Here is a 72,089-nt window from a genome sequence, read left to right as displayed (position 1 = left end):
CGCCTTTCGCCCATAGTCAGCTGGGATAGGCTCCAGCTTGCCTGCGACCCTGTAGAAGGATAAAGCGGTTAGAGATAATGAGATGAGACGGTGGTGTAGTGGTTAGCGCTGTCGCCTCACAGCAAGAAGGTCCGGGTTCGAGCCCCGTGGCCGGCGAGGGCCTTTCTGTGTGGAGTTTGCATGTTCTCCCCGTGTCCGCGTGGGTTTCCTCTGGGTGCTCCGGTTTCCCCCACAGTCCAAAGACATGCAGGTTAGGTTAACTGGTGACTCTAAATTGACCGTAGGTGTGAATGTGAGTGTGAATGGTTGTCTGTGTCTATGTGTCAGCCCTGTGATGACCTGGCGACTTGTCCAGGGTGTACCCTGCCTTTCGCCCGTAGTCAGCTGGGATAGGCTCCAGCTTGCCTGCAACCTTGTAGAACAGGATAAAGCAGCTAGAGATAATGAGATGAGATGAGAACTTCCTTTTGCCAGTAAAACAGCACTGAGTCTTCTATAACATTTTATAAGATTGGAGATACAGAGCCAGCTGACCCTAACCCCAAATGTACGTGTATCACACAGCCAAAGAAAAAAGTAATTTTTTTTCTCACACTTCAGTAATCCAGTCCTCCTTCAGCTGTTCCTTATAGTCCTAGACAGTGTCCATCTCAGGTTTCATTTTAACACACTGGGCTTTACTAACTCTACTCCCTGGTGTTTATTACCTCCGTGTGCCTACTGTGCAAATCTGGTCTTTGTTCTTACAGAAAGCTAAAGTTACACGACCTTCACATGTGAATAATCAAATGATTCACAAGCAACTTCTTCAGGCACTTAAAGTTTCACACATTTTCCACATGTACTGCATGTGTATTTTATTTATTTTCCATTTGTGCATTTTACACAATTTATTTTCACATGATTATCACAATATTTATTTACATGCAATTTTTTAAAGCAATGATTTTCACGTATTTAATTTTTTCCACAAAAATTATTTTCATGTGATTTTTTTTTTACACGACTTTTTCACACCTTTTTTTTCCTCTCCACTTGATTCATTTATATTTGCGAGTTCCCCCATCCATCCATGCATCCATTATCTGTAGCCGCTTATCCTGTCCTACAGGGTCGCAGGCAAGCTGGAGCCTATCCCAGCTGCCTATGGGCGAGAGGCGGGGTACACCCTGGACAAGTCGCCAGGTCATTGCAGGGCTAACACATAGACAGAGACAACCATTCATGCTCACATTCACACCTACAGTCAATTTAGAGCCACCAGTTAGCCTTACTTGCATACCTTTGGAATGTGGGGGAAACCGGGGCACCCGGAGAAAACCCGCATGGACATGGGGACAGCATGCAAACTCCACACAGAAAGGCTCTCGCCGGCTGCTGGGCTCGAACCCAGGACCTTCTTGCTGTGAGGTGACAATGCTAACCACTACACCACCGTGCTGCCCCCATACATGATTAATTTATTTTCACATCTGACTTCTCTGATGATTCATTATAATATCAACAGGTTTCCCACCACTTTCAGGGCATGACATGATGAAATGCACTTACACACATTTTTTAAAAAAGAAATTACTCACCTATTCACCACATATGTACCGTACATATACACCTACATATATCACATTTGACTATATGATTTTACCATCACAGTAAAATATAATGTACTATTTTGCCCATCTTTCACTTGTCTAATTTTCTTTTGTTTATAAAATCCATCCATTATCTGTAAATACTGTGCAGGGTTGCAGGGAAGCTGAAGCCTATCCCAGCTGACTATGTGCGAGAGGCGGGGTACACCCTGGACAAATCGCCAGATCATCACAGGGCTGACACATAGCCCATGTTTACATTAGACCGTATCAGCGGATCATCAGATTAACGTTTTTAAAACGATTAGTGTGCACACAGCAACACCAATACATGATTTGCGTGCACACAGCAATACCAATACACGGATACGCTCGGCTCCGCAGGCATCCTGCGCTCCAAATCACTCTGCCCTGAACAGCGAGTGCCCTCTAGAGGGTGCGCACTCTGGCCCTGCGCAGCTCACAGAGCACGCGAGTGAAGTGAACAAACTGTGATTCGGGACTGAGCCGCTGTGTGTGTGTGATCCCAGCGCACACCACTTACCACTTGCAAGTGGAAGGATGGCAAGCCTAAAGACAATCATAACTACACAATGGGCAGTATTTGCATCAGTATTTGCAGTATTTTCATACTTTTATACTCTTTAATGAAAGGTGATACAAGGCGGAAGTCCGCGCCGTTTTTCAGCAGTCGCGTCACATGACCAACGCCAGCGAATCAGGAAGGTGGATGTCACACTGACGTTGTCCAATGAGACGCCAGCTAGAGCTCAGCACAGTGTATCCGCGTATTCTGAATGTTTACACAGCACCGGAGCTGACACGATCTGGATTGAATACGTGGACGGTGGCGGATTCCCGTTTCCCGGCGTTTCCAGGCAGTTTAATGTAAACGGACAGTGCATCCGCGAAGAAAACGAGACAGATACGGTCTAATGTAAACGTAGCCATAGAGACAAACAACCATTCACACTCACGTTCACACCTACGGGCAATTTAGAGCCACCAATTAACCTAACCTGCATGTCTTTGGACTGTGGGGGAAGCCGGTGCACCCAGAGGAAACCCACACAGACATGGGGAGAACATGCAAACTCCACACAGAAAGGCCCTTGTTGGTCACTGGGCTTAAACCCAGAACCTTCTTGCTGTGAGGCGGCAGTGCTAACCACTACACCACCGTGCCACCTGTTTATAAAATAAAGAAACATAATTTATTTACAACCTAGTACAAGTATTTAGGTGAGTACTCGAAATCAGTCATAAAACACTAGCACTGTGACTCCAGTGGACATGGTATACACAGTACTTTACACCTAAAAACAATATACAGTGGTGCTTGAAAGTTTGTGAACCTTTAGAATTTTCTAGATTTCTGCATAAATATGACCTAAAACATCATCAGATTTTCACACAAGTCCTAAAAGGAGATAAAGAGAACCCAGTTAAACAAATGAGACAAAAATATTATACTTGGTCATTTATTTATTGAGGAAAATGATCCAATATTACATATCTGTGAGTGGCAAAAGTATGTGAACCTCTAGGATTAGCAGTTAATTTGAAGATGAAATTAGAGTCAGGTGTTTTCAATCAATGGGATGACAATCAGGTGTGAGTGGGCACCCTGTTTTATTTAAAGAACAGGGATCTATCAAAGTCTGATCTTCACAACACATGTTTGTGGAAGTGTATCATGGCATGAACAAAGGAGATTTCTGAGGACCTCAGAAAAAGTGTTGTTGATGCTCATCAGGTTGATAAAGGTTATAAAACCATCTCTAAAGAGTTTGGACTCCACCAATCCACAGTCAGACAGATTGTGTACAAATGGAGGAAATTCAAGACCATTGTTACCCTCCCCAGGAGTGGTCGACCAACAAAGATCACTCCAAGAGCAAGGCGTGTAATAGTCGGCAAGGTCACAAAGGACCCCAGGGTAACTTCTAAGCAACTGAAGGCCTCTCTCACATTGGCTAATGTTAATGTTCATGAGTCCACCATCAGGAGAACACTGAACAACAATGGTGTGCATGGCAGGGTTGCAAGGAGAAAGCCACTGCTCTCCAAAAAGAACATTGCTGCTCGTCTGCAGTTTGCTAAAGATCACGTGGACAAGCCAGAAGGCTATTGGAAAAATGCTTTATGGATAGATGAGACCAAAATAGAACTTTTTGGTTTAAATGAGAAGCGTTATGTTTGGAGAAAGGAAAACACTGCATTCCAGCATAAGAACCTTATCCCATCTGTGAAACATGGTGGTGGTAGTATCATGGTTTGGGCCTGTTTTGCTGCATCTGGGCCAGGACGGCTTGCCATCATTGATGGAACAATGAATTCTGAATTATACCAGAAAATTCTAAAGGAAAATGTCAGGACATCTGTCCATGAACTGAATCTCAAGAGAAGGTGGGTCATGCAGCAAGACAACGACCCTAAGCACACAAGTCGTTCTACCAAAGAATGGTTAAAGAAGAATAAAGTTAATGTTTTGGAATGGCCAAGTCAAAGTCCTGACCTTAATCCAATCAAAATGTTGTGGAAGGACCTGAAGCGAGCAGTTCATGTGAGGAAACCCACCAACATCCCAGAGTTGAAGCTGTTCTGTACAGAGGAATGGGCTAAAATTCCCCTAAGCCAGTGTGCAGGACTGATCAACAGTTACCGGAAACATTTAGTTGCAGTTATTGCTGCACAAGGGGGTCACACCAGATACTGAAAGCAAAGGTTCACATACTTTTGCCACTCACAGATATGTAATATTGGATCATTTTCCTCAATAAATAAATGACCAAGTATAATATTTTTGTCTCATTTGTTTAACTGGGTTCTCTTTATCTACTTTTAGGACCTGTGTGAAAATCTGATGATGTTTTAGGTCATATTTATGCAGAAACATAAATTCTAAAGGGTTCACAAACTTTCAAGCACCACTGTATATACAGTCTATATATACTCACCCCATTTCCAGAAAAGCTGGGATATTTTCCAAAATTCAATAAAAAACAAAAAACTGTGATTTGTTAATTCACATGAACCTTTATTTAAGTGACAAAAGTACAAAGAAAAGATTTTCAATAGTTTTACTAACTTAATTGTATTTTGTAAATAAAGATGAAGTTAGAATTTGATACCTGTAACACACTCAAAAAAAAAAGTTGGGACAGAGGCATTATTACCATTGCGTTGCATTACCTTTCCTTTTAATAACACTTTTTAATCATATGGGATCTGAGGATACTAATTGTTGCAGTTTTGCAATTGGAATTTTTGTCCATTGTTGCTTGATACAAGACTCCAGCTGCTCAACAGTCCGTGGTCTCTGTTGTCTGATTCTCTTCATGATGCATCATACATTCTCAATATGAGACAGATCTGGACTGGCAGCAAGTCAGTCAAGTACATACACTCTGTGTCTATGAAGCCACGCTGTTGTAGCCTGTGCAGAATGAGCCTTGGCATTATCCTGCTCAAATAAGCATAGACTTCTCTGGAAGAGATGTTGCCTTCATGGCAACATATGTTTCTCTAAAATCCCAATATACACCTCCTCGTCAATGGTACCTTCACACATATGCAACTCGCCCATGCCGTGGGCACTGATGCCCCCCATACCATCACAGATGCTGGCTTTTGCACCTTTCTCTGATAAACTGGATAGTCATGTTCACCTTTGGCACTGAGAACTCGATGTCTGTCTGGTTTTCCTGAAAACAAGCTGAAATTTGGACCCATCTGATCATAGCACACATTTCCACTGTCTTTTGGTCCATCTGAGATGAGTTCAGGCCCAGAGAAATTGGCTGTGTTTCTGCATAGAATTGATGAAAGGCTTCCTCCTTGTGTAATACAGTTTCAGGTTGCATTTTGGGATGCAGCGGCGGACTGTGTTAAGTGACAACAGTTTTCCAAAGTACTCCTGAGCCCATGAGGCTATATTTGTCACATTTACATGATGGTTTCTCAGGCAGTGCTGCCTTAGGGCTTGAAGGTCATGCACATTCAACAGTGCTTTCCGACCTCACCCTTTACACACTGAAATGTCTCCAAATTCCCTGAATCTTTTCACAATATTATGTACTGTAGATTTTGAAAGACCTAAAATCTTGCATTGAGAAATGTTTGTTTTTGAATTGACTAATAATTCTCTCACAAATTTTGGCACAAAGGAGTGAGCCAGGACCCATCCTTACTTGCAAAGACTGAGCCTTTGGTGCATGATTCTTTTATACCCTATCATGTTACCAATTAACCTGCTTATTGTGGAATCTTCCAAAATGGTGTTACTTGAATATTCTATAAACTTTTCAGTCTTATTTTGCCTCTGTCCCAACTTTTTTTTGAGTGTGTTGCAGGAATCAAATTCTAACTTTGTTCATAACAATGGGACAAGCCAGGCTACGACAACAATTGGACGAACCGGGATACGACACCTCATCCCGGCGGAGCTGAGGAGGAAACCCAGGGGCTGCAAAGCTGGGGCTAAGCTAAAGGCTAGGCTAGTGGACAACCGGCGGCGCTACAGACCATCCATTCCCTCCGTTATCATGGGGAATGTGAACTCTCCGCCAAATAAGGTCGACAAGCTATCTCCACTGAACAACCAGCAGATTTACCAGGAGAGCAGCTTATTTATTTTTACGGAGACCTGGCTAACAAACCTTGTACCGGATGCTAACATGGACCTGTGGGGATTCACTGCTGTGAGAGCCGACAGAGACACTAAAGCATGCGGGAAAGGCAAAGGTGGGGGACTCATCATTTATGTAAACAGCCACTGGTGCAACCCGGGACATATCTCCGTAAAGACAGTTTTATGTTGCCCGGACTTGGAGCTGCTAGCTGTTAGCCTGCGGCCATATTATCTGCCGAGGGAATTCAGTCACGTGATCACCATCTGTGTTTACATCCCCCCGAGGGCAGCCGCAGCCGCTGCATGTGAGAGGATTCACTCTGTCACAGCAAGGCTGCAGACACAGCACCCTGAGGCATTTATCATCATTTCTGGGGACTTTAATCATGCTACATTTGACTCTACTTTGGCTGCTTTTTACCAGGTTGTGGATTGTCCAACTAGGAACAACAGGACAATTGACTTGCTGTATGCTAATGTGAGGGATGCATACAGAGTCACACCCCTCCCCCCACTAGGGAAGTCTGACCACAACCTGGTTCGTCTACAGCCGAAGAATATCCCCCTGGTTCAAAGGCAGCCTGCAACAACTAGCTCCATCAGGAGGTGGTCCCCTGAAATGGAAGATGCCCTCAGAGACTGCTATGACACCACAGACTGGGATGTGCTGCTTACCCCACAATGTGAGGACATAGAGGGGCTGACACACTGTCTGACAGATTACCTCAACTTCTGTGCAGACGTGGTTTCCCCCGCTAAGACTGTACGGTGTTACCCTAATAAGCCATGGGTAACACAGGAAGTCAAAGCTGTCCTCAACAGGAAGAAGGCCGCCTTCAGGAACAGGGACAGGGAGGCAATGAAAGCAGCACAGCAGGAGGTGAAACACTGTGTGAGGGAAGCTAAGGACAGCTACAGGAGAAAGGTGGAGCAGAAGCCGAAGGAGAACAGCATGAGGGAGGTCTGGGAAGGTGTGAAAACCATCACAGGCCACAACACAAAGAGCGGAGTCGTTGAGGGGACAGTGGAGAGGGCAAACGAGTAAACCTAAAAGATGTTCACATGTCAAATGCTGATTTTTTTTTTTTTTTAGAATTATAGAGAAGCTTGATGATGGCAATCAAAAGCATGTGGTTGAGGTGAAACTTACTATGGGATACTTAACCAAATATTAGGTGTGCTGTATGTATACTTTTGATCCTATATGTATAATTTTGACCAGAAAACCCAAAATAAATTAAAACTTGTGCACCAAATTGTTTTTTTTAATAAAGATGTATATTGTGCAATCATTCTACCCCAGAAAAGGAACCATTCTATGTCAGTTTTATGACTACATGCGAAAGTGATGGCTTGTTCTTGGTTGTGAATGAGAGCATGTGGAACTGGTAAGAAAGGCAAAATAAGACATTAATATTATACTCTCTCAACATGCAAGATACAAATGACAACCTGCAGAACTTCCACACAGTGTTTTGAATAGAGCTGCTAATGTTTTACAGAGACAAATAACACAGCACTATTGTACTGGCAGCCACCGTTACACTCCAAACAGAACTAGAGAATTTCATTGGTGGAAAAAAAGAAAAACCATCAGGAAACATTTGTGTTGTTATAAATTTAGCTGCAGGTAACATTAGGTTACCTGTCAATGCCAATTCTTTCAAATGCTGCTGTTCTTTTTCCTGTTTTACAAACACTGTCAGTTCCCTGTCTTCTCAGGTGACTTCAACACCAGGATAATTACAGTATAGTTTCCATAACATATCTCACTTTCAGTGTTCTGCCTCCATATGCTCCAATTCAAATAAATACAGAATGACTTTGTATGTAAACATCATTGTCTACCTCAATGTCAGGTATAGGAGTTGCTGTTCCTGGAGACCAACAAACTTTCACAGGATACAGGTAACTGGAATGAATAAACTATGGCTAGAATATCAGTATCAAAAATACATGCACATTTCCTAATGACATGCTATCATTGAACCTCCATCCCTCAAGCCATCCATTGCAGTCATCCTTTACACTGCCAAGCAATCACTTTTCTAACCTCATGAACATTTACAAGTGATCCTGAGTTTAGTGAGAATAATTCCTCTTATTTTCTATGGTGATAAAATGTGAAAAGTCTTAATCCAGCTATACAGGTGACACAATTAACCTGGATGTAAAAAGCTTCTTACTTTGTTCAGCTAGATCCAACTCTGTTACTAATGCACATTTAATACCTTGCGCTGTTACTGAAATTACATTAAAGACTAATGATCTGTCAGAAATTATCGCCCGGTGTATCTTAGCATACATTCTAATGTAAGCTAATTTACAGACGTGATAGTTCCCAAGCTTTTTAAAATATTTGCGCCAACTCAGTGTGACCCCATTTCTGTTTAATAATGTTTATGTAATGTGACGTGGCACTTTGACTGAATTAAGGTCTCTGTGCATTTGGGGAAACCGGCTAAGTCCTGCTGTAGAATGATCAACACTAATGTTCTTATCTGATACATTTGATACATAGAATGCAAGTATGAAGGTCTAGCATGTTATGATTATAAGGAATAGGTGAAACTTTACATATAGCCAACATCACAGCCTGCTGTGTATAAATTCAGTTCCTATTTCTGTTATTTGTTGCATGTTCACATTTATAGCATGTAGCTGGGAACAAAAAACAATTGTACACAGTTTGCCTGGTGTGTAGCGAATAGATATGGGAAAGAAAATGTCAAAGCCGTTTTGCAAAGAGAAGAACCAATGACAAGATTTCCTATTTCACATTTCCTGCTCCACCCACCGACACACTCTCACGTACATTAGTCACTAGTACATCACCTCTAATAGCACACTTAAATGTCTCAATCAGTGTATTTTTCATCAACTATATACTGTTTTTTCCATCTTGTCGACAAGAAGGCACTCACTGCCTATCCAACATCAGCTCGTTTGTTACAGTTTATTTTTAGTGAGCGACTGCTTAATTCTGTGCAATTTAAATGCTCATGCCATCTCATGCAATCTTAAAAAGCATTGATGCCTTGGCAGTGCTGACCTTCTAATTACTCATTTCTTAAAATTATTCATTTAAAGAATGTGAAAAGATTGAAAAATTGGCTTAAAAAAGAAGACTGATCATGAATTCATTGCTAATGTTTTTTTTTTCTCCCTGAGTAACTCTCTGTCCTCTTCCATGCCACCTCTTAATACAAGGAGAAACTAATGAAAACCATGCACTGTTGTGCCCTGCTCCGAGGACTCTATCACATCTATTTAAGGCCAATATTAATTGTTCCCATATGGGATAGGAATGAGTTCATAGTGACTAGCTCAGGATTTATTAACACAAAAATATGGGAATGAAACTAAAATCATCTTTTCCTCTAGGCTTCGATTCCTTCTGATGCAGGAGAATCATTAATTGTAGCAGGATGAAACATCAGAGGGGAAAAAAGAATGAATTCTCACAACATGTACGCAATATTGGTGTAAACGTTTAACATTACGTCATATAAGCATGTTGCTAAATTTCTGTTATATTCTGTTATATTCTCAGTACCTTCACACACCTTCATACACACACACACACACACACACACACACCAGTCAAGCCAGACATAACCATGCTGACATGCTGACATGGAAACACACCACAAGGCTCCTCTCTTGTCTCGTCTGTCTGTCACAGAGACCTATTCACCTCCCTCCCTCCTTCACTTTTCCTGCACCTTTCACTCATCCCTCGCTCATAGACTGAGCCTTCTTTCACCCGCACTTTTCCACTTTCTGCAGACAAATAAACATCTTTGCCAGCATCCTATTTCCTCGGTGACGTCAGTTCTTGATACTATGCCCCAAATGCATGTAAACACAAGCATGCAGCTGAATGTGGCTTCTTTCTGGCATGGCTCTAATAAAGACACATCTTTAACTATACAATCAGTTGTACTTAAATCAATGACATAATGCTTTTGTGTGTGTGTGTGTGTGTGTGTGTAAGAGAGAGAGAGACAGACAGTGAGTCTGCATTTGTTAACATGATCAGGAAGGGCATTGCCTGAAGGGCATTTTCTTTTCTTATTTCTCTATGAAAATCTTAAAAAAAGTACGGTTTCAACCCTAAAATTCTTAAATGCTCAAATTTTCCCTATCTGTGAAGATTCTCAATCATCCAGGTCATAGTAAACTGTGGGTGGTAGAAATGGGCAACTGGACTTGCTTGAAGATTCTTGAAAACGTTTCACCTCTCGTCCTAAAGGCTTCCTCAGTTCTGTCTGACTAATAGGGAGTATCAGATATTTATCCTCTCCTGGATCAGAATCAGAATTCTGATGACCAGCTCATCTAAGGTGTCATTGAGGCATCATGTTGGTGTGGGTCACTGGAGGCTGGGTGTGAACGGCGAGTCATTAGGGTGATCAAAGGATTGCCCGTTAGGGTGATCAATGGCAAGTTGACTCTCTCTGTCCTCCTGTGAGACATCGAAAACAGCTGGGTCCTGGCGTACACCCAGCCGTCTGGGAAGAGTGTCCAAGACCGCATTGTAGATGGTTGATAAATGATGTCTTAGACCCCCACCTCTGTTCAGTGATGGCCGTTCCAGGTTGACAAAAATGGCTTCTTTAACTCCTCGCTCATACCAACGATCCTCTCTGGCTAAAATGCGTACGTTACAATCCTGAAATGAGTGTCCTTTGTTGTTAAGATGAATGTAGACAGCCGAGTCCTGGCCTGAGGAGCTGGCTCTCCTGTGTTGAGCCAAGCGCCTGTATAGTGGTTGTTTTGTTTCCCCAATATATGAGTCTGTGCAATCCTCACTGCACTGAATTGCATACACTACGTTGTCCTGTTTGTGTCTGGGTATTCTGTCCTTAGGGTGGACCAGTTTCTGCTTCAGGATGTTACTGGGTCTGAAATGTACCGGAATGTTGTGTTTGTAGAAGATCCTCCTGAGTTTCTCAGATAGACCATAAATGTAGGGAATGACAATGTTCTTGAGTTTGTTCCTGTTATCATCCTTGTCAGTTATGTTCCTTTTTATGCTCTTTAGGAAAGCCCAATTGGGATAACCGCAATTCTGGAGTGCTTTCTTGATATGATTCTGCTCCTTCTCTTTTCCCTCTAACGTTGTAGGAATGTTCTGAGCCCTGTGTTGCAAGGTCCTAATGACCCCCAATTTATGTTCCAGTGGGTGGTGAGAGTCGAAAAGTAGGTACTGGTCTGTGTGTGTGGGTTTCCGGTAGACCTCGATACTAAGGCTTCTGTCTTGTCTAATGTGTACATCACAATCCAAGAAGGCTAGATTATTCCCACTGACATCCTCCCGAGTGAAGTTGATGTTGCTATCCACTGCATTGATGTGTTTCGAGAAAGCTTCCACCTCATGGATTTTGATTTTAACCCAGGTATCATCCACGTATCTAAACCAATGGCTGGGAGCAACTCCTGCAAAAGTGGTCAAAGCTATATGTTCCACTTCCTCCATGTATAAATTGGCCACAATAGGGGACACCGGTGATCCCATGGCGCATCCATGCTTCTGTCTGTAGAAACTTTCATTAAACTGGAAATAAGTGGTAGTCAGGCAGAGGTCAAGCAGGGTGCAAATCTGATTTGTGGTGAGTTTTGTTCTATCCAGTAAGGAGCTATCCTGAAGGAGTCGTTTTCTTACAGATTCGACTGCTTCTGTGGTGGGAATGCAAGTGAACAGAGAAGTGACATCGTAGGAAACCATGGTTTCATCTGAATCTAGTTTGAGGTCTGCAACTTTAGTAGCAAAATCTTGGGAATTTTTGACATGATATGGTGTATTCCCAACCAGAGGAGCCAAGATGGTGGCTAGGTGTTTGGCAATGTTATATGTGACCGAGTTTATACTGCTGATAATAGGTCTGAGAGGAGCTCCTTCTTTGTGAAGCTTGGGGAGTCCGTATATGAGAGGCACGGCTTCCCCAGGGTACAATCTGTAGTAAAGAGATCGGTTGATGGCTTGGTACTTTTCTAGTTGTTGCAAACAGCTAGCAACTTTCCTTTTGTAACCACTTGTGGGGTCCCTCCTCAATGTTTCATAAGTGGTTGTATCACTGAGGAGACTGGTAATCCTGGAGTGGTAGTCTGCTGTGTTTAGCACCACTGTGCATCTCCCTTTGTCAGCAGGAAGGATGGTGATGTTCCGGTCTCTTTGAAGCACTGTAAGAGCCCTCCTTTCTTGGCTGGTGAGGCTGACCAGGCTACACAACCGGACATAGAAGAGAAATGCGTGAAGAACTTATCCGACAGGGTACTCGCCCAACCAGAGAAAGATGTCTTATCCAAGGGTCTTAACTTTGCAGTTTTACCTGAGCAGATACCGGTAGTAGAACTGATCACAGCCACAGAGACAGCCATCAGGAACAACAACCTGACCAACACAGAGTCAGAACAACTTAGACTGAAGATATCAGCTGCTCTATCCAGTGCGAAAGCACCCCCCTCCAACCTCACCAGCCAAGAAAGGAGGGCTCTTACAGTGCTTCAAAGAGACCGGAACATCACTATCCTTCCTACTGACAAAGGGAGATGCACAGTGGTGCTAAACACAGCGGACTACCACTCCAGGATGACCAGTCTCCTCAGTGATACAACCACTTATGAAACATTGAGGAGGGACCCCACAAGTGGTTACAAAAGGAAAGTTGTTAGCTGTTTGCAACAACTAGAAAAGGACCAAGCCATCAACCGATCTCTTTACTACAGATTGTACCCTGGGGAAGCTGTGCCTCTCATATATGGACTCCCCAAGCTTCACAAAGAAGGAGCTCCTCTCAGACCTATTATCAGCAGTATAAACTCGGTCACATATAACATTGCCAAACACCTAGCCACCATCTTGGCTCCTCTGGTTGGGAATACACCATATCATGTCAAAAATTCCCAAGATTTTGCTACTAAAGTTGCAGACCTCAAACTAGATTCAGATGAAACCATGGTTTCCTACGATGTCACTTCTCAGTTCACCTGCATTCCCACCACAGAAGCAGTCGAATCTGTAAGAAAATGACTCCTTCAGGATAGCTCCTTACTGGATAGAACAAAACTCACCATGAATCAGATTTGCACCCTGCTTGACCTCTGCCTGACTACCACTTATTTCCAGTTTAATGAAAGTTTCTACAGACAGAAGCATGGATGCGCCATGGGATCACCGGTGTCCCCTATTGTGGCCAATTTATACATGGAGGAAGTGGAACATATAGCTTTGACCACTTTTGCAGGAGTTGCTCCCAGCCATTGGTTTAGATACGTGGATGATACCTGGGTTAAAATCAAAATCCATGAGGTGGAAGCTTTCTCGAAACACATCAATGCAGTGGATAGCAACATCAACTTCACTCGGGAGGATGTCAGTGGGAATAATCTAGCCTTCTTGGATTGTGATGTACACATTAGACAAGACAGAAGCCTTAGTATCGAGGTCTACCGGAAACCCACACACACAGACCAGTACCTACTTTTCGACTCTCACCACCCACTGGAACATAAATTGGGGGTCATTAGGACCTTGCAACACAGGGCTCAGAACATTCCTACAACGTTAGAGGGAAAAGAGAAGGAGCAGAATCATATCAAGAAAGCACTTCAGAATTGCGGTTATCCCAACTGGGCTTTCCTAAAGAGCATAAAAAGGAACATAACTGACAAGGATGATAACAGGAACAAACGCAAGAACATTGTCATTCCCTACATTTCTGGTCTATCTGAGAAACTCAGGAGGATCTTCTACAAACACAACATTCCGGTACATTTCAGACCCAGTAACACCCTTAAACAGAAACTGGTGAACCCTAAGGACAGAATACCCAGACACAAACAGGACAACGTAGTGTATGCAATTCAGTGCAGTGAGGATTGCACGGATTCGTATATTGGGGTAACAAAACAACCGCTATATAAGCGCTTGGCTCAACACAGGAGAGCCAGCTCCTCAGGCCAGGACTCAGCTGTCTACATTCATCTTAACAACAAAGGACACTCATTTCAGGATTGTAACGTACGCATTTTAACCAGAGAGGATCGTTGGTATGAGCGAGGAGTTAAAGAAGCCATTTTTGTCAACCTGGAACGGCCATCACTGAACAGAGGTGGGGGTCTAAGACATCATTTATCAACCATCTACAATGCGGTCTTGGACACTCTTCCCAGATGGCTGGGTGTACACCAGGACCCAGCTGTTTTCGGTGACTCACAGGAGGACAGAGAGAGTCAGCTTGCCATTGATCACCCTAACGGGCAATCCTTTGATCACCCTAATGACTCGCCGTTCACACCCGGCCTCCAGTGACCCACACCAACATGATGCCTCAATGACACCTTAGATGAGCTGGTCATCAGAATTCTGATTCTGATTCTGATCCAGGAGAGGATAAATATCTGATACTCCCTATTAGTCAGACAGAACTGAGGAAGCCTTTCGGATGAGAGGTGAAACGTTTTCAAGAATCTTCAAGCAAGTCCAGTTGCCCATTTCTACCACCCTCATATTTTCCCTAGGAACAATAGTTTGGCAAATGTTCTAGTATTTGTAAAAATATATATCATACATAGGTTATATGTTATTTTAAAATGTCATTATTGGTATTATTTGTATAACTTTTTTGGATAAAATTAATTGATAAAGTATAACCTAGATTTCAGAATTTTTTTTGAGTTTCACAAATATATTATTCACATTACCGTACTTGTTTACATACAAGTAGTATATGTCACAATGTGTAAGTGCATGTCCAGCTAACTAGGTAGCTATTTTAGGTATTTTATTAAAAACAAACCAAAAACACCCAAACAAACAAGCAAACAAAAAAATCTAACATGTTTTGCAGACATTAAATGCAACGATTACATGATAAAGTTATCAGCATATGGTATAAAACAAATAAAATGCTGCTACTAGAAAATAATGAACTTCCAATTGGTAACAGTACCTCTGCTTCATGTCAAGCTACATCACACCACCCTGTCATTGATTATTTTCCTATAACAGCACACTGTAAGTATTCCTTACTTATGCAAACAAATTGTCCTAGACTTAAGAGACTCATAACACTTATTTTCTCTTGAGAGGATTAATGGCCTATACGCTTAGATTCCTCTGGTTTGTGTGTTATTCATATAAAGCCTGGCATCATACACCTTCTAGAATATCATAGCCTCTGGCATAGCATAATGCGTGATGCATAATTTCAGCAAGAGTTCTCAAAAGTGCATTCATGCATATTATAATATGAAAGTCCAAAGTTAACGCTCTTAATTGCCATGTGCACATCAGTGTATAATGAAATTCTTACTTCTGATTCCTCAGCATCAGGGTGCAGGCACTTACGGTTGCAAGCACAGGGGAGAGCAGGTGTGTCACAAACTGTCAACAAATCCAAATCAGTAAGCTGAAGACATAGCCAGGGATGGGCATGGGTCGGTTGATCAACAAACGGGATGTCAAAGAGCAGGTGATGAAACGAAGTTGGGAAATAAACGTAAACAGACTCAAAACATGAGTAGTTAGGCAGGAAGTCAGAAGGCTTGCTTGGTATGATCAGGTACGGAGACACAGAACGATACTTTGCAAAGGGTGTTTGTGACTGCTGAGCTTATATAAGGCAGTGATTACTGGCAAAAAAGAGACAGGTGCACTTGTTAATATTCCAGAGATGAGGGGTGCTGTGGTGCTTGGGAGTTGTAGTCTGGAGCAGCCCTGTTTGGAGGCAGCTCCGAACTCTGGTTTTCAGCACTGTTACTGACAGAACACCCCCGCCAGGTGCTCACTCCTTTCTCGGATGACCTCTCTTTCTTGGCACTGGCTTGTCTGAATTCTCTTTCTGGAATTCCTGGGTGAGGAGTGGATCCAAGATGTCTCTGGAGCTAACCCAGCTGTGCTCCTCTGGGCTGTACCCCTCCCAGTCAACCAGCCTTTGTCTGCACCGAGAATTGAGGATTTTATTAACCTGGTATATAGGGTCTCCTTCTAGTTCCAGGGAGGGAGGTTCTTGGGTGGGTGTGTTTGTGGCTAGAGGGCCTTGGATGGTAGGCTTTAAGCATGACACATGGAATGTGGGAGCCATTCTGCAGTGAGGTGGGAGTTCCAACTTATATGAAGCCTCATTGACTTTGCAAATCACCTTATAAGGACCAATATATAGGGCTTGGAGCTTCCAGCAGGTATTTAGCTCTTGTAAGTCCTTAGTGGACACCCACACCAGGAGCATATTCCAGGGTCTCCCCTCTATGCTTTTCTGCATATTGCTTATACTTATTGTTGACTAGTTCTGGTCTTTGGTGAACTTCCTCCCATACTTGCTCACTCCTCTTAAACCAAGAGTCCACTGCCAGGATTTATGTGGGGGTTCATCCCAGGGGAAGAGTGGTGGTTGATAGCCAAGGATACACTGAAAAGGAATTAATTAAGTAGCAGATTGTTTCAAAGAGTTCTGGGTATATCGTGCCCAGTCTTTCTGATTCCTCATACAAAAAAATCCTGAGGAAATAGACTACCTCCTAGTTGGTGCATTCCACCTGGCCATTGGATTGTGGGTGGTATCCAGAAGTTAAGCTCACCAATACCCCTAGCCTGTCCATGAACTTTGTCCATAATCTAGAGATGAACTGGGGACCCCGGTCACTGACAATATTTTCAGGGATACCATAATATCTGAAGACGTGATTAAATATGAGTTCTGTGGTTTTGAATGCTGTGGGTAGACTAGGTAGAGGGAAGAGTTTGAGGGCTTTGGAGAATCAATTTATGACCACTAGGATAACTGTATTGCCTTGGGATCAGGGTAGGTCGGTGATAAAGTCTAAGGCTATATGTGACCAGGGTCATTGAGGCACTGGGAGTGGACAGAGCTTTCCAGCAGGTGGAGCTTGTGGTACCTTTGCTTGGGCACAGGCAGAGCAGGATGAGACAAAGTGGTTAATTTCAGAGGTCGTATTCTCCCACCAATACTTATTTTTGAAAAGTTGATAGGTTCTATGCATGGCTAGAAAGGAGTGGGCCCAAGTGATGAGTTTACCTTGGAATCAGGGCAGCACATACATGAGTCCAGGGGGACAGTTCTTAGGCAGATTGGGAGCTTGAGATTGCGCTATTTCCTTATCGATGTCCCAGGACATGGCTTACACAAAGTATAAAGGTGCTAAGATGGGTGTGGGCTCTGGAATGTGGTTGGAAGTGGCATGGATTCTGGAGAGGGCATCTGCTTTAGTGTTTCTAGAACCAGGACAGTAGGAGATCGTGAATTGGAATCAGGTGAAGAACAAAGCCCATCAAGCTTGACATGGGTCCAGGCATTTAGCTGTCTTCAAGTATTCTGGATTTTTATGGTCTGTGAGGATAGTGAATGGATGTGTGGTGCCCTCTAACCAGTGTCTCCATTCATCTAGTGCCAGTTTAATAGCTAGGAGTTCTTGATTGCCAATGTCATAGTTCTGCTCTGCTGGGGTGAGTTTATTGGAGTAGAAAGCAATGGGGTGTAATTTTGGTTTATCCGCTAAGCACTAAGAAAGGACCTCTCCCACTCCATTCTCTGAGGCATCAACCTCTATGACAAAAGGTTTAGTAGGTCCTGGATGCTGAAGGATGGGGGCGGTTGTGAAGGCGGTCTTGAGCTAGTTGAAAACTTCCTTGGCTACTGGGTTCCACTGGAGGCATCGCGACCCCTTCTTGAGCAGGGTCATGAGAGGAATGGCGATCATGCTGAACCCATGGATGAAACGGCGATAAAAAATTTGCAAACCCTAGGAACCGTTGTAGTTCTTTCATGGTAGTGGGAGTTGGCCAAGATGTGACTGCCGAGACCTTGCTCTGGTCCATGCTTACACCTGCACTGATGATGTACCCAAGGAAGGATATCTGGTGGACATGAAACTCGCATTTCTCTGCTTTAACATGCAAGTGGCTCTTCAATAGTCAGGCGAGTACTGACCTTACATGTTCATGATGCAAATTTCCATCGGGGGAATAGATCAGGATGTCATCTATGTAAGCTATTACAAACCTTCCCAGTATGTCTCTGGGCACCTCATTTATGAGGACACTGGAAGACACTTGGCATGCAAGAAAACCCATAAGGCATCACCAAATATTCAAAGTGCTCAGATGTAGTACTTATTGCAGTCTTCCACTCATCGCCTTCTCGAATCCTGACTAGGTTGTAGATGCTTCAGAGATCCAGCTTTGAGAAGTTCTTAGCTGATCTGATCTGTTCCAAAGCCAATGGCACCCGGGGAAGCAGATAGGGATATTTGACTGTGATTTGGTTCAAGCCTTGACAGTCTATGCAGGGACAAAGAGCTCCTCCTTTCTTCTCCACAAAAAAAAAGCTGGCTGAAGCTGGAGATGTCAATGGCCTAATGTACCCCTGTTGCAAAGCCTCTTGTACATATTCTTCCATGGCAGCTTGTTCAGTAATGGACAAGGGGTATATGCAGTTGCGAGGAGGAGTAGTACCTGGGAGGTGGTCAATGGCACAGTCATAGGTTTAGTGAGGAGGCAATCCACTAGCCTTACCCTTACTAAAAACTTCCTTGAGGTCCAGGTAACATGAAGAAACATTGTCTAAGAAGTCAGGCAGTGAACTCTCTACCAAGGTGGATGATATCAAGATTTGTGAGAGTTTCAGGCAGTTCTGGAAGCAAGATGGGGACCATTGAAGAATTTCTCTATGTTGCCATGATATGAGAGGGTCATGAAGCTGGAGCCAGAGGAACCCCAAGACGGGCTCATGATGGACTGTGTGAGTGACCAACAAGGAAATGTGTTCAGCATGAAGTGCTCCCACCTGGATTTCGAGGGTGATGTGCATGTGGTCATGAGCCCATCACCAATGGGACCCCCATTAATGGTCTTAAGGTTTACTGGTCATTGGAGTTCTTCCATGGGTACCGTAAGTTGTATTTCTGTATGATCGTGCTATTGATAAGGTTCCCCTCTGCCCCTGAGTCTACGAAGGCAGAGGGAACACGGGTTGAGTCTGGCAGCTTTAACAGTCCAGGCATCTTTAGAGAATGTGATATATGAACTATTTCATCACTCACCAGGCTGGGTTGACTGGTTTCTTGATGGATATGACTTTTATTCTTAGGGTTTAGTGGGTGAACTTGGCACTTGGCTATCAGATGGCCGGACTCACCACAGTAGAAACATAATCCCTCATGGCACTTCCTATCTCTCTTTGAACATTGTAGGCAAGCATGAGAGACCTCCATGGGAGTCAGGGATGCTGGAGTAGTGGGGGGGGGGCTGGAGGAGACTGTAACTTGAGTCAGTTTCTCAGAAGGTGGTCTAGGCAAATAGTCAGATCAATGAGGGAGTCCAGAGTGAGATGTTCATCATGGCATGCCAGTTCAGTGAGCACTTCAGGGCGTAGACCTTGATGAAAAGTGGCCTCGTTCCAGCCACTACTGGCAGCTAGCATGCAAAATTCTAATGCATACTCAACCACTCTCCTATCTCCCTGTCGGATGGTTAGCAGGCACTCGCTGACCTCGATACCTTCAGGTTGGTGATCAAAAACTCACTTGAACAGTTCAATAAATCTATTGTATGAGGTGGTGTATTCACCCCCATGCTTCCAAACAGCAGTAGCCCACTGTAAAGCCTTGCCTGTGAGAAGATTGAGGAATTGGGTGAGCTTCTGTTCCTCTGTGGCTCCCATGAGAGTGGTGAAATATAGAGAGCATTGTTGAAGAAATTCATCACAGTCAGAAACTTCCCCTTAATACTTTTCGGGACGTGGAACCATTTGGGCTACACTAGCAAAGGACGAGGGGCATGTCAAGATGGCTGGCGAAACAACAGCAGTGAGTTGCGACATTCTGGTGTTAAAGGAGATATGCAGAACCTTTATTTTTAAATACATTTCTGAGTGAATAGTATCTCCATCCTTGACTCTTGTATGCTGCATAATTGGGAATAAAAAATATATTTTTGAGTTAAAATTGACTGCAAATTTGGCATTCGAGCTGCCGCACTGAGCCAGCCAGCCCTGGGTGGGTGACGTCATAGCGGGAACTGGTGCTATAGACCAAAGCTAGACTCAGCAGGCGAGAGTGGTTGCAATGGCCTCTTCATTCAGATTTATTGGAGATTCTTTGGATTCCTCAGATAGTAGTACATCTGAATGTGACAGTCCTGAAATTGGAGTGTGTGTACATGCTACTGCTATACATGTAGAACTGCATCAATTCGACCCATCAGAAAGTGAATCCGATAGTAACATGTCGGCCATGGAGGACCCCACCTTACGAAATAAAGCCAGAGAACAAAGCCATCTAGAGAATTGCATGGAATTGAACTGACAGTCTCATGTGACTCTCACTAAAACAGGATAGGCTTTATAACTTATGAAACATACATGCACATGCATTCATTTTCACTGATAAAATGTAAAAGGCTAATTAAATAATCAGATGAACTGAGACAATCACATTCTGAAGCAAATTAAATAATCTTATACCAGTAATTTAAATACACAATACAAGTTACATGTATTAATCTAGGGCGGCACGGCGGTGTAGTGGTTAGCGCTGTCGCCTCACAGCAAGAAGGTCCTGGGTTCGAGCCCCGTGGCCGACGAGGGCCTTTCTGTGCGGAGTTTGCATGTTCTCCCCGTGTCCGCATGGGTTTCCTCCAGGTGCTCCGGTTTCCCCCACAGTCCAAAGACATGCAGGTCAGGTTAACTGGTGACTCTAAGTTGACCGTAGGTGTGAATGTGAGTGTGAATGGTTGTCTGTGTCTATGTGTCAGCCCTGTGATGACCTGGCGACTTGTCCAGGGTGTACCCCGCCTTTCGCCCGTAGTCAGCTGGGATAGGCTCCAGCTTGCCTGCGACCCTGTAGAAGGATAACGCGGCTAGAGATAATGAGATGAGATGTATTAATCTAAATGCAGGTAAACAACGAGTGTTGTTGTTTTTATTGTGATGTAACCAAATGAGAGTCACATCTTACCCGTCTGTGTTCTTGCTTCTTGAAGGCCAATCTTGTGGCTGATTGTTCTCAAACAATCTGACTTTCAGTTCTTTGTTCATTCGCTTCTTCCATGTAAGGACAAGATATTGCTGCTGAGGCAAGCATATCCAGTGGAAAAAAAACAAACAAACCAGCAGAGAAATCTGACGACTGGTCCACTCATTCTCCATTTTCTCCATACTGAGTACTCCGCCATTACTGCTAGGTTCACACTCCGGGATGAACTGGTGCAACTGAACTTACTTTCCTTTTCTTGTAGTTTTCTTTTCCTTTAATTGTTGGTATTGCACTCTCTTTCAATACGGGCTTATAGCCAACACTCTTCAACAGATCAGAGGTTTCATACGAGTCCTCAGTAAAATGTGCAGAGCAGAGGAGAGACCACTTTGTAGGCACCCAATCTGTGAATTTCTCACAAAACGTGTCCAAGTCTTTGCAGTTTGAACATTCTTGGGCCATGAATGCAACATAAATCCATCTTCTGTCATGTTGCTGCACCTGCCAGCAACACATCTACGTGGCATGGTGATAAATTAGCTCAAAATGGAGGATCAAAGTTGCAGTTAGCTCTGTGTTTTAGTATAGCGGAAATGGCGATGAGATCGATAGCCTTCCTGCTGTGACGTCACAGATGTCAAGGTCATTCACTCAGACCGCTACCTATATGAATCACTTTCATTGTAAAATTTACTATATTAGATTTATTGTTAATGCTTAAAACTATTCCTGTGCCATTCTTGAGGTATCAAGGCATTTATAAACAAAAAGTGAGGCCATGGTTCTGCGTATCTTCTTTAAGATCACTTATCATTTGCTGATGCTCTCCTAACAGTCACCCCTGAGCGTTGAGCACAGTTTCTTTTGCTTCCTCTGCTGCATCCATCGCTGGTGAAGTATCCTGTCAAGGTGCAGGCACTTATGGATGCAAGCTCAGGGGAGAGTGGGTGTGTCACAAACTGTCAACAAATCCAAATCAGTAAGCTGAAGACATAGTCAGGGACAGGCATGGGTTAGTCGATCAACAAACGGGATATCAAAGAGCAGGCAAGGAAACTGAGTCGGGAAATGAATGTAAACAGAGACGAAACATGAGTAGTCTGGCAGGAAGTCAGAAGGCTTGGTATGATCAGGTACAGAGACTACTGAGCTTATATAGGGAAGTGATTACTGGCAAATAGGAGACAGGTGCATTTGTTAGTATTCTGGAGATGAGGGGCACTGTGGTGCTTGGGAGTTGTAGTCCAGAGTGGCCCTGTTTAGAGGCTACTCCAAACTCTGGTTTTCAATGCTGTTGCTGACACTCAGGACTCCACATAACAATGCATATGTATTCACAGAGCAAAGACAAAATATTCAACTGCAAAAGACAACATGGATTTAAAAAAAAATAATTGTAAAACTAATGGACATAGTATGTTGAATGTAGATAATAGCTTGTGCAATGTTTGGAAGTGGCATACGTATGTCCAATAGTGCAGTACATTAACAATAGACATTTCTCTTTGAAAGGTTTTAAGTGTTCCTAATGAGGTGTAAATCTTGTGGTCCAAGTGCTGATAGTTCTGTACCTTCTTCTTGATGGAGAACCATGGATGTACTGGATGACTGGGTTCTTTGAGGTCCCAGGTTGCCTTATCAAGAAATGTCTGGCAGTGTGGGAAGGATCTTCTGTACTGGTCCTGATCATTTGAGACTCTGTAGTACTTTGCTGTCTTGAAGGTTTCTATGGTCTCCCTAATGTAAATACAGGAAGAGTCTTCTTTTACAGGAAACAAATGATGGACCATTCATATTTTTACAACATCCAGCATATTATGACTTCTATTATAGTGCAAAACCACAATGTATATGTATTTGGTTTTGTTTTAATGGACCCAGATTGTGGTCTCTATCACTCTTGCACTATAATGTCTGCTATGCTTTCATGTATTTTCCACACAGCAGAAAGTTTTTCATTCTCTCCCAGTATCCAACATCCTGCTTGGTGAATTAGCTACTTAAAATTGTGAATGCATGTGTATTATGTGCTGAAATAGACTGGGATACCACCCAGGGTGTTTTCCCCTTCACTCTGGATCCATGATGACCATGACCAGGATAAAGCAATTACTGAAAATGAGTCTCACAAACTTAACATAAGTCTTATGTATACAGTAGGTGTCTGATAACGTGAGCCTCAACCAACTTCTTTACATCCATCTATTTGTTCAGAACCAATATATAACTGGTTAATTTTTCAAATCACTCATGATTTGCCTTTTACCAATCCACTGGGATTTGAGTTTCTAAAATTACTGATGTTTGAGATGGACACTCGAAATGGAGCCAAGCTTGCAAGCCTGCACTATATCTTTCCTGGAAACAGTCTTAGCAAATGACTTTATAATGAATTGTCATGAGTTCATTGCAAGTGTGCTTTAGGTCAGTCAGCATCCCAACTACCAAATACAGCACTGCAAAAGGATTACTAGAGGAACCTTCTCTTTCCTTTTCCCCCAAGGAACTCAGCTGTCAGTTTTAATTTTGGCCACTGGTGAGAACATCTGGAAAATGTGCCTTTGTGTGATGGATTAGCTCAAGCCAGCTTGAGATCTTTCTATAAAGAGGGTTAAGGACATATGATATGGGCCTCTAGTGCTCCTGTGATGGGTTACTTTCAAAAATCCACTGGCAAGTGAATGCAGACTGCTGGGTAATGTCACTTTATACATGTAAACACTGCAGTATTATGTCTTAGAGATATTTGTCAGAGTGTTGAGAAAGGACAATGAGCGCTATATGTAGTCCTCCCCAGGAGATATGCTGTGGATGAGATTACTCATGTCACCTCCTATGGCTCATCATATATTTTGCTTGTCTGGCACAAGATGCCATTTTGCTCTTGATCCAGGCCAGAGACAAGGATATGATAGCAGCTTGGAGCCAAATATATATATCCTCTCCTCTCACCCTCTTTTTCTCCTTTAGACCTCCAACGCATCCTTCTTGATGTCACAGTACAAAATATACCATCATGATGATTCTGATGGTTCAGAATGCATTTAATTGGAGTGAGTCATGCAAATAAGCAATAACACATTGCATAATGTACCATAATGGTTGATTAATTGACAGATCAGGTATGTGAATGACACCTGAGGTGGGGTAAGGGAACAAGACAGTGTACGTTTTAACACTCAGCAGGTTTAAACAAATGTAAGAAAATATTTGACCCTACACACAACATGTTTGTCTGGATGTTTCATGCTGAAAAGTTATGTCATAGAAGTCACAGAACACCTGTCTTAACTATCTCCTCCCAGAGAACCAGTGAGGGGAGGAGAGAGAGAGAGAGAGAGAGAGAGAGAGAGAGAGAGAAAAGCAGCTTGAGCTCAAAATCAGTGCAGTAGTACCCATTTCGACTGGGATATAAGGTCCACTCAGGATTGCCACAGTCCTTTGAAGGATATCTTGCTTAATATCATCTGTCACGACAACTTGATTTGCATAGGCTTAAAACTCAACAGAATGCGATAAGTTTGCCAGTTGACATTAGGCTGATGAAATAACATACCTCTGTTCACCAATCCTGTGGAAATCATGTGTACTGAATAAGACTGGACAGGTAGAGAGAGGGAGTAATAGTGCCAGACCTGGTAACCATCAACAAACTGGGACAGGACAACTCCAAACAGTAAGTTTAATTTTGTCTTCTATAGAAGCAGTGATAACATGGAGAACTAGTTCTTGATAGTCAGGTGAGTAAATTAATGTATATTAGGTTACTGTGTGTTTATATAGGCTATTATTCTAGGAGTTCTAGAGCCTGAGTTACCTTAAATACGTGAGGAAATGATTAAAGATTCATCTTTAAGTAAAAATATGTGTAAAAGCAAAGGGTTTTGAAAGACCAGTATGAACTTAAATTAAATTAGAAAAATAAAAAATAAAAAGCCGAGTGTGTTGGTGTATTGAAGTAAAGATTAAAAGTACTAAAAATAATGTAGTCGACACATGTACACAAAGCACATAATGTCAATTAAAAATAATAAAAACAACCCAGAACATGACAAACCTATGCTAACATTTACGTACGCAAGTTTGTACAAATGCTTCCCCTTGCATTGTATGCAAAGGCCAAATTAGAGATGTTTACTTTCAAAATATCTTCACGAGACATCTCATAATGACAAGAACTTGCTCAGAAGGACATGCTTTGTATACAAGCCTTGTAATCATATACATTCCATCATTATGAATGGCAGGTTGATGATCATATCACAGAGAAGCTGGGTGGCAGTGTAGTGCTGATTCTTTCTACCTGTCAGTGAAGTATGTGATGATTTTTTTTTTTATTTTGCAGATAATTTTTGTTTGTTTGAGATTGTGTAGAAGAAAGAAGTAGCATGTTTCTCATATATATTTAAAAAAATCTCATCAGATCCAACTGGAAGCTATTTTTTGAAAAATTATTTAGCTTTTAATTTGTAATGAAAATGACCTGGTTTAATCTGGCATTGAGTCACTTTTCTTTCTGGCACATTCTCTGTCATTGTATTGCATTGTTCACTCTTTTCATGACCTGATCCTTTAACATGCTATGACTTGCAAAACCACATTACAATATAAAAGTGGATTCATTATCTTTAAATGCCACACTAGATAACATGCTGGCTAAATATAGGCTTAAAAATAAAAGATGTTTACTCATGTCATATGGTTGTTCCAATATTGGTCACTTGATCAGTGATTCAATGATCTGGTATGAGTAGTAATTGAGAGGTGTACAAGATTTTCTTAAAGAAAGTATAAATGAGTAACATTAACATACTATAATGCTTGTGTCTGAAAAGTAAGCAAAAATAAATAAATAAATAAATAAATAAATAAATGGATGGATGGATGGATGGATGGATGGATATTTGTCTAACTCTGTCTTAATCATGTGTACACAGTTAATGGCTTGTGAGAATGCTGTGCACTGTGTGAGTACTAAATCATCAGTCATGCAGCACTCCGACATGTCACTTCTAGCAGATGGTTTGTTAGTATCTTCAGGCTGCCATCTATCAGGTCAGGCTGCAGGATAATGGTTAAAATGTGAAGCAAAAATATTAGAAAACACAATATAGAAATTACAGTGGTGTGTGTGTGTGTGTGTAGGTGTAGATGGGGATAAAGCACTTGAATGAAATCATAGCTTTCTTTAAAATTCTATAAACTATTATTCTTCTAGGGGCAGCACGGTGGTGCAGTGGTTAGCGCTGCCGCCTCACAGCAAGAAGGTCCGGGTTCGAGCCCCGTGGCTGGCAAGGGCCTTTCTGTGTGGAGTTTGCATGTTCTCCCCGTGTCCGCGTGGGTTTCCTCTGGGTGCTCTGGTTTCCCCCACAGTCCAAAGACATGCAGGTTAGGTTAACTGGCGACTCTAAATTGACCGTAGGTGTGAATGTGAGTGTGAATGGTTGTCTGTGTCTATGTGTCAGCCCTGTGATGACCTGGCGACTTGTCCAGGGTGTACCCCGCCTTTCGCCCGTAGTCAGCTGGGATAGGCTCCAGCTTGCCTGCGACCCTGTAGAACAGGATAAAGCGGCTAGAGATAATGAGATGAGATGAGATTATTCTTCTATTTTCCTGGTTAATTATCAACATTACAAGCTGTTAAAACACACAAATGTGAGTTAATGATTAATGATTTATTGCACCAGAGTCATTGTATTGTTAGACAATTCGCTCATTTGTGTAATTTGGCTTATTTGCAATCTACATTCAAATATTCAAATCAACATCATTATCATGATTCAAATATAATTACTTGCTACGAAGAGGGAAAGTGATACTTATATTGCTTTTCTAGAACTGACACACTCAAATCAAACACCAGTGCTTCCAACTGGACTCATTGGAGCTCATGGAGTTCCTGGCGAGAACCAAGGCCAGTCCATAATTCCCACACCACCGTTTGCCACCTTATCAGTCAAGTAAAGTAAAGTCAAAGTCCCTCCTGTGTCAGGTTTTCCCAAGCAGCCTCTTGTCCCAGTCCCCTTAAGGTGCACTGGGCGGCGCCGATCTCCGCTTCTATAACCCTCAGCCTCTCGCCAATATAGCAGTGGTTACAGTGGAGGGCTGGTCCTCTGGTAACCGCGAGAGTTTGACTCCTCACTCGCATCTGTGTTGAAGCATGCCTTGCCAGACAGTAGTAGGTACCATTTTTATGATGATCTTTGGTATGACCTGACTGTGAGTAGAACTCACGATCTCCCAATTGAGAGGCGGACATGTGAACCACTAGGCCTCACGGTCAAAGTAAAAGCATATAGCAAAACCAAGATGCAGTGTTTGCATATACTGTACAGAATGCTGTAATTTGCACTGAACCATCAGCAATCTCATATCTGATAAACGTCAGCTCATGTCTCACAATCTGAAATGTGAGGATCTACAAATAGCCTTACAGACCCCTACTTGGTGGACTTTTTACTTTTTATTTTTTATTATATTTTTATTTATTTATTTTTTCTTTCCTTGTCTATAATTGTAAAGCGTCCTTGGGTTTTTTGAAAGGCGCTATATAAATTTAACTTATTATTATTATTATTATTATTATTATTATAAGGAGAGACAGAAGGGATGAGATGAAAGATGAAGGATGAGAAAGGGAAAAGAGGAAAGGGAGTACTGGAAACAGATAGAGATTCTCTTTGCAAGCATAAAAATGTCTTTCAGGAGAACTGTGAGAAGGTGCAACTGCAAATCCGGACAGCTTTCTGCTCCACAGCTAATGAAACACTTCTCATATGTTATGCTCAGGCAGTGTTTTTGGCTCTGAACAGAACATTGTTTACCATTTTCTAAAGCTAGTTGATTAGACAAATGATGTAACAAAGGGATATAAGAAGCAGCTGCGTCCAAAAATTTGTGAACCCTTTGAAATTGCCTGGATTTCTGCATTTCTGATTGCAGGCTTCTTGTATTCAAGTCCAGGACTCAGACTTGAGTCTGACTCATGCCCTAATTTTAAGGACTCGTGTCTTGACTTGGACTTGAACACTGATGACTCGGACTTGGACTTGTGCATTAACTGCATTAGGACTCGTAAACTGGAGACAAGGACTCAGATTTTTTCTTTATTTTTTGTAATATGCCATAATAATTTGGCATAAGATATTTATATCAACATTAAGAGTGTCACACCTGCGCGCCTTGGCTCGTGCATTAGATAGACTCTTGGACATGTTCCGGATAGTGTACGTGCCAAGTCGACTCTCTCTTGTGCACCGTAAACGACTCACACCTGCGCTGATTGCGCGCTGATTAAGGCGCAATCAGCATGCTGGTATAAAAACGTACTTACTTTGCAAAGTATTGAGTTGCGTTGCTGATACATTACTGAGCCTTATTTCCTCATTTGATTTCCTGTTTCTCGTCTTTGATTCTGCCTAGTCTACAATAGTCTGTTTGTACCTTGCTCAACCTATTGCCTGTTTCACTGTTTTACGATTTTGCCTGCTGTTCTGGATTGTTTACCTGTCTTCACTTGTATTAATAAACACACCTTCTGCACTTGCATCTGTCTCCCAACCATCTCTGAAAGAATACTTCGCACTCCCTGACAAAGAGAATGCACATTCACCTGTTCATATGTCATGCCAAGGAACAAGCTAAAACAGCCACCGTCAAATGGTGCAGTTGAAGTGTTGGACTCGATTTGAACTTGACTTGGCGCAATAGTGGACTCGACTTGGACTTGACTCAAAATTTTCTTTAATGACTTGGACTTGACTTGGACTTGAACACTGGGGACTCAAGACTGGACTTGGACTCAAGGTTTAGTGACTCGACTACAACATTGTCTGGTTGAAATCACATTATTACATAGAGTCTTAAAGGAATAATCTGGAGTGATATGCTTTCTAGGTCTATTTTCGCATTATTGGGAGTGCATACATTGAGTTGCTACCACAATCATGTCAATCGGATGTGTTTTGAGACAGTTCGTTTTTTGCAATTTCAACCAGAAAGCGCTAACACGGCAGTGCAAGGGGCATGTCTTTTTGCCAATACAAAACACTAGTTTTAAAACCATTGCAAAGCTCAAAACAACATGACAGTTCTGTGGAAGTGAGTAGAGGGTTCCTACAAACAAAACGAAGTGTCCCTAGCTCTGCAAGTGCACGGACAGAGTGTGTAGAAGAGTAAATACAAAGCCAGTACCTTACCTGAAGTTGTTCTTCTCCAGACGCCATCTTCAGGGGAAAGTCTGTAAAAGTCGAGTGCCAAGTGCAGAGCCCATCCCGCTGGAAATGCACAATTTCGTAGCATTTTACAGAATCACAGTCTATTTTTTTAGGTCAAAATTGAAAGGAAATTATGTGCAAAAACATTACAGTCCAAGCCGGTTGGAATTTTGAATGGGAGACCATGTGATGTCTCCGAGAAGCCCAGGGAAGTTCTCCATCCCCGTGAAGCACTATGCATCCTCTCTTGGAACATCTGGCTCATCACAGTGTAGAAGGTCCCACTCTTGGCAACAGAGGCACTCCTCTTCGATGGCCATGGGTTCACAGCGCCCACAGGCACACCACCAGTTCCCAGCATTGCAACCATCTCCGCCTGCTGAAGATCTCTCGCTCTCCTTCATTCTTCTTCTTCTTGCAACTCCTCCTCTGTATATTCTGGTTCGAATAAATATGGGCAGCTGTCGAATTCAAACTCAAACTCAGCAAAATCCAATTTGTAGAGATCCTCTGCCATCTTGCTAGTCACCTTCTCTACCGCACAACCTTTATTGTATGCCGCACATTCACGTGTAGAGAACTTCTTCCGGCAACAACATGTCTCGTGAGACATCACATGACCTCCCATTCAAAATTCCAACCGGCTTGGACTGTAATGTTTTTGCACGCAATTTCCCGCTAATCTACAGTGGGTATGTTAGTGGGAAAGTTGTCTCAGGGAAAGATTGGAGGCTGATATCCCAGTATGCACTGAAATGGTGTGAACTGTGTGGCTGAATGTCTTAATGAATTTGTGCACATGCTGCCCAGGGTAAGAATTGTGCCCAATCCCTCTGGTTCTCCATACAGAATATGCTCAAGAAACACCTGATTTCTTGATTGGCCTGCTTTCCTTGGCTGTTGGACTGGGATGGTGGCCAGAGATCAGGCTGACTGATACCCCTAGTTTATCCATGAACTTGGACCACAGTTTAGATGTGAATTGGGGGCCCTGGTCACTCACTATGTCCTTTAGGATGTCAAAGTAGCAGAAGACCTGTGAGAAAATCAGTTCTGCTGTTTCGAAGGCTGAGGGCAGGCCGGGCAGAGGGGTGAGTCTGAGACACTTGGAGAATCAATCTATTATGATCATGATGGCAGTGTTGTTCTGTTATTTGGGCAGGTCACTGATAAAGTCGATTGCTAGGTGGGACCAAGGGCATTGGGGTGTGGGGAGTGTGGGGCTTGGGCACAAGCAGAGCAAGCAGCAATAAAATGGTTGATGTCACTGTACATGTTTTGCCACCAATATTTATCCTTGAGAAGCTGGTAGGTATGCTAGCTGCTGGGGCGCCCCGTAGCTGATGAGGAGTAAGCCCAGGTGACGAGCCGACCCTGGAGTCACAGGGGTACATACTTTCAGTCAGAAGGGCAGTCTTCTGGAATGCAATCAGGTGGAGGCTGTGCTATCTCCCTGTTGATGTCCCATGTAAGGGCATTGATGAAGCGTTCAGGAGTAGGATGTTTGTGGGCTCCTGAGCAATGGCTTTGGGGGAGTGCATTCTGGACAGGGTGTCTGCCTTGGTATTCTTGGATCTGGGTCTGTATGCGATCGTGAAATGAAACCTGGTGAAGAAAAGGGACCAGCATGCTTGATGGGGGTTCAGACATTTTGCAGACTTGAGGTATTCTAGGTTCTTGTGATCTGTATGTATTGTGAAAGGGTGTGTTGGTCCCTTGAGCCAGTGTCTCCATGGCTCCAATGCCTGTTTAACAGCCAGGAGCTCCCAGTTTCTGATATAATAATTTTGCTCTGCTGGTATGAGCTTCCTGGAGATGAAGGCCACTGGGTGTAGCTTGGGTCTCTCCCCAAAGCATTGTGAGCACACTGCACACTCCTGACTCCAAGGCATCAACCTCCACAGTGAAGGGCTTGGTGGGGTCAGGATACTGGAAGATGGGGCTGAGGTGAAGGTGGACTTGGGTTGGGTGAATGCCTCCTCAGCCTTCCAATTCCATTGGAATTGCTTGGGCCCCTTCTTCAGTAGGGATGTGAGGGGAGCAGCAGTAGAGCTGAAGCCCTGGGTGAAGCGCCGGTAAAAATTTGCAAACCCCAAGAATCAATGGACTGTGGTGGGGGTTGTCCATGTCGTCACTGCTGATATCTTGTCCTTGTCCATGCTGACTCCCTCAGCATTTATGACATAGTCCAGGAATGTGGTTTGCGATGCATAGAATTCACATTGTTCAATGGAGCACCTTCCTAGTGAGAAGGTTGATAAACTGAGCAATTTTCTGCTGGTTAGTCGTACCTCTTTGTGTAGTAAAGCAAAGTGAGCACTGAAGCAGGAAGCCTTTACACTCAGAAACTTCCCCAGAGAATTTGTAGGGTCTGGACAAGACAGGAGCACTTGTGGTGGGCATGGTGCACGTTAGGAGAGCCTGCAACACTGCAGTAATGAGCTGTGAGATGCAGCTATTCAATTCACTTAGCATCTGCTGGTGTTCTCCTAATAAGCGTCCATGCAACAACAGAACAGTTTGTGTCTTTTCTGCTGCATCCATGATGGCGACAAAGTATTCTGTCAGAAATGCAGGGGACTTATGGATACAATTGCGGAGAAGAGTCCATAGCAAACTGGTAAACAAATCCAAATCGTAATCCAAAGTGTACTCGGGGAAGCAAGGGTCATGCAAAGCACAATTAGAGTGTCAGAGACAGAGCAAACTTCAAAGTAGGTAAAAGTGGAAGCAGAGTTGTAAACAGAGATAAGCAGAATGTCAAAGGCTTGTTATGGTCAGGTATGTAAACTTGAGAATTTGTAGGGTCTGGACAAGAGAGGAGCACTTGTGGTGGGCATGGTGCACGTTAGGAGATCCTGTAACACTGCAGCAAGGAGCTGTGAGATGTGGCTATTCAATTTACTTAGCATCTCAGTGAGCAGATGGAGGAAGAGTGTGGTGATAATTTGGGGAATGTGGACCAGGTGCAGCGCTAATTAGAATTCAGGAGGGGGAAGGTGGTGTGGTGCTTGCTGGGAGTTGTAGTCTGTGGTGGCCATGTTTGATGGCTGCTGCGAACTCAGAGCTTCTGCATTATTCATGATAAATTAAAATTTTAAAAACATGAACCACTGCTACCTCTGCTTTGGCTCATACATTTCTGTAAGTTATTTACCATGAGAAAGTTCTTCGAGAAAGAGAAATGTTTTCACAGACACAGCCTTTTTTTAAAATTGACAACACAGCTTGTTTAAAAAAATTAGTTGATAGAAAATGATGGTTAATGACGAAACAGAGAAGTATGCATTTATTCTGTGCTTCATGATGAAAACAGATGTCTCATTTGTTCAGAGTTTGTTGTAAAAAAAAAAAAAGCAAAACATACCCACATCAAAATGATGTGTATTTATAGCCATGAACAACAGTAAATGGTCCAGGATTAAAAGATAACTACTGTATTGTGGCCAGTCAGTCATTTTAGTTGTTTATCTGAACCTCTGCATGCAAGGAATTGGATGCAACTGGACCTTTTAGTTGCATACCACTGTTTTAAGTGTTTAAATTACTTTTTCAAAGGAAATGTAGTATATCTGGAGAGATGTATCCTACACTAAGTGTACTATGAATACTATACCTAAAGCTTGTGTCCATGGGTTCATGCTGTTTGCACCAAATTCATCAGACCAGGTGACATTTTTCCTCCAGTGCATCCTCCTCAACGTTTGATGTCTTCTGCATTCTGAGATGCTTTTCTGCTCACCACGGTTGTAAAAATTGATTCTTTGAAGTTAAGTTTCCATAGCCTTCCTGAATGTTTTCTTCAGAGATTGTTGTGTGAATCCCAGAAGAAGAGCAGTTTTCTTCAACACCAACAACCACAGTTTAAGTCATTCAAGTTAACTAATCTTCATTAACTAAAACTCTTGACCTGTATCTGAATGGTATTAAATATTGTCCTGCTGGTATATGATTGGCTGATTTGATAACTGTATGAACAGGCAGTTTGCTAATACAGCAGTTAGTGATTGTATATAATTATACTTGTAGAGAAGTGCTAGTAAAATGTAGCTATGAAAATTGTAAGTACTATTTATCTTAGTTTCATATTTCATTCTGGGGCGTGGCCAAGCAGCAGTCTGTGAATGGAGGGCGAGGTTGGGGAAGGTAAGTGGCTAAGTCATTCCACCTGCTGAGCCAGCATCAAGGCTTCGAAGCGTTGCTCTTGTTCCTTTCGGAGGGCGATCAGTGCTTGATGCTGGTTCTGTTGGGCAGTAGCGAGGGCAAGGGTGAGCTCTTTGAATGGGGAGGACTCCATGGGGTGGTTCCCTTCTGTGCTCCCGGGTTTCAGCACCACTGTAGCAATTCCGGGTGTGGGTGGAGCACAGAAGCATGGCAGGGGAGAGTTGTTGGTCACACACAAACACTTTATTTTTCTTATTTTCAGCTTTTCAGCACTCACTCACTCACGCATGCACACATGCGTTGTGGTCGGGAGGAAGCCCCTTTTCCCTGCTCCATCCCTGTAACAAACACACACATTAATTGACAGCAGGTGGAATGACTTAGCCAAATTACCTTCCCCGACCCTGTCCTCCATTCACAGACTGCTGCTTGGCCATGCCCCCGCTGCCACACATTCTTTATTAGATTTTTATGTAAGCAAGTTATAATATACACGGAATATATTCACCAAGCTGTACTTGGAGAAGAAATTGTAATAATCATTTACTCAAATAACAACAACAACAACATCAAATTGGCATTAAACCATTTAGCCTGTGGTAGAGAAATTGTGTAGTTCCATCCCAGTGGTGTCAAGGATGGACTTCTTCTGTCCCCTTTTAGTTAGTCATGTAGTTATATGAGCAGTGGCTGGGAAAAACATGGCAGCTTTAGGTGTCTTGTTGAAAGCACCTTTCCAGAATGTTGGGTTTGTATTTAAAAAAATATAAAATTGGATGGTGCAGTGGGTAGCATTGCTGCTTCACAGCTTCAGGCTCCTGGGATCGATTATGGATTTACCATCTGTGCAGAGTTTTGCATGTTCTCCCCATGTTCATGTTGGTTTCCTCAGGGTGCTCTGGTTTCTTTCTACTATCCAAAAACATGCAGGAAGGTGGATTGGCTATGATAAAATTGCCCTGAGTGTGTTAACGTGGAGGCGCATGGTGCTCTAGCATCCCATCCGGGTGTATTCTAGCACCGGACACACCACGACCCTGAGGTAAACAGAATAAAGCAGATGATGAAGACGAATCTCTTCAGAGATACCATACTTCCATCCATCCATCCATTAGCTGTAGCCGCTTACCCTGTTCTACAGGGTTGCAGGCAAGCTGGAGCCTATCCCAGCTGGGCGAGAGGCGGGGTACACCCTGGACAAGTCACCAGGTTATTGCAGGGCTGACACAGAGACAAACAACCATTCACACTCACACCTACAGTCAATTTAGAGCCACCAATTAACCTAACCTGCATGTCTTTGGACTGTGGGGGAAACCGGAGCACCCGGAGGAAACCCACGCAGACACAGGGAGAACACGCAAACTCCACACAGAAAGGCCCTTGCTGGCCACTGGGCTCTAACCGAGGACCTTCTTGCTGTGAAGTGACAGTGCTAACCACTACACCACCATGCCACCCGAGATACCATACTTCCAAATCGATATCTGATTTATCTTTAGGAATTATTAAGAATATGGCTATTATACTTATATTATGTTTATACTTAACACACTTGCACATTTGTACTCTTTAAAGTGCATTAATATGCACTATGTCTTAAACAATGCCCTTGATAAAAGCTGAAGCATGTTCTCATCAAAAAAACATTTTGGGACTTGTTGAAGCTCATAATAGTTTGAAAGGATTACAAAGGCTCAGACATCACAGAAGTCATGATCACAGAAGTTTCCTGTATGCCTTCTGGGTTTTAGCACTTCTTCTTCTACTTCTACTTCTTCTTCTACCCACCCTTCCTGTTCATGCCCATTATTTTCTGTCCACACCTGTGTTTAATTGTCTGTCTCATTAGCTCTCATCAGTCTTTATATTTATCCCACTTTTTTTGTCTGGCTCCAGTGAAAAGTTACTGAGCTGTTTGTTGAATGTGTTTGCTCTGGGTTGTCTTTGTGTTCTAATCCTAGTCTATTTTTCCTGCGTCTTTCTTAGTTCAATTGATCTTTCTAGCCTTCCTTCATTCTTCAACCCTTTATCTCCATTGATTTATGATGTATTCTATAAGCTCTTCATTCTATAGACTCTTTTTTTCGGTTTACCTTTTGCTTCTTTTGTGGCTTTGAGATTTGAAATTGCTGTCACTTAATCTGTCTGCTTGTAACTCCAATAATAATACAAAGTATATCAAATAACAGAGATGCTCCTCATAGATGATACAACCCCGATTCCAAAAAAGTTGGGACAAAGTACAAATTGTAAATAAAAACGGAATGCAATGATGTGGAAGTTTCAAAATTCCATCTTTTATTCAGAATAGAACATAGATGACATATCAAATGTTTAAACTGAGAAAATGTATCATTTAAAGAGAAAAATTAGGTGATTTTAAATTTCATGACAACAACACATCTCAAAAAAGTTGGGACAAGGCCATGTTTACCACTGTGAGACATCCCCTTTTCTCTTTACAACAGTCTGTAAATGTCTGGGGACTGAGGAGACAAGTTGCTCAAGTTTAGGGATAGGAATGTTAACCCATTCTTGTCTAATGTAGGATTCTAGTTGCTCAACTGTCTTAGGTCTTTTTTGTCGTATCTTCCGTTTTATGATGTGCCAAATGTTTTCTATGGTTGAAAGATCGGGACTGCAGGCTGGCCAGTTCAGTACCCGGACCCTTCTTCTATGCAGCCATGATGCTGTAATTGATGCAGTATGTGGTTTGGCATTGTCATGTTGGAAAATGCAAGGTCTTCCCTGAAAGAGACGCCGTCTGGATGGGAGCATATGTTGCTCTAGAACCTGGATATACCTTTCAGCATTGATGGTGTCTTTCCAGATGTGTAAGCTGCCCATGCCACACGCACTAATTCAACCCCATACCATCAGAGATGCAGGCTTCTGAACTGAGCACTGATAACAACTTGGGTCGTCCTTCTCCTCTTTAGTCCGAATGACACGGCGTCCCTGATTTCCATAAAGAACTTCAAATTTTGATCCGTCTGACCACAGAACAGTTTTCCACTTTGCCACAGTCACAGTTAAATGAGCCTTGGCCCAGAGAAGACGTCTGCACTTCTGGATCATGTTTAGATACGGCTTCTTCTTTGAACTATAGAGTTTTAGCTGGCAACGGCGGATGGCACGGTGAATTGTGTTCACAGATAATGTTCTCTGGAAATATTCCTGAGCCCATTTTGTGATTTCCAATACAGAAGCATGCCTGTATGTGATACAGTGCCGTCTAAGGGCCTGAAGATCACGGGCACCCAGTATGGTTTTCCGGCCTTGACCCTTACGCACAGAGATTCTTCCAGATTCTCTGAATCTTTTGATGATATTATGCACTGTAGATGATGATGATATGTTCAAACTCTTTGCAATTTTACACTGTCGAACTCCTTTCTGATATTGCTCCACTATTTGTCGGCGCAGAATTAGGGGGATTGGTGATCCTCTTCCCATCTTAACTTCTGAGAGCCGCTGCCACTCCAAGATGCTCTTTTTATACCCAGTCATGTTAATGACCTATTGCCAATTGACCTAATGAGTTGCAATTTGGTCCTCCAGCTGTTCCTTTTTTGTTCCTTTAACTTTTCCAGCCTCTTATTGCCCCTTTCCCAACTTTTTTGAGATGTGTTGCTGTCATGAAATTTCAAATGAGCCAATATTTGGCATGAAATTTCAAAATGTCTCACTTTCGACATTTGATATGTTGTCTATGTTCTTTTGTGAACACAATATCGGTTTTTGAGATTTGTAAATTATTGCATTCCGTTCTTATTTACAATTTGTACTTTGTCCCAACTTTTTTGGAATCGGGGTTGTATGTCCTGTCCCTCTGTGTAATTAACTACAGTTTAAAAAATGGCACCATGACTGCTCAGTCTGGCGGCACGGTGGTGTAATGGTTAGCGCTGTCGCCTCACAACAAGAAGGTCTGCGTTCGAGCCCCGTGGCCGGCGAGGGCCTTTCTGTGTGGAGTTTGCATGTTTTCCCTGTGTCTGCGTGGGTTTCCTCCGGGTGCTCCGGTTTCCCCCACAGTCCAAAGACATGCAGGTTAGGTTAACTGGTGACTCTAAATTGACTGTAGGTGTGAATGTGAGTGTGAATGGTTGTCTGTGTCTATGTGTCAGCCCTGTGATGACCTGGTGACTTGTCCAGGGTGTACCCTGCCTTTCGCCCGTAGTCAGCTGGGATAGGCTCCAGCTTGCCTGCGACCCTGTAGAAGGATAAAGCGGCTAGAGATAATGAGATGACTGCTCAGTCTACAAGTGGAAATCCTACATCGAAAGGGTGTGATGTAAAAATCCATCAGTGGTAGCTGATGTGATGTAATAAGAAATGGAATAGCTAGTTAAGTGTGTTAATAAAGACTGAGAGAAACCAATCAGAAACCACACCATGTTTGCACATCTCATGTGTAAAAGATATTATTTGAGCTGGTAAGTGCATATGTAAGCAGTGGCTTTGCATCAAACTTTATTTTGCTCAGTTTCATTATACCTTTCTGATCTTGGTTCAGAAAAGACTGATCGATCTACAACCACAAATCAGGAAAAAGTTGGGATGGTATGGAAAATGCAAATAAAAAGAAAGCAGTGATTTCTAAATTGACTTTGACTTGTATTTCATTGCAGGCAGTATGAACCCAAGATATTTCATATTTTGTCCGGTTAACTTCATTTCATTTATTAATATCCATCCATTCCTGCATTTCAGGCCTGCAATGCATTCCAAAAAAGTTGGACAGAAGCAATTTAGAGCTAGTAATGAGATAAAACAATTAAATAATGGTGTGATTTGAAATAGGTGATGTCAACAGGAGATTGTAATCACAATTTGGTACAAAATCAGTATCCAGGAAAGGGCTAGTCTTTGAGGAGTAAAGATGGGCCAAGGATCTCCAGTTTGTCAACAAATGCATGAGAAAATTATTGAAGTTTTTAAAAATAATGTTCCTCAAAGAAAGATAGGAAGGGATTTGGATATTTTACCCTCTACAGTGCACAATATCATTAAACAATTCAAGGAATCTGGAGGAATTTCGGTGCATAAAGGTCAAGAGTGCAAGCCTAAGCTGAACACCCGTGATCTCTGATCCCTCAAACCGCACTGCATCAAGAACTATGATTCATCTCTAGCTGATATACAGTGCCTTGCAAAAGTATTCATACCCCTTGAACTTTTTCACATTTTTCCACCTTACAACCATGAACTTAGAAGTTTTTTATTGAGATTTTATGTGATAGACCAACACAGAGTAGCACATAATTGTGAAGTGAAACGAAAATGATAAATGGTCTTCAACATTTTAAACAAATAAAAATCTGAAAAATGTGATGTGCATTAGTATTCAGCCCCCCTGCGTCAATACTTTGTAGAGCCACCTTTTGCTGCAATTACAGCTGCAAGTCTTTTGTGACATGTCTCTACCAGCTTTGCACATCTAGACACTGAAATTTTTGCCCATTCTTCTTTGCAAAATAGCTCAAGCTCAGCCAGATTGGATGGAGAGCGTCTGTGAACAGCAATTTTCAAGTCTTTCCACAGATGCTCAATGGGATTTAGGTCTGGACTTTGACTGAGCCATTCTAACACATGAATATTCTTTGATCTAAACCATTCCATTGTAGCTCTGGCTGTATGTTTAGGGTCATTGTCTTGCTGGAAGGTGAATCTCCTTCCCAGTCTCAAGTCTTTTGCAGACTCCAACAGGTTTTCTTCCAGGATTGCCCTGTATTTAGCTCCATCCATCTTCCCATCAACTCTGACCAGCTTCCCTGTCCCTGCTGAAGAAAAGCATCCCCATAGCATGATGCTGCCACCACCATGTTTCACAGTGGGGATGGTGTTTGCAGGGTGATGAGCAGTGTTAGTTTTCCGCCACACATACAGTGGTGCTTGAAAGTTTGTGAACCCTTTAGAATTTTCTATATTTCTGCACAAATATGACCTAAAACAACATCAGATTTTCACACAAGTCCTAAAAGTAAATAAAGAGAACCCAGTTAAACAAACAAGACAAAAATATTATACTTGGTAATTTATTTATTGAGGAAAATGATTCAATATTACATATCTGTGAGTGGCAAAAGTATGTGAACCTTTGCTTTCAGTATCTGGTGTGACCCCCTTGTGCAGCAATAACTGTAACTAAACGTTTCCGGTAACTGTTGATCAGTCCTGCACACCGGCTTGGAGGAATTTTAGCCCATTCCTCCATACAGAACAGCTTCAACTCTGGGATGTTGGTAGGTTTCCTCACATGAACTGCTCGCTTCAGGTCCTTCCACAACATTTCGATTGGATTAAGGTCAGGACTTTGACTTGGCCATTCCAAAGCATTAACTTTATTCTTCTTCAACCATTCTTTGGTAGAACAACTTGTGTGCTTAGGGTCGTTGTCTTGCTGCATGACCCACCTTCTCTTGAGATTCAGTTCATGGACAGATGTCCTGACATTTACCTTTAGAATTCGCTGGTATAATTCAGAATTTATTGTTCCATCAGTGATGGCAAGCCGTCCTGGCCCAGATGCAGCAAAACAGGCCCAAACCATGATACTACCACCACCATGTTTCACAGATGGGATAAGGTTCTTATGCTGGAATGCAGTGTTTTCCTTTCTCCAAACATAACGCTTCTCATTTAAACCAAAAAGTTCTATTTTGGTCTCGTCTGTCCACAAAACATTTTTCCAATAGCCTTCTGGCTTGTCCACGTGATCTTTAGCAAACTGTAGATGAGCAGCAATGTTCTTTTTGGAGAGCATTGGCTTTCTCCTTGCAACCCTGCCATGCACACCATTGTTGTTCAGTGTTCTCCTGATGGTGGACTCATGAACATAAACATTAGCCAATGTGAGAGAGGCCTTCAGTTGCTTAGAAGTTACCCTGGGGTCCTTTGTGACTTCGCTGACTATTACACGCCTTGCTCTTGGAGTGATCTTTGTTGGTCGCCCACTCCTGGGGAGGCGAACAATGGTTTTGAATTTCCTCCATTTGTACACAATCTGTCTGACTGTGGATTGGTGGAGTCCAAACTCTTTAGAGATGGTTTTGTAACCTTTTCCAGCTTGATGAGCATCAACAACACTTTTTCTGAGGTCCTCAGAAATCTCCTTTGTTCATGCCATGATACACTTTCACAAACATGTGTTGTGAAGATCAGACTTTGATAGATCCCTGTTCTTTTAATAAAACAGAGTGCCCACTCACACCTGATTGTCATCCCATTGATTGAAAACACCTGACTCTAATTTCACCTTCAAATTAACTGCTAATCCTAGAGGTTCACATACTTTTGCCACTCACGGATATGTAATATTGGATCATTTTCCTCAATAAATAAACGACCAAGTATAATATTTTTGTCTCATTTGTTTAACTGGGTTCTCTTTATCTCCTTTTAGGACTTGTGTGAAAATCTGATGATGTTTTAGGTCATATTTATGCAGAAATATAGAAAATTCTAAAGGGTTCACAAACTTTCAAGCACCACTGTAGCGCTTTGCATTTAGGCCAAAAAGTTCAACTTTGGTCTCGTCTGACCAAAGCACCTTCTTCCACATGTTTGCTGTGTCCCCTACATGGCTTCTTATGCCTGTCTTTCAACAATGGCTTTCTTCTTGCCACTCTTCCAAAAAGGCCAGATTTGTGGAGTGTACGACTTATAGTTGTCCTGTGCACAGATTCTCCCACCTGAGCTGTGGATTTTTGCAGCTCCTCCAGAGTGATCATGGGCCTCTTGGCTGCTTCTCTGACCAGTGCTCTCCTTGCTCGCTCTGTCAGTTTAGGTGGACAGCCATGTCTTGGTAGGTTTGCAGTTGTGCCATACTTTTTCCATTTTTGAATGATGGATTGAACAGTGCTTCTTGAGATGTTCAGAGCTTGGGATATTTTTTTATAACCTAACCCTGCTTTAAACTTCTCCAGAACTTTATCCCTGACCTGTCTGGTAAGTTCTTTGGTCTTCATGATGCTGTTTGTTCTTCAGTGTTCTCTAACAAACCACTGAGGCCTTCACAGAACAAGTGCATTTATGCTGAGAGTAAATTACACACAGTAGGACTCGATTAACTAATTAGATGACTTCTGAAGGCAATTGATTGCACTGGATTGTATTTAGAGGTATCAGAGGACAGGGGGCTGAATACTAATGCATACCACATTTTTCAGATTTTTATTTGTTTAAAATTTTGAAGACCATTTATCATTTTCGTTTCACTTCACAATTATGTGCTAGTTGTGTTGGTCTATCACATAAAATCTCAATAAAAAACTTTTAAGTTCGTGGTTGTAAGGTGGAAAAATGTGAAAAAGTTCAAGGGGTATGAATACTTTTGCAAGGCACTGTAACCACATGCGCTTGGGATTACTCTAGCAAACCTTTGTCAACACTACAATATGGAGTTACATCCACGAATGCCAGTTAAAACTTTACTGTGCAAAAAGGAAGCCTTATGTTAACTGTGTCCAGAAGCGCCGTGGACTTCTCTGGGCTCTGAGGCATCTGGAATGGACCATCACACAGTGGAAGCGTGCATTGTGGTAAGATAAATCAGTATTCCAGGTCTTTTTTGGAAGAAATGGACAGTGTGTGCTCCGGACCAAAGATGAAAAGGACCATCCGGTCTGTTACCAGCAGCAAGTCAAAAAAACAATGGTCTATCATGGTATGGGGTTGTGTCAGTGCCCCTGGCAAAGGTAACTTACATTTCTGTGATGGAGCATTAATGCAGAAAAGTACATTGAGGTTTTGGAGTAACGTGCTATTTTTAAGACAACATCTTTTCCAAGGATATTTCAACAAGACAGGGGTGGCACGGTGGTGTAGTGGTTAGCACTGTCGCCTCACAGCAAGAAGGTCCGGGTTCGAGCCCCGTGGCCGGCAAGGGCCTTTCTGTGTGGAGTTTGCATGTTCTCCCTGTGTCTGCGTGGGTTTCCTCCGGGTGCTCCGGTTTCCCCCACAGTCCAAAGACATTGCAGGTTAGGTTAACTGGTGACTCTAAATTGACCGTAGGTGTGAGTGTGAATGGTTGTCTGTGTCTATGTGTCAGCCCTGTGATGACCTGGCGACTTGTCCAGGGTGTACCCCGCCTTTCGCCCGTAGTCAGCTGGGATAGGCTCCAGCTTGCCTGCGACCCTGTAGAACAGGATAAAGCGGCTAGAGATAATGAGATGAGATGAGATTTCAACAAGACAGTGCAAAACCACATTCTGCTCACATTACAAAGGCATGGCTGTGGAAGAAGAGGGTGCCTGTCCTCTGTCCGCGATAGAGAATGTGTGGTGAATTTTGAAATGAAAAATATGGCAATGATGACTCTGTACTATTCCACACCTTAAAGAGAGATGGCATTTTGATTTCATAAAATTGGTGAAATTTAGTTCCCTCTGAAATTTGGTCACTGTGATATATGTTTATTTCTGTAATATCTCTACAAAATATCAGGCCATTCTGTGGCTGGGAAGTGATTTAATTTGAGGAGATTCCCTAGCAAATAATATGCATGAAATCGTGAGCTTCATGCAGTCAAGGAGACAGAGGAAGTCGGTGTGCGCATGTGCAGGTTTACTTTGACCGTGCACTGACAGTTACCGGTACATCATCTTGTCGCTAAACAAACAGCTGATCACACCAAGGTGCTCGCTGACTGCCAATATTTATTAGTTTTGTCCTGCGTTTCCTTTCCTTTGCAACATAATGTCTTTTCTCCTCGCTTTCCGTTACTGTAGTCGGTCTTTCACATTTCATTTGCACACTCACGTCCTCCATTTTTTTCTCATGTTTCAAATTTGTATCCCATAATGCCTTGAGCGGACAGGGAAAGCCTGCCATGTGATGCATGACGTAGTATCTTGAATTGGGTCATGTTGAAGCAGGAAAAAATAGTGGAGAATTTAGGGCCACGTGGCCCTACGTTCATTAATTGTTCTATTAAAAATTAATAATAATAATAATAATAATAATAATAATAATAACAATAATAATAAAATTGGAAGTCTGTGATTTGAATTCAGTAGCTTTCAGTCCACTAAACAAAAATAATTGGGTGTCAGGGAAAATTCTTTTTATGACCTACACTTGAAAAATCTGAAAGGCAGTCTACCTTTAAGACCTGTTAGCAGGAAGAATGGGACAAAATAACACCTGAAACATTTAATCACTTGGTGTCTTCACTCCCTAAGCATATTTTAAGTGTTGTGAGAAGGACTGGCAATATTATAAGGTAGTAAATGCTTTACTGTCTCAAATTTTTTAAAATGTGTTGTAGGAATCAAAATTGAAATGTGTTTATTTTGGAAAAAAAAATCATGAGGTAAAACATCAAATAATGTGCTGTTGTATTGTTTTAAGTGCAGTGCAGGTCAAAGATTATTTACAAATCGTTGTTTTCAGTTTTAATTTCAATTTCAACATACCGTCCCAACTTTTTCTGACTTGGGGTTGTACGTAGTATGGAGTATGTGTGTAGTGCAACAGGTGGAGAGATTCCAAAACATGCACTATAGTTACAGCATCAATATGAATCGTATTATGTTTAAACATATACAATACGTACCAAATGAAAAATTTTGTCTTGCAAAAGTCAGTAAGGAGTAACTCTTTACTCTATAGCTACTTGTCTACCAGGTGGGTGTGAATGAAAAACTAATAGCCCAGACACAAAATCTGCTTGTCCTACGTAAGTACCTGGGCTACTTTTTAACATTCAGTGCTGTGTTTTCTGTCATAGAAACGTAGCAACGAAATTCAGCACCTTCCTAGAAGTAGGCATGCTACCAACATCAGTTTCAGGGCACTCCGTCAAGAATGCAAGCGTGACAGCTAAGGGAGTAGAATGTGCACAAGTCTACCCCAAGGAAAACACAACACAAATGGGGTTCGAATGAGGTTAACACAAAGGAAATAGAGGAAAGGAAAATTTTGCTGTCTGTTTTAAATTTGCTAAAAGACCACCTGGATTGTAGCCCATACTACTGGAAGGGTGATCTGACTTTTCAGTAAATGTATGCGCAAGTTATAGGTGCAGGATAAAAACATTGCAAAACACCTACCCCAGCCTCACCTCAGGGGACTATTGAATTTTACAATAGAGCAGTTCTATAGCACAAAGTCAGGCTGTCTGTCTGTTTTTTTACAACAAAAGAAGTTGTCATGCAACATCCAAGACACAGAGGTAAATCAACACCAGAGTGGCTCAAGCACAAGAGGTAATTTATATTTTTGAATGGCCAACTCAGAGTTCTTTCTTTAATCACATTGATGCACTGTGGCGTGATCTGAAGCAGCCCATTCAAGCAAGACATCCTAACGTTATACACAAACTGAAACAGATTTGTATAAAGCAACATGCCAAAATACCTCCTAATTGCAGCACGGGAATGATCAGCAACTACAGAAAGCATTTAGGGGAGGGTACTGCCTGTGAAAGAAGTCCCACTAATAGCTAATATGAATTTGCATATTTCTTCACTCAATGGACTTTTATTGTTTTAAAACACTTTTTCAGCATACATCCAGTATATGGCACTGGAAACATGTCTATGCTACAGTAGCTGTATTTATTTATCATGGTCTAGATGAAGAACATATCTTGGTGAGTTGGTCCAATTGTTTAAACAGAGTTCAAACAAATGCATGGGTGGAGGGTTAAATATTTGCTGAGGGGTCACTGGGGAATATAAAGAGGAGGTTTGCCTCTTTTTAAGCCTTTGTGAGAACTCAAGAACTCAAGCCAGTCCTCAGGAGGCAAATTTGTCCTGCATGTTAGATGCAATGGCAGATTTGTGAATCTTCCACAGATGGTACCATTTTGGGAAAGAGGCCCCCGAAGAGAGAGAGAGAGAGAGAAAATTGGGTTCTCAGTACAGATGAAAAATTGAACAAATTTACAAATTCTGAGAAAGGTAAGGATCATTTTGTAAAAAAGAGTTTCTCTGTCGCTAAAGTACTGTATAAAGGTGGTTATCCTAACAGAAATCAAGCATTTATTTAAGTAACGATACTATTTATTAACAATAACACCTACAGTGGTGCTTGAAAGTTTGTGAACCCTTTAGAATTTTCTATATTTCTGCATAAATATGACCTAAAACATCATCAGATTGTCACACAAGTCCTAAAAGTAGGTAAAGAGAACCCAGTTAAACAAATAAGACAAAAATATTATACTTGGTCATTTATTTATTGAGGAAAATGATCCAATATTACATATCTGTGAGTGGCAAAAGTATGTGAACCTCTAGGATTAATAGTTAATTTGAAGGTGAAATTAGAGTCAGGTGATTTCAATCGATAGGATGACAATCAGGTGTGAGTGGGCACCCTGTTTTATTTAAAGAACAGGGATCTATCAAAGTCTGATCTTCACAACACATGTTTGTGGAAGTGTATAATAGTACGAACAAAGGAGATTTCTGAGGACCTCAGAAACAGCATTGTTGATGCTCATCAGGCTGGAAAAGGTTACAAAACAATCTCTAAAGAGTTTGAACTCCACCCATCCACAGTCAGACAGATTGTGTACAAATGCAGGAAATTTAAGACCATTGTTACCCTCCCCAGGAGTGGTCAACCAACAAAGATCACTCCAAGAGCAAGGCATGTAATAGTCGGCGAGGTCACAAAGGACCCCAGCGTAACTTCTAAGCAACTGAAGGCCTCTCTCACGTTGGTTAATATTAATGTTCATGAGTCCACCATCAGGAGAACACTGAACAACAATGGTGTGCATGGCAGGCTTGCAAGGAGAAAGTCACTGCTCTCCAAAAAGAACATTGCTGCTCATCTGCAGTTTGCTAAATATCATGTGGACAAGCCAGACAGCTATTGGAAAAATGTTTTGTGAAGGATGAGACCAAAATAGAACATTTTGGTTGAAATGAGAAGCCTCATGTTTGGAGAAAGGAAAACACTGCATTCCAGCATAAGAACCATATCCCATCTGTGAAACATGGTGGTGGTAGTATCATGGTTTGGGCCTGTTTTGTTGCATCTGGGCCAGGACGGCTTGCCATCATTGATGGAACAATGAATTCTGAATTATACCAGTGAATTCTAAAGGAAAATGTCAGGACATCTGTCCATGAACTGAATCTCAAGAGAAGGTGGGTCATGCAGCAAGACAACGAACTTAAGCACACAAGTCGTTCTACCAAAGAATGATTAAACAAGAATACAGTTAATGTTTTGGAATGGCCAAGTCAAAGTCCTGACCTTAATCCAATCGAAATGTTGTGGAAGGACCTGAAGCAAGCAGTTCATGTGAGGAAACCCACCAACATCCCAGAGTTGAAGCTGTTCTGTATGGAGGAATGGGCTAAAATTCCTCCAAGCCAGTGTGCAGGACTGATCAACAATTACCGGAAATGTTTAGTTGCAGTTATTGCTGCACAAGGGGGTCACACCAGATACTGAAAGCAAAGGTTCACGTACTTTTGCCACTCACAGATATGTAATATTGGATCATTTTCCTCAATAAATAAATTACCAAGTATAATATTTTTGTCTCATTTGTTTAACTGGGTTCTCTTTATCTCCTTTTAGGACTTGTGTGAAAATCTGATGATGTTTTAGGTCATTTTTATGCAGAAATATAGAAAATTCTAAAGGGTTCACAAACTTTCAAGCACCACTGTACCTTCGTATTTAGCTAAAAGCTCTTTTACACTCTGTGTTGCTTTAGAAACATGCACTAAGTCATCTAACTAACTGACCATGCCAAAATTCACTATTTGTCTCAAAGAATTCATTATTTGTATGTTTAAAGCTTCACGTGGTCGCTAGCATAGCTAATCTTTGCACTGTTGCAGTAGATCCACCAACATGCATATTGCGTTTCTCCCACAGGCATGGAGACTGATGCAGAGGAACCAGGTTGGCATGGACCTGATCGCACAATGCCTGCATGGAACTCCTCTTCAGCTCCCTTCCGCGAAAACAGTGGACTGAACAGTTCGTATGGTGGCGGATATTATTTCTGGCTGCTTCAGAACAGCTCAGCGGTGACCACTAATGCCCCACTTGCAGCCAGGGTGCGGGACATGGCACTGGCGCAGGTGGAGATTGGCGTCCTGAGCCTGGTCCTGGCGCTCACCACACTGAGCAACAGCTTTGTGCTGTGGGTTCTACTGCGGAGGCGCAAGCACAATGCTCCCATGCACCTATTCATGGTTAACCTCTGTGTAGCGGACTTGGTGGTAGCCTTTTTCCAGGTAGGAATAACTAGAAATGGTACATTCTTGAATAAATCATAATACACACTAAAAAAAATTACAATTCTGACGAGAAAAGAAAAACAAAAACATTTCCATGATTCCATGCATAACCATTCAGCATGTTTGATTCAGTACAGTTTTTCAGCACATTTCTGAATATTATGATTCTCATTCACTCCAAACTAGGCAGTTGAAATTGTGGCCTGCACAATATTTTTGGCGCCCACTCAGAGTAGTAGATCAGACTAATCAAGACAAGTAGGCCCATTAATTTAAAACGTTGGTTTAAAAAATCAGCTTGGTAAAGTGAGTCAGAAGGCCCAGTGCTATGCAAAACCTTCTTTGTTTGTTTGGTGTTTAATACACCATCAAGTAGGAATACCTCCAGACTACAATATTGGTTTAAACCACAGATTTATTTAATTTAGTGGAGATATTCTTAGGTCTACTAACTCCTCATGGAGTTCTAAGTTTTGAAGAATAGGATGCATAGAGAATAAAACACCATGGCACATGCTGTTATAGGAAAATAATCAACAGTTGGGTGGTGTGATACAGTTACCATACCAAAACAGTGTCCCACAAAATTGTTTTTACAACAACAATTTGCCAACATCTACCAAATTATCATTTACTTTTAACAGCTATTAAAAAAAGTTTTCTGTTCTAGACTCTCCCATGGTGGAAATTTACTACTACAAAGCAATGACACCTGTGACTCCTTTCATAAACGTTAAAAAAAAAAGTCTCCTTACAGAAAACTTCACAATATCACCAATTACACTCCGTTCACACTGCAAGGCTTAATGCTCAATTCCGATTTTTTTGTGAAATCCGATTTTTTTGTGAGGTCGTTCACATTAACAAATATATGCGACTTGTATGTGATCCTCAGTATGAACGAAAAGCGACCTAAAAGTGTTCCGCATGCGCATTGCAGGATACGACGACGTCACACGCAGTGAGCATGGCCAGTGTTTACGGAAGTAACCTAAAGTTTCCTGTGTATGACAGTAGCCAGCATGGAGTACCTGGCGATGATGCAGTTGTTGTTGCGACGGAGCCAGAACATGCACAATAGCCTGATGTTAAGGAGGAGGTTGAGAAGGAAGAGGGCAAGGGTTTTGGCTCAGGCGTTCTGCGGGGTAGTGACTGCAACCTCCGTTCAAAGGAACGTGTGGGTGCGGAGTCGCATTGATGTCATGCACCATGATGTTGTAACTTTTTCTGAGAGACCCGCCGCCCACTTCAGCGCAGAATAGTGACGTTTGTGGCTTGTTGATGACGTGTAAGTCGGATGAATGTGACCTGGCGGTTCAGACTGAAGTCGCATATGAAAAGATCGGATAGGAATCGGAATTAGGACCACATATCCAAACGGCCTGGGTCGGATTTGAAAAAATCGGATCTGTGTCGTTCATATTGTCAATAAAAGATCGGATACAGGTCACATATGGGCGAAAAAATCGGATTTGAGTCACTTCAGCCTGCAGTGTGAATGTAGTGTTAGATGTTTTTTAATTATTATTTTGTATCAGAAAAATTCAAAGTCCCTGTGACTGAGTTGTTATGATATAAAACAAGAGCAAGTGAATTTGTATAACATGGTAGCCGCGGGGTCTTAAAAGTCTTAAAGTCTTAAATTTAATATTCCAAAATTAAGGCCTTAAAAAGTCTTAAATTGCTTTGCCCAAGTCTTAATTTTTTAAACAAAGGTCTTAAATTTACTCATACTATTCTACAATGTGAAAACGTGGGTTTTGCGTAACATCAGTGAATTTCTTGGAGTATGCGCAAAGAAAGAAACAATATTGATACATTTTCGCGCCGGCGCAATCGTCGGAGTCCGTGGCGGAGAGGAGACTCCGCGAATCGCAGCATGAGGAAGTGTCGTTTTAATCAGCAGTGGCTTTCAGATGAAAGATATTGTGATTGGGTGAGGGAGATTCCTGGAAGCGACGTTGAAGCAAGATGCTGTGCAGAGCTCGACAGTAACACTTGCCCGATGGCCCGGCGGTGTTTTTTTACGTCTTTCGGGCCAGTTTGGGCCACTAAATTTGGCCAAACAGTGGCCTGGGTGGGCCAGTACGTTTTCGATACAAATTAACAAATTTTATTACTCATATTTTACCCAGAATTGTGAAGAAATTGTTCTTAAAATGCATCTTTTCGATATGAGGTCCGCCATCTTTGTTTTCGCTCCGCGGCAGGAGTGTGTCGTCTTCGTGCATCTTTGGAGATGTTCGGCGCTGTTCAGAAGCGTCATTTTGGTCAAGCGCCAGATCGAGGAGAGAAGGGCTGAGTTTCCAAAGTCTTAGATGACCATCGGGACACACTTAGTGACACCATGGCAACAGGATGTGCACACATTCAGGGCTCGACATTAACGGTTGTCCGCTTGTCCGAGACAAGTGATGCTTAATGTTGGACAAGTTCATCGTCTCGGTTACTTGTCCGATCGGAAACGTGCCAAAATACGCCGATATTCAGGTTACATATCAAATTTATCAGTTTATTCACATGATTTCCGAAGCATCTCACTCGACATATTGTTTTGATGAATCGCCGGATGTTTCTATTCGGAATGAGCGATGTGCGCATGCGCAATATTCCACTTGCGAAACCGGCGAATACCGCTTTATGTATTTGAGCTGAAAAGTAAATGGTCGTTTATGATTGGTTTTAATCGTGTCATACACATGGATTTGTTGACATTTCTGTTGGCGGGATCATTATTCAACTGTATATTTACGTTGAGTGTGTGGTAGTTTCCAAATCTTTGAATTGTTGTTGATGGTGTTCATTATATAGCCGAGCGTGTGCTGGCGGGGAATGTGCGCCTGCATGCGTGTGGATTGACAGGAAGTGAGGTAGGAGTGGGGAAAGTTATCTATGAAACACCAAGCTGTCAAATGGCCTGCTAATTAGGTTACCAGCTGTATTAATTAACTAATTAGTAATGAGAGTTTAGGAATTTGAAACATAGGGCTCTATAATTTAGATATAATTATGGATTATTTGTAATTATCTTTTTTTACCATTAAATACCATACAGGAGCCACACTGAATAATTGGACAACAACAATTAATCAGTGGAGGATATATATTCAAAATTAATAATTTAAAAATGAAAATATATATAATTTTAATTTTCTGGTTTTCAATTTCTCAAAATAAATTAATGATTGGAGTCCAACTGATGGAGCAGAACTCAAGGGTTGATAGATGAAGATGAATAGAAACTTTATTTGTATCCATTCATCTGTGAGTCAATAGAGGTGTGGAGGTTTTCATAAGATATATTATCTTGTCATTTGATAACTAGATTTCAGTGTATAATAATCAGTGATTTAAAGTACAAGTCAATTTTGTTAGTTGTTTTTATTTGTAGCATTGTTGTTGTGGGCGGCACGGTGGTGTAGTGGTTAGCGCTGTCTCCTCACAGCAAGAAGGTCCTGGGTTCGAGCCCCGGGGCCGGCGAGGGCCTTTCTGTGTGGAGTTTGCATGTTCTCCCCGTGTCCGCGTGGGTTTCCTCCGGGTGCTCCGGTTTCCCCCACAGTCCAAAGACATGCAGGTTAGGTTAACTGGTGACTCTAAAATTGACCGTAGGTGTGAATGTGAGTGTGAATGGTTGTCTGTGTCTATGTGTCAGCCCTGTGATGACCTGGCGACTTGTCCAGGGTGTACCCTGCCTTTCGCCCATAGTCAGGTGGGATAGGCTCCAGCTTGCCTGCGACCCTGTAGAAGGATAAAGCGGCTAGAGATAATGGGATGGGGGATGGGGACATTTGTCATTATTGGGAATTTGATCTGGTGTTCTACGACCACATAATGGGTGCGATGTAGGTCTTAATTCTCATTTAAGTGGTCTTAAAAAGGTCTTAAAGTCTTATATTTATGGTGGTCAAACCTGGGGAAACCCTGTATAAACACTATAGTGTGCATTATTGCCAGAGCTGCTCTTTTCTACCCAATCAATCAACACCTTCTGACCAATCAAATTCAAGAATTCAATGGCGCTGTGGCTAAATTACATTCCAAGGTGTGAGAAAAGGTTGAATTGGACTTATGCTGTGTTGATATACAGTATGTTTGATGCTATATTTAAATGATTTTCTTTTATTGTTTTGACAGACTACTGGAGTGTAAGAGTAAATTCTGTTAACAAATCAATTTAGCAATGTTCTAGTAGCTTTCACTTAATGCCATCTTTAAAAATCTGAAGTAGTAAGCCCATGTTATATGAAAAAAAGCATGATTTTAGGTTGGACCACTAATATACTTTAAAACATTTCCCACCCTTCTACTCCAACACTCCAGGTTCTCCCTCAGCTGGTGTGGGATATTACAGAGAAGTTCCAGGGGCCTGATGCGCTGTGCCGCTCAGTGAAATACATGCAGATCGTGGGCATGTTCGCATCGTCCTACATGATAGTGGCTATGACAGTGGACCGCCATTATGCTATATGCTGCCCCCTTCAGGCCTACAGGCTAGGGGCAGTCTCACGCTGGAACACACCCATCATGGTGGCCTGGGGTCTGTCTCTTGTGCTTAGTGTACCGCAGGTATGAGAGTGCACTCTACCTAGTGTTTCATTCACATTAAGTGACTTAAATAATTGAGAAATGTGTCTGGTTATATAAATTATATATTCTCTAATGGCAATTTGACTTAATTACTTACAATTACTAACAATATTTCTAAAAATGGTTTGTTTAGTAGTTTGTAATTAACTCATCATTTTTAAGGATTCTAGTTTAAGCATGAACTACATTTTGATTCAGGGTATTGATTTAATAGTAAATGACACTCCAGTGTAATGGTATTGTCCTTAAAGGTCCCATGGCATGGTGGTTTGTTGATGCTTTAAACGGGCTCGTGGAGGTTTCCGGATGTTATATCCGCAGCCTTTCTCGAAATGAACCCTCGGCACGTAAATATAGCCTCCTGAGAGAAAGCCCCATTTCAGCGCTTTTCCCAGTGCGTCGTTTTGCTAATGAGAAGCAGGAGGCGGGCCATGGGGGGAGGGGGAGGGGCTTGACCAAGCTGCGCACACACATACTCGCTGCTATCAGCGCCTGTAGCCACGCTGCTAAGACAAAACCCCGTTCTCCCTCGGACTCCTTTCGTAAACTCAACGTGACACAGAGAACAGAGAGTGAGAGTGTTCGGAGTGGTAGTTTACGAACGTATAATACCCTAGGCTTGAACACGCACTCCATAACCAAAGAGGATAGAAGCAGCAACTACAGCAACATATCACTTATCCAACAGAAGACATGCATTGCGGAGCAATAGTCAAACATAAGCTCATAAGTTACAGTCAATTTCCAGACTAAACTCAGTTTAACAGAGCGATGCTGCATGCTCTTTAGTTTTGTAGCACAGATTACCTGGCTAACTGCAGGAAGCGGTTAGCTGCACAGCTAATGTAGCCATTGCTAGGCTAACGCACCGATTTTAAAACACGGCAAAACGACCAGTTATACACTTACTTGTTCGGTGTTTGTTGCTGATGCGGCAGGGATGCTTGGTACGGACCCAGGCTTCAGTGACAGTTGATGTGCAAAACCTGCCCTGTACTGTCCCAAGTTGTGGAAACATTCCTCAGGAAAATGCTTCCGACAAACATACACCGTCTTAGGTAGACTCGACGGCGTATTATTGGAGTAAATAAAATTAAGCCACTGCGTCTTCAGGGGCTCTCCCGTCGGCAGTAAAAACAGACTCTTTTCTGTGTTGTCACATCCATGTACAGCGCAATTTCCATGTTTCGCTCGCTTAGGTGATGCCATGTTGTTGTGTCCTCTATGGTCTCCTCACTACAACTGGGCAGGGCAATCCATACAGTGGGTGGGAATCCAGAGGGGGGGCGTGGGGATCATCTCCCTTGCTGACGTAGTAAAGGGAAGAGCTTATCAATGCGCCGTTTTGACGCACCATTCTCAAATGTTGGGCATAGTTTGGTTTACACATTATGAAATTTCTAGCCACTGGGGTGACTTAAGAAGGTCAGAGGAACTCATTTTAACGTTAAAAAACCTCAGAAAGTGAAAATTTCATGCCATGGGACCTTTAAGTCTAAAGGTAGACATAATACATATTGCAATATACTTATACATCTGCCAACAGCCCACATTGTTGTCTGTGTTAAAACTAGCCATAAATTTTATTGCAGTTCTTACCAAGTACAAGTTTAGCCTACAACACCTCTTGTCTTTCCCTAGGTGTTCATTTTCTCCAGGTCTGAAGTAGCTCCAGGGGAATTTGAGTGTTGGGGACACTTTGCCGAGCCATGGGGTCTGAAAGCCTATGTGACATGGATGACTCTGGCTGTCTTCATCCTTCCGACCTTTATCATCACAGTTTGTCAGGTAATAGAAATTACCATGGAGGGGAAAACTTTTCCCCTTAGATTTTAAACTTAAGTGTTGATGATACTGATAATACTGTCAGAAGGTACATAAACAACGAGTTGTTCCCAGTTAACTTCAAAACTTGACCGTAATTAAAACATATTAGGCACAGTGAAGTGATTTACTGCACAGACAGGCAAATTAAAGTCAAAGCTACTCAACCAGCTTGTCTTTTAGCTAGCATTGTCCCTCTAGTGTGATCCTGATCATCTGTTTGTGGACTATAAAATTATCACACTGCAAAAAATTGAAAACTGAATTTGAGGAGAAAATTACTTAATACTAGTGAAACTACCTTGCTGCATGGACAGGTATTTTTACTTGATAAGACATCTTAGAATAAATTGGTTGCAATCTAGAACTAGGTTTAATAATCTCAGAATTAGTGTCTTGTATTCTTCTAATAGGAAATGCTAGATTGTTTCAACTTCTTCTTCTTCTTTTGGCTGCTTCCAATTAGGGGTCGCCACAGCGGATCTTTCGTCTCCATTGCTCCCTGTCTTCCGCATCCTTCTCTACCACACCTGCCACTTTCATGTCCTCTCTCATCATATCCATGTTTCTCTTCTTTGGCCTTCCTTGTTTTCGTGTGCCTGGCAGCTCCATCCTCAACATTCTCCTTCCAACATGCTGTGCATCTCTTCTCAGGATGTGCCCATACCATCTCAGTCTCTTCTGTCTTAGCTTAAGCTCTCCACATGTGCTGTCCCTCTGATGTGCTCGTTCCTTATCCTGTCCAACCTTGTTACTCCCATTGCAAACCTTAACATCCTCAACTCCGCCACCTCCAACTTTGCCTCCTGTCTCTTCGTTAAGGGTACTGTCTCCAATCCATACATCACAGCTGGTCTCACTACTGTCTTATACATCTTACCCTTCACTTTTGCTGGGACTTTCCTATCACAAATGACTCCCGAAATCCTTCTACAACTGCTCCACCCTGCCTGCACTCTCTTTCTCACCTCACTATCGCAGCCCCCATTTTCCTGCACAGTTGACCCCAGGTACTTGAATTCACCAACTTTTTTTATGTCTACTCCTTGCGTCTTCACTACACTCTCATCCCCATTCTCATTGATGCACATGTATTCTGTTTTGCTACTGCTCACCTTCATTCCTCTTTGTTCCATTGCATACCTCCACCTCTCCAAACCCAACTCAACCTCCTTTCTACTTTCACCACATATCACAATATCATCCGCAAACATCATGTTCCATGGTGACTCTTGCCTCACTTCGTCCGTCAAGCTACCATCACTATGGCAAACAAGAAAGGACTCAAAGCAGATCCTTGATGAAGTCCCACCTTCACCTTGAACCATTCAGTCGTTCCAACTGCACACCTCACTGCTGTTTCACTGTTCTCATACATATCTTGCACCACTCTAATATACTTCTCATTCACTCCACACTTTCTCATACAATACCATAACTCATCTCTCGGCACTCTGTCGTATGCCTTCTCCAGGTCTACAAACACACAATGTAGCTTTCTCTGGCCTTCCCTGTACTTCTCCATTAACATTCTTAAAGGAAAAATTGTACCCGACATGGTCTTCCTTGGCATAAACCCATACTGCTGTTCACAGATTGCTACCTCTCTTCTCAATCTCGCCTCCAATACCCTTTCCCATAACTTCATGGTGTGGCTCATCAATTTTATCCCTCTGTAATTACTGCAGCTCTGTACATCTCCCTTATTCTTGTATATTGGGACTAGCACACTCTCCATTCATTTGGCATTTTCTCATTCTCTAGGATCTTATTAAACAATCTCGTTAGGAACTCCACAACCATCTCACCCAAACGTCTCCAAGCCTCAATCGGGATACCATCTGGTCTGACTGCTTTCCCAGTCTTCATTCTTTTCATGGCTGCCCTCACCTCATCCTTACTAACCAACTCTGCTTCCTGATTTGCTGTCTCCAATGTATCTGACCTTTTCTCTCTTGGATTCTTCTCATTTAATAAATCCTCAAAGTACTCTTTCCACCTTCTTAATACACTCTCTTTGTTTGTCAGCACATTTCCATTTACATCTTTCATCACACTTACCTGCTGTACATCCCTCACTTCCCTGTTTCTCTGCCTAGCTAATCTGTACAGGTCTTTCTCTCCTTCTTTGATCTCCAGTCTTTCATACAACTCCTGGTATGCATCTGCTTTCGCTTTCACTACCACTCTTTTTGCCTTCTGTCTCGTCTCTCTGTATAACCGCCTGCTTTCCTCGTCTCTCTGATCGTCCCAATTCTTCTTTGCTAGCCTCTTCTCTTTTATAATTTCCTGCACTTCTTTGTTCCACCACCATGTCTCCTTGTCTTTCTTCCTCCTTCCCGATGACCACCCTAGCACCTTCCTTGCTGCCTCTCTTACTAGTACAGCAGTAGTATTCCAATCTTCTGGCAGACTTCCACTACTACTCAATGCTCGTCTCATTTCTTCCCTAAACTCCTTCTGATGATCAATCTCTTTTAGTTGGTCATTTTTAGTTGGCTAGATTGTTTAAACTATTTTCAAGATATTTTCACTTTTGCAGTGTATTCTGTAGGATCATAAACAGCACATAACTGCTAACTCTAGCTTGCTAGTTAAATGCAGTGTAGAGAATAAAATGTTTCCTGTGTGTACAGTGGTGCTTGAAAGTTTGTGAACCCTTTAGAATTTTCTATATTTCTGCATAAATATGACCTAAAACATCATCAGATTTTCACACAAGTCCTAAAAGTAGATAAAGAGAACCCAGTTAAACAAATGAGACAAAAATATGATACTTGGTCATTTATTTATTGAGGAAAATGATCTAATATTACATATCTGTGAGTGGCAAAAGTATGTGAACCTCCAGGATTAACAGTTAATTTGAAGGTGAAATTAGAGTCAGGTGTTTTGAATCAGTGGGATGACAATCAGGTGTGAGTGGACACCCTGTTTTATTTAAAGAACAGGGATCTATCAAAGTCTGATCTTCACAACACATGTTTGTGGAAGTGTATCATGGCACGAACAAAGGAGATTTCTGAGGACCTCAGAAAAAGCGTTGTTGATGCTCATCAGGCTGGAAAAGGTTACAAAACCATCTCTAAAGAGTTTGGACTCCACCAATCCACAGTCAGACAGATTGTGTACAAATGGAGGAAATTCAAGACCATTGTTACCCTCCCCAGGAGTGGTCGACCAACAAAGATCACTCCAAGAGCAAGGTGTGTAATAGTTGGCAAGGTCACAAAGGGCCCCAGGGTAACTTCTAAGCAACTGAAGGCCTCTCTCACATTGGCTAATGTTCATGAGTCCACCATCAGGAGAACACTGAACAACAATGGTGTGCATGGCAGGGTTGCAAGGAGAAAGCCACTTCTCTCCAAAAAGAACATTGCTGCTCATCTGCAGTTTGCTAAAGATCACGTGGACAAGCCAGAAGGCTATTGGAAAAATGTTTTGTGGACAGATGAGACCAAAATAGAACTTTTTGGTTTAAATGAGAAGTGTTATGTTCGGAGAAAGGAAAACACTGCATTCCAGCAGAAGAACCTTATCCCATCTGTGAAACATGGTGGTGGTAGTGTCATGGTTTGGGCCTGTTTTGCTGCATCTGGGCCAGGACAGCTTGCCATCATTGATGGAACAATGAATTCTGAATTATACCAGTGAATTCTAAAGGAAAATGCCAGGACATCTGTCCATGAACTGAATCTCAAGAGAAGGTGGGTCATGCAGCAAGACAATGACCCAAAGCACACAAGTCGTTCTACCAAAGAATGGTTAAAGAAGAATAAAGTTAATGTTTTGGAATGGCCACGTCAAAGTCCTGACCTTAATCCAATCGAAATGTTGTGGAAAGACCTGAAGCGAGCAGTTCATGTGAGGAAACCCACCAACATCCCAGAGTTGAAGCTGTTCTGTATGGAGGAATGGGCTAAAATTCCTCCAAGCCGGTGTGCAGGACTGATCAACAGTTACCGGAAACGTTTAGTTGCAGTTATTGCTGCACAAGGGGGTCACACCAGATACTGAAAGCAAAGGTTCACATACTTTTGCCACTCACAGATATGTAATATTGGATCATTTTCCTCAATAAATAAATGACCAAATATAATATGTTGGTCTCATTTGTTTAACTGGGTTCTCTTTATCTATTTTTTGGACTTGTGTGAAAATCTGATGATGTTTTAGATCATATTTATGCAGAAATATAGAAAATTCTAAAGGGTTCACAAACTTTCAAGCACCACTGTATTTGCTGAGCCAGCTCATGTTAGCATGCTAGCTAAAAACCACACCAGAAGATAAAAAGCCACAGATCAGTGAAATATATGAAACAGCAGAATGCTTTTGGACTAGCTTCCCACCAATTTTTTTTTTGTCCAGCAAGAGAAATGTTTACTTCACCACTGTTGAATCCATTTTCCTGAAATATTTCTAACATAGGCAGCACGGTGGTGTAGTGGTTAGCACTGTCGCCTCACAGCAAGAAGGTCTGGGTTCGAGCCCCATGGCCGGCGAGGGCCTTTCTGTGCGGAGTTTGCATGTTCTCCCCGTGTCCGCGTGGGTTTCCTCCGGGTGCTCCGGTTTCCCCCACAGTCCAAAGACATGCAGGTTAGGTTAAGTGGTGACTCTAAATTGACCGTAGGTGTGAATGTGAGTGTGAATGGTTGTCTGTGTCTATGTGTCAGCCCTGTGATGACCTGGCGACTTGTCCAGGGTGTACCCCGCCTTTCGCCCGTAGTCAGCTGGGATAGGCTCCAGCTTGCCTGCGACCCTGTAGAACAGGATAAAGCGGCTAGAGATAATGAGATGAGATGAGATTTCTAACATATATTTATTGAGATGGAAGTAGTTTGCTAACTTGCTAAGCTAATTCTTGCTAAGTCTAGCATGTACCTGTATGCATACCTATTTCTCTTATAGTCTGAAGCTATTTAATAAACTCTGTAACCACTAAACATTTAAATTTATTATTTATCATGTAAACATTTTATGTGGTGAGTTTATTCTTTAACTCATGGCTTCTTTCAAGCTATCCATTTTAGCTTTTTTCCCCCGGTGTATATTGGTTTGATTTTTCAAATGATCTTTAGAACAAGGAGTGTAGGATTCACTGTTCCTGATCAAGCATCACTGGAATAAAATCAGATTCATTTTATCAGTCTCCAGTGGTTAAGGTTTTGTACATTATACAATATCTTCATTCATTCATTCATTCATTCATCTTCAGTAACCACGTCATCAGGCTTGTGGTGGATCCAAAGCCTATCCCAGGAAAACTAGATGTGAGTCGGGAATATACCCTGAATGAGACTCAGGAGTCCATCTCAAGACACCAGACACAACTCATTCACACACTTATTCACATTTAGGGGCTCACCTGCGTACAGGGCTGTTTTTGGAAATCAGAGACATGGGAGTCTCCACACAACATATAAAAACATCATCTCTAAGCATGTTTTAAAATGTGATACAAATCAAAGAGGCTAAACAGGGTATCAGTTCCCATCCTAGCCACTTCCAAATGATCCCTGAAGCAATCAACCTGCAAAAGTAAATAGGATTGAAAATTCTCTTTCTAGTTTTTGACAGAAATAACAAACATCCTATAAAATATCAAATAGAAGGATTTAAATTGATATAATAGAAGGTCATATCCTCTAGGTAACTTTGACACAACTGCATTCCTCCCAGGTGCGAATTTTCAGGGAGATCCATGACAACATCTACCTGAAGTCGAAGCGGGTGGTATCAACTGACTCAAAGAAAAATGTCATCTTCCGCATGCCCAGCCTGCGAAATCAAAAAGACAAAACAAGAGAAAAGGAGAGAGGAAGAGGATCCGTGTCGAGAGATTCCCGAAGAGGATTTCATCGAAGGAACAAGAGCGACTCATCCCAGTCATACTGCAATGCCTGCAACTCCCAGCATGCACTGCAGCCAGACTGCTGCAATGGTCCCTTTCAGGACAGCCAGGGTGGAAATGAGCTACAGTACAACACTCAGTCCCCTGATGTACTGCCTCACACACTCTCCCACACACACTCTCCCATAAATCAGAGCAACTCCGCACCTCATATGAGGTCTGGGCCTCTTCCTGAAGGCACTGCTGATTGCTACCGGACTTCACTGGATTATTGTGAGCCCTGTGCTAAATCATTTGAGGCCCCTGCAGAGATTTGCAATCCAGTCCCTCCTATCCGGGTTTCGTCGTCCATTTCGCGGCCCGTGACTTCTCCACCGCCAGGTGTGTCCAGAGCGATGTCCAAAACACTGAGGATGACTCTGGTCATAGTGTTGGTTTATACCATGTGCTGGTCACCCTTCTTCACAGTGCAGCTTTGGGCTGCTTGGGACCCAAACCCACCAGACCATGGTGAGTTCATTTTTACAGCCCAGAACTTAGTGGAGTAGTGGAGAATTTTATTGCTTTCTAATTTGTTCTCGCCATATACATACAGTATAAACAATAGAATGTAATAGATAATATGATGAGATAATAGCTAATCATATTGCTTTTGGACAAAAATACAATAAATACAGTATGCTGAGCAATTAGCCTCAATACAACACAATACCGTAAGTACAACCCAATGGTAATGTGGAACTGTACATACAGTAAACACCACTGCAAGCAGCACAGAAGCAATTGTCCAAGTTTAACATTCCCTGAGTGTTGTGTGTCAAGTGTCTATTGTGCTGTTCCTGTATGACAGGTAATACTGCTGGAAGCACAAACCTTTCCTCTTGTCTTGCAGTCAGGTGAGGGCTAAAAAAAACTAAACAAAACAGTCTGCTCCCTTAAAATCAAAAGACTTCACTTTTCTGTTTCTCTCAATGTAAGAATTTAGAGGTTTGTTGACTGTGGAGCTCTACAACTATCCTCCCCCACTTCCTTCTCTTTCCACACATACCAATGCCAATAAAGGACAGATGTGGTTTCAAGGACAGATTAGTAAGTAATAGGCTCCTGGGCAGGACCCTAAGCAGGGCCCCGCTCACCATCCCGCTACACATGATCCAATGCATGGAGCCCTGACCACCCCACCCCACCTTTCAACCCAACATGTACAAGATGAGACACATACAGTGCCTTGCAAAAGTATTCATCCCCTTTGGTGTTTGTCCTGTTCTGTTGCATTACAAGTTGGAATTAAAATGGATTTTTGGGGGGTTAGCACCATTTGATTTACACAACATGCCTACCACTTTAAAGGTGCATATTTTTTTTTATTGTGACACAAACAATAATTAAGATGAAAAAAAAAGTGTGCATAAGTACCCCCCCCCCCCCCCAAGTCAATACTTTATAGAGCCACCTTTTGCTGCAATTACAGCTGCAAGTCTCTTGGGGTATGTCTCTATTCACTTAGCACATCTAGCCACTGAGATTTTTGCCCATTCCTCAAGGCAAAACTGTTCCAACTCCTTCAAGTTAGATGGGTTGCGTTGGTGTACAGCAATCTTCAAGTTATGCCACAGATTCTCAATTGGATTGAGGTCTGGGCTTTGACTAGGCCATTCCAAGACATTTAAATGTTTCCCTTTAAACCACTTCAGTGTATCTTTAGCGGTATGTTTAGAGTCATTGTCCTGCTAGACTGTGAACCTTCGTCCCAGTCTCGAACCTCTGGCTGACTCAAACAGGTTTTCCTCCAGAATTGCCTTATATTTAGTGCCATCCATCTTTCCTTCAGTTCTGACCAGCTTTCTTGTCCCTGCAGATGAAAAACATCCCCACAGCATGATGCTGCCACCACCATGCTTCATTGTAGGGATGGTGTTCTCAGGGTGTTGGGTTTGCGCCACACATGACATTTCCCATGATGGCCAAAAAGTTAAATTTTTGTCTCATTTGACCAGAGAATCTTCTTCCATGTGTTTGGGGAGTCTGTCACATGCTGTTGGGCAAACTCCAAGTGTGTTTTTTTTTTAAGCAATGACTTTTTTCTGGCCACTCTTCCATAAAGCCCCACTCTGTGGAGTGTACGGCTTAAAGTGGTCCTATGGACAGATACTCCCATCTCCACTGTGGATCTTTGCAGCTCACTCAGCATTATCATTGGTGTCTTTGATGCATCTCTGATTAATGCCCTCCTTGCCCGGTCTGTGAGTTTTGGTGGGCGACCTTCTTTTGTCAGGTTTGTAGTGGTGCCATATTCTTTTCATTTTGCTATAATGGATTTAATGGTGCTCCCTGGGATATTCAAAGTTTGGGATATTTTTTATGACCCAATCCTTATCTATACTTCTCCACAACTTTGTCTCTGACCTGTTTGGAGGCTCCTTGGTTTTTATGTTGCTTGCTTAATAGTGTAGCAGAGTCAGGGTCCTTCCAGAACAGGTTGATTTATACAGACATCATGTGACAGATCATGTGACACTTTGATTGCACACAGGTGGACCTCAATCAACTAATTATGTGACTTATGAAGTGAATTGGTTGGACCAGCTCTTATACGAAAGGGGTTTCATATGAAAGGGGTGAATACTTATGCACACTCCAGATTTCTGTTTTTTCATCTTAATTATTGTTTGTGTCACAATAAAAACAACAATATGCACCTTTAAAGTGGTAGGCATGTTGTGTAAATCAAATGGTGCTAACCCCCCAAAAATCCATTTTAATTCCAGCTTGTAATGCAACAAAACAGGACAAACACACCAAGGGGGATGAATACTTTTGCAAGGCACTGTATATAGTATAACACTATATTACACGTTCATGAAATGCAGAATGCAGTCTAAGCTTGGGTGACTGGCTTCAGTCTTGCTTTTTACCTTGCAACGTCCAGCTGTTTATCAGTCACCGTCTCAACAGCCAGCAGTGGCAGCATGTTGAGTTGTCTTTGCCTGAGTTTTATTTATTTATTTATTTATTTATTTATTTTAATTAAATGTTACCTATTTGAGCCCTGTGATGACCTGGCGACTTGTCCAGGGTGTACCCCGCCTTTCGCCCGTAGTCAGCTGGGATAGGCTCCAGCTTGCCTGCGACCCTGTAGAACAGGATAAAGCGGCTAGAGATAATGAGATGAGATGAGAGGTTACCCATTTGACCAGGGTGTTCCAATCTTATCTGCAAAGGTGTGGTGTGCAGGTACTCATTCCAACCAAACAAAAGACTCATCTGACAAGATCAACTGATTAAACTGGTGAAATTGTGTGTGGCTTGATTGGAAAGAAAACCTGTCTCTACACCAGACCACTCATTGGTTCCAAATAATTCAGTGACTTTACATTCATTGGCTTGTGTTCAATGTCATGTGTTATGACAGCCAAATAACTAATCCATCCACTATCTGTAGCCGCTTATCCTGTCCTACAGGGTCGCAGGCAAGCTGGAGCCTATTCCAGCTGACTATGGACAAAACGCAGGGTACACCCTGGACAAGTCACCAGGTCATCATAGGGCTAACACATAGACACAAACAACCATTCACATTCACACCTATGGTCAATTTAAAGCCACCAATTAGCCTAACCCGCATACCTTGGGACTGTGGGGGAAACCGGAGCACCTGGAGGAAACCCACGTGGACAGCATGCAAACTCCACACAGAAAGGCCCTCGCCGGCCGCTGGGCTCAAACCCAGAACCTTCTTGCTGTGAGGCGACAGTGCTAACCACTACACCACTGTGCTGCCCCAAATAACTAATCATACACTTCAAATCTATGCTTGTTGAGTGCCCCCCAGTGGCCAAGGTATATGCCCAGTGGGTAATCCATCTCACTGAAGCCAAAGGTACTGGTATGCACAAATACACTGTTCAGTTATCAAGTAAACTGTATCTCTGATTGCTCTTTATTAAAGGATATGGGACATGGATTTTTTTCTGGGTATAATTATGTATAAAGGACATAAGAAATGCCATCTAAATCACTGCAGGGCGTCAAAAATGTGAAAATCATCACATTATTCAAGTTTTTTTATACATCAGCGTAAAACAAGGATTCGTTAATGAGCTAGGTGGTCACGTGACCCGTGACGCAACATAAACTTTCCAAGGAGCCAGCGCTTGGGAATCTAATGTAAACAGGTTACCGAAATGGACACCATCGACAGTGACATTCACGATGTTTCACAGAGATGTGAAGTTAGACCCTATCAATTCGAACCGATAGCTGGAAATTCACATGAACATAGATCTTGTCTTTACTCTGACGGGTCAGATGATTCTGAGAGTGAGAGTTCATTCAGCCCTCATGAAACTGAAAGCGGTCGGCTCGATAACACATCCTGGTAAGTTAAAAACAATTCTGCTCAAAGGCTAAGGATCTGTTGAAAGAAGTATTATTTTTGTATCATACGTTGAAAGTTCATCATAGATCTACCTAAAGTCCGTTGCAAGCTAGTTTTTTTTTTGCTGATATTTTTCGAGATTGATTGAGATACGATGCTTCCAGAGTCCGAGATGAAAACATTCAAAATGGCGAAACGAGTCAGAATTATGATAATCAATAATTGATACACCCAAAATTATAATACTAATCCTTACCTCGGCTTTCAGTCGCTTAGCGCAGAGGTGTAAAACAGGGGGGTCGCGAAATCGCACCGGATCACTCATATCAACAAAAATATTCCTGCCCTGTCCCCTGGCCTCCGTGCAGGGATGCAAACAGCGCGCCTTTCGGCGGATGCCGCCTTTTTCACGGCTGAATCGCGCAGATTCGATTTAAAAAAAAAATAGCAATATTAATTCATGAAACATGAAGTATAAGGATGAGAAAAAAACAGTTTAAATCGGGAAGCTGCGCACATTTGCGCCAGGCTGCACAAATGTGCGCAGCTTCCCGATTTAAACTGTTTTTTTTTCTCATCCTTATACTTCCTGTTTCATGAATTAATATCGCTCAGTACCTGAGTATTAATGTTGAAAGAATCCTCAGTGAAATGGTCCGAACACAGTTTGTGGGAAACAGTAGGTGCAAAGTTTTTTCAACAGGTGTTCTGTAAAGTTATCCTACCTCTTGGATTTGTCCTACCAAGCCTACTGCACATGCGCGAAGCCTACTGCGCATGCGCAGGTGAGCCCACACTTTCCTCAGCTTTGGGTCCTTGGGGAATACAAAAAAACTTACTCCAGTGTCCGGTTTCACTAAGGTAGTTTAGACTGGTCTATGGGTTAAGATTGGTCTTAAGTTTCTTTATAGACCAGTCTAATGCAAGTAAGACAAAAGTTAAGACTAATTTTTTAAGTCTAATTTTAGGCTTAAAAAGTAAGACACCCTCCCCCCAGTCTAATATGGGTCTAAGGGCTATAAAATTTAATTTAAAAAAAAAAAACAGTCAAGCCATATGTGCCATCAATGTCAATAACTACAAGAAAGCTTGAAATGTTAAGGCAGTGAAGTACATTGCAAGTATGTAATACACAAATTTAGGCTATTATAATCTAATTATAAAGTATTCAATAAAGAACAAACAGTGTAATGCCAGCTTATTCATTTTATTACTTATAAATATATATAAATAATATAAATATCAATTCATTTATGCATATAATTACATCACCACTCATCACTTATCTCTCTCTCTCTCTCTCTCTCTCTCTCTTTCTCATACACACACACACACACACACACACACACATATTACTACATCACTCCTCCATCTGCGTGAGTCTCTTCAATTTAAGTTGCCTTTTGGTAGGCTTTTCGTGTAGTGTCACATCCGCGCAGGTACTGGGTGATGACAACTCCGAGGGTGAAGGAGCCTCAGCTTCAACGTTGCTAGCAACGTTGCTAAGGGAGTTGCTGCTGGGTCTGGCGAAGCCGGTTACTCCGCTCTCCTTTCACTCCCCAGAATAAGGGCGACTCGTCGCCATAAATGTTGATGACCATTTCGGTGGTTACTTTTAGTTTCTTCAAACCACCTCCTCCAGTGGGGGTGTTTTTATGCACGGCAGCAACATCTCTTCTCGCAGATGGATTAACGCTATTCACAGACGACGTTATTTTTTCCCACACTTCATGTTTTTTCTTATTGCTACATTCTTCGCTGAATTTGCCTAATAAAACGTCTTTGTAGGAATTAAATTCCTCTAATATAGCCAGATTTTCCGAGTGGCTAAACGGCACTGAACGACCACTGTCCGCCATTTTTTTTGTTTTGAAAAGAGTCTTAAAATACCCAGAATCCTTTGCAGCATAGTACGACTTAAGATAGTCGGAGTCTTAACTGCTTTGTGCAACAGTATTTGTTAGACGTCTATGCTAAGCCCGACTATACCCGCTGTCTAAGTTAAAGTCATAGTCTAACTTAGTGAAACCGGCTGCAGGGCATTTCCCATTGGAATTATTGCAACCATAAGCAGGACAATACACCATGATGTCCAATGTATGATGTCCAATGTACTTTAAAGACTATAAAAACAATTTTCTTGTCATCCACTTCTCTATTCATCTACCCGCTTGTGCTGTGCCCGAAAGTTTTTGTTACGTATGATCATGTGACAGCGGCTCTTCCGGTTGCAAAAAATGCATATCGGAAGTCGAGCAGAAATGCCATATAATCATCACGAATATAACGATTTTGCTGAATTTAATAGATGATTTTGTATTTGTTGATGCAATTAATTCATATTTTTAATGGAAAGAAACTGATATAGTGTGCTTTTGTTTCATGTCCCATATCCTTTAATACAACCTACTGTCATAAGGGTTCATTCTTCTCCAAGCAAACCCTGACATCAAACCTACATACCAGATATATGAACTTTCTAATGAGTTATGGTTTGTGTAGTTGTATGGGTCAGTTGAGTCACTGATTTTACAATGTGATACAAGATATATGAATAGGTATTAACAGTGAGACAACTGTATGATATCATGGCTTTGAGTACATTCTGATTCGTGACAACTTCACTTACAATTCATGATTATAGTTCTATAAGGTTATGAGATACAACCTTTAAATTAAATTTAATAACAGGCTATTATACAACCCCGATTCCAAAAAAGTTGGGACAAAGAACAAATTGTAAATAAAAACGGAATGCAATAATTTACAAATCTCAAAAACTGATATTGTATTCACAATAGAACATAGAGAACATATCAAATGTCGAAAGTGAGATATTTTGAAATTTCATGCCAAATATTGGCTCATTTGAAATTTCATGACAGCAACACATCTCAAAAAAGTTGGGACAGGGGCAATAAGAGGCTGGAAAAGTTAAAGGTACAAAAAAGGAACAGCTGGAGGACCAAACTGCAACTCATTAGGTCAATTGGCAATAGGTCATTAACATGACTGGGTATAAAAAGAGTATCTTGGAGTGGCAGCGGCTCTCAGAAGTAAAGATGGGAAGAGGATCACCAATCCCCCTAATTCTGCGCCGACAAATAGTGGAGCAATATCAGAAAGGAGTTTTACAGTGTAAAATTGCAAAGAGTTTGAACATATCATCATCTACAGTGCATAATATCATCAAAAGATTCAGAGAATCTGGAAGAATCTCTGTGCGTAAGGGTCAAGGCCGGAAAACCATACTGGGTGCCCGTGATCTTCGGGCCCTTAGACGGCACTGCGTCACATACAGGTATGCTTCTGTATTGGAAATCACAAAATGGGCTCAGGAATATTTCCAGAGAACATTATCTGTGTTCACAATTGGCTCCAGCTTCTCCTGCGATCCTGAGGGATAAGTGGTATAGATAATGCATGGATGGATGGATGGTCTTAGCCATTACACATTTATGCAGAAATGCCAACCATTCTTTAAAAACTAGGCCCTGATTTTATTAATATGGTATACATTAATACCAGTATATCTTTACACGAAAGTTCTATGCTGCAGGGAAATAGGATTTGTCCACTGAGAATTAAAACAACAATAAAAATGGCTCTACCTAAATAGTGATCTATTTGGGGAATAGGGAATAAACTTGTATAAACCCACAACTTGTAATGTAGCACCAATAACCTGTTTGTCGTTATATTTACACTACTTCACCACTACTACTGCTGCCATCTCTCATCGATGCAATTATTATGTGCAATAATATAGGCCTTAAACTATATATATATGTATATATATCTCATCTCATCTCATCTCATCTCATCATCTCTAGCCGCTTTATCCTGTTCTACAGGGTCGCAGGCAAACTGGAGCCTATCCCAGCTGACTATGGGCGAAAGGCGGGGTACACCCTGGACAAGTCGCCAGGTCATCACAGGGCTGACACATAGACACAGACAACCATTCACACTCACATTCACACCTACGGTCAATTTAGAGTCACCACTTAACCTAACCTGCATGTCTTTGGACTGTGGGGGAAACCGGAGCACCCGGAGGAAACCCACACGGACATGGGGAGAACATGCAAACTCCGCACAGAAAGGCCCTCGCCGGCCACGGGGCTCGAACCCGGACCTTCTTGCTGTGAGGTGACAGCGCTAACCACTACACCACCGTGCCGCCCCTATATTCTACCTGTAATGTGCAATTTTTCCGAGCCTCTCAGTAAGGCAATATTTCTATACTTTTTCATGGTAGATAATGCAAATAGCCCTCTGTATTTAATCTTTCGTTTGTCTAATTTTTATTTCAGTTTTATTTGTTATCTGTATGACATTTTCTTGCTACTGTAACACGTGAATTTCCCCGATGTGGGATGAATAAAGTGAATCTAATCTAATAAAATCAGATGCAGCATACATCTCTAACTCCTCTATCTCTCTGTCTCTTTCTCAGGGGTGGCCTTCACAATCCTGATGCTGCTGGCCAGCTTGAACTCCTGCACGAACCCCTGGATCTACACAGCCTTTTCCAGCAGCATCTCTCATGAACTTGTCTCCCTTTTGCATTGTCGGCCTCGAATCACCCATAGGGGTTCCCTACCTGAAGACTCCAGTGCCATACACACTACCAGCACCACCAAGGACTACCCGTTCTGAGCCACTCACATACGTGTGTTACATGGGTGAGCAGACTTACAGTGGATTCAAGCCAAGCAGTAGACAAAAGAAGAGGAGATATGGGGACTGGAGAGATTTGTTTCTGGGAGATACTTTTGAAGCGATTGGAATAATCACATTGTAGAGTATACCACACTGACAGTAGAACATGAATAGGAACTGAAGAACATGATCATGATGTGAACATGCGTATAAATGTTCCATCATGCCCACAAAACATGGAGATACTTGAGATGTTTCATTCTAAACTTATGATGAGCGTATAGTTACTCCTCTAAAACTAAACTAAATAACATTTCAAAGAACTAGAAACATATATTGTATATATATATATCATGTTTTATCAAATCAAAAAAACTCTTGAGCCAAGAGCCTGTTTAAGAATTCTTGACAGAAAAGGAGGAAGCCAGACATTCCCGAGCATCATTTATCACACTATTGTTATCCTTATCAGTCTTTCTGCTACAAAATCTCACTTTTGAGCTTGATGGAAAAGCATTAAGTGAGAAAAATGAGTCATGCATGGAAACCCCATTAAAAAAGACAACTTCAATATTGTGAGAAAGTGGCAATGATAAATGATGCACAAAATGAAAAACAGGAAATTAATGGACACAGGTTACACAGGTACACATATTGAAACCATCTGGGATAATGAGGTTTTAATCAGTTTGTTTTAGAAATATGGTACAAGTGTTGCCCAATTTCAGCAAATGAAGTATTACACCACATCTACAGCTTGACTGTTTAAATGACATCTATAAGAGCAGATGTAGACTGATTGTTTCATATTGTCTTACATGAATTCCCTGTTTATGATATTATGAACCAAGCAGCCTTTATAAACTTACGTTAAAAAAAAGCTAGGTTTTGAACAAGTAAAGAAATAAAGTTAGAGCAACAAAAGTGCCTGGAATGTCAAATCACCTCTTTCAGAGATACCTCCATCCTTGGCAGTCATGTTCTCCATGTTCCTCTGTAATAGCACAAATCTCATATTCGAGGCCCATCAACTGCATATTAGACATGAGAAATTTTCCCAATTTCCCAGGTGTGAATGGATTTCCAGAGCATTCTACGGTTTTTTTTTATTAATATTGTAATTTATTAAAGTGCAATAAATGTATGTAAACACATCATGTTGTTATATAATTTGCAGATGGGAAATTGTGACATATGTTCCCGAAACTACTCTCTTGTGTTGCATACAATAATAATAAAAACTTTTTTGGGGAAAAAAAAAAGGGCCAAATAATTTTTATTGGACTGAGCAAAATCATACATGTGCAAGACAAGTTATTGTTCCTCTAAATTTTAATCAGATGTGATGTATAGTATACACACACTGGCCACTTTATTAGGAAGACCTATACATCTGCCCATTCATGCAGTTATTCAATCAGCCAATCATGTGGCAGTGGTGCAATGCATAAAATCATGCAGGTCCAGGTCAAGAGCTTCAGTTAATGAAACATCAGGATGGGGGGAAATGTGACCTTGACTGTGGGATGGTTGTTGATGCCAGGTTTGTTTGAGTATTTCAGAAATTGCTGATCTCCTGGGATTTTCACGCCAACAAATCCATACTGTTTATACAGAAACGTGAAAAACTAAACTAAAAACATCCAGTGAGCAGTCATTGCCTCTGGTTGAGCCAGAGAATGGTTCTGGCTTGAGCTGACAGGAAGGCTATGGTAACTCAAATAATCACTCTTTACAAATGTCCATCCATTCATCCATTATCTGTAACCGCTTATCCTGTGCAGGGTTGCGGGCAAGCTGGAGCCTATCCCAGCAGACTATGGGCAAGAGGTGGGGTACATCCTTGACAAGTCGCCAGGTCATCACAGGGCTGACACACAGAGACGAACAACCATTCACACTCACACTTACGGTCAATTTCAAGCCACCAATTAGCCTAACCTGCATGTCTTTGGACTGTGAGGGAAACCGGGGCACCCAGAGGAAACCCACACAGACACGGGGAGAACATGCAAACTCCACACAGAAAGACCCCTGTCGGCCACTGGGCTCGAACCCAGAATCTTCTTGCTGTGAGGTGACAGTGTTAACCACTACACCACCGTGCCGCCCTCTTTACAAATGTGGTGAGCAGAAAAGAATACGAGAATGCACAACATGTCAAACCTTACTGTGAATGAGCTACAACAGCAGAAGATCACAACTGAGTTTCATTACAGTCAGCCAAGAACAAGAATCTAAGGCTGCACTGAAACTGTACAGTTAAAGATTGAAAAATGTCATCTGGTCTGATGAATCTTGATTTCTGCTACCCCATGCAGATTGTAGCATCAGATATTGGTGTCAACAGTTCAGGCTGGTGGTGGTTGTGGTGGTGTAAGGTTGTGGGGAAATGTGTTATCTTTGCATGCACTGGGCCTGTTATTACCAATCCAGCATCATTTTGAATGTCACAGCCTACCCCAGTGTTGTTGTTGACCACATGCATGCATTTATGGCCATACTTTACCGATCTTTTAACATCTACATCCAGCATGATAATGATAATGTGACAGGTCACAAAGCACAAGTTGTCTCAAACTGATTCCATGAATATGCAACTGATATTTGACTTCAGTGTATGTCGATGGCTTCTCCAGTCAGCAGAGTTGAATAATATGTGGTAAAATGGTATCATTGGACTACTAAAATTCTCATAATTAATGTGTAACGTAATGGTTCCAACACCTTTTGGAATCCATGCCTTGAAAATTGAGGCTGCTCTGAGAGCAAAAGGGGTCCTATTCTGGATGAGTAGTATGGTGCACCTAATGAATTCACTATTGAGTGTGTACCTAGGTAACTAGGTAGATAGGTCTAACTAATGCTACTCTTTGGCATCAATGGCTGTAGTTTGTTTGTATTTAGATCATTAGAAGTAAACCAAAAACCATTGGCCATAAATACCTGACTAAAAAAGT

At 42.0% G+C, this 72,089-nt stretch overlaps 1 protein-coding gene across 1 annotated transcript; it reads left to right on the top strand.

Annotated features, from left to right (window-relative positions):
* The first annotated feature begins 24,594 nt into the window (after positions 1-24,594).
* On the top strand, positions 24,595-70,350 carry avpr2aa (arginine vasopressin receptor 2a, duplicate a). Its single transcript, XM_060937422.1, has 6 exons — positions 24,595-24,898; positions 47,454-47,818; positions 52,142-52,387; positions 54,050-54,196; positions 59,915-60,596; positions 68,924-70,350. The coding sequence occupies exons 2-6, from the start codon at positions 47,456-47,458 to the stop codon at positions 69,124-69,126; spliced, it is 1,641 nt and encodes a 546-aa protein (XP_060793405.1). The 5' UTR covers positions 24,595-24,898; positions 47,454-47,455; the 3' UTR covers positions 69,127-70,350.
* The last annotated feature ends 1,739 nt before the right edge of the window (positions 70,351-72,089 follow it).

This window comes from Neoarius graeffei, chromosome 13, assembly GCF_027579695.1.
Source record: "Neoarius graeffei isolate fNeoGra1 chromosome 13, fNeoGra1.pri, whole genome shotgun sequence".
In the NCBI taxonomy this organism is placed as follows: domain Eukaryota; kingdom Metazoa; phylum Chordata; class Actinopteri; order Siluriformes; family Ariidae; genus Neoarius; species Neoarius graeffei.
This window is presented reverse-complemented; position numbering and strand designations above follow the sequence as displayed.

Coding starts and splice junctions, on each gene's coding strand:
- avpr2aa (XM_060937422.1), top strand. CDS start 47,456: ATGGAGACTGATGCAGAGGAACCAGGTTGGCATGGACCTGATCGCACA. Junction 52,388..54,049: donor TTGTGCTTAGTGTACCGCAG/GTATGAGAGTGC, acceptor GTCTTTCCCTAG/GTGTTCATTTTCTCCAGGTC. Junction 54,197..59,914: donor TTATCATCACAGTTTGTCAG/GTAATAGAAATT, acceptor CATTCCTCCCAG/GTGCGAATTTTCAGGGAGAT.